Source organism: Conger conger, chromosome 15 (genome assembly GCF_963514075.1).
Source record: "Conger conger chromosome 15, fConCon1.1, whole genome shotgun sequence".
In the NCBI taxonomy this organism is placed as follows: domain Eukaryota; kingdom Metazoa; phylum Chordata; class Actinopteri; order Anguilliformes; family Congridae; genus Conger; species Conger conger.
This window is the reverse complement of record NC_083774.1, coordinates 19937142-20009230: the sequence shown is the minus strand read 5'-3', so window position 1 is coordinate 20009230 and position 72089 is coordinate 19937142. Positions and strand designations below refer to the sequence as shown.

Here is a 72089-nt window from a genome sequence, read left to right as displayed (position 1 = left end):
TGTTCAGTAAGAAAGAAAAAAAAAACTATGCTGCCAAATCATGAGCTATTATAATTACAAGCTTGCGCTTGGCAGTCTGTCTTAGAATCATTAAAATTATTGCTATGACGCTGTTAAGACAGTGGATTGGGGGGAAATGTGTCATTACCTGTAATGTGTATGCTACATTTCTCAAGTCGTTTGGTGAGATGCTTCTTTGTATTGTGGACTATAAACGAGCCTTCTTAATGGGTCTGTCGTTGCCCACCTACAAATCTGAAGCACTTCAGTGCTGTTTACAATATCTCCCTCTTTATTTTCCATGGAGACAGAGGAAGTGTTATTGCCAGGTAATGTACCTTCCCATTTTTCCTTCCTTTTCTTAATTCCGTCTATCACCCCAATCAGGTTACTAATTTGTTTGAAACTGCTGGTGTTTTCATAAAGTCTTACAAGTAGTTCTTACAGCAATCTCTGACTCTGTGACCTTACACCACCAAAAGCAATACATTCATTAAAGTGTATTTCTGGAATGACTTTAATTCAGTAGAGAGAGCAAGAAAGAAAAGTAATGTGTTAATTGCACATATTAGAAGGTACCACTTCTATAAACAGCAAATTGTAAAGTATTTATGTTTTGTGTGTGCGTGTGTGTGTGTGTGTGGGGGGGGGGGGTTAAAAATAAATGAAGCTTAAAAATATATCCTCAAACACCAAATGGCCCTGTGCAGCTGACTTCTACTGTTAAAGCCTCTACACAGCAACCAAAGAAGCCAGAAATGGCAATTCTTAGTCTAATTACCATTCTACTGCAGTAAGAGATGCACCAGGGAAGATATGATTGACATGTCCTTTCCTGGATCCACCCTGAGTCTGCAAGAGAAGAGCAAAAACCCTGAAGGTAGTGAATCAGCCTTTTGGGGTTCCAATCTTTACAACTGCAGAAAAAAAGAAAAAAGAAAAAAAAAACATTAGGTGAAACGTTCTCCTTTCATATTCTGAAAATATGCAATGTATGTATGCAATGGTGATGTTAGCAAGGCATAGAGGTGTACAGGATATGATTGTTAATTTAACTGAAACAGAGGTGCATCTATCCATGTAACATAAAACACAAGCCAAACCATATGCTTGTGTTTGTATTGGAGTATACAGTGCTGTGAAAAAGTATTTGCCCCCTTCCTGAATTGCTCCATTACAGAATGGTTTCAAACCTTTATTTAATTTATTTTATGAAAAAAAAAAAAAAAAAAAGTTGATATAAGTCTTTCACATCACTTTTATTGCAGAACTGCTTTAATTCATAGGTTTGGTTTGCCATGATCAAACGAAACTCCAGAAGAGATGAGAAAAAAAGTTGAAATATATCAGACTGGAAAGGGTTACAAAGCCATTTCTATGGCTCTGGGACTCCACCGAACCACAGTGAGAGCCATTATCTCCAAATGGAGAACAATTGGAACGGCGGTGAATATTCCCAGGAGTGGCTGGCCTGCCGGAATTCCTCCAAGGGCACAGTGACAACTCCAAGAAGTCACACATGATCCCAGAAGAACAGTCAAATACTTGCAGACCTCACTAGCCTCAGCTATATCAGTGTTCATGACTCAACAATAATAAAGAGAGACTGGCCAAAGAAAGTGTCGCAGGATGAAAATGTCTGGTCACCTGTCCATGAGCTGAAGCTGAAGTTGAATTGGGTTATGTAACAAGACAATAATCCAAAACTGAAAAGCAAGTCCACATCTAATTGACTGAAAATAATTCAAATAAAGGTTTTGGAGTGGTCTAGTCAAAGTCCTCACTTGACTCTCATAACGATGCTGTGGCAGAACCTGAAAAGAGCAGTTCATGCTCAAAAACCACAAATTTGTCTTTATTAAAGTAGAAGAGTTCTTGTGAAAGACTGATACCAAATTAAAGGAAGTGTTTTGTTGCAATTGTTGCCGCTGAAGATGGTAAAACCAGTTATTAAATTAAAAAGGGCATTTTTCCCTAACATTTTTTAATTAATCAAATTTGATTGATTAAAATGAATCAATCAAAAATGGTTCAGGTTCCCCTAGTCTAATATTACATTTTGATCTGAAAGCGTTCAGTGTGAAAAATATGCAACAATAGAGTACATCTGAAAGGTGGCAAATACTTTTTCACAGCACTATATATGAATTACTCGCATTTATTCCTGGATATCTTTTGGTTACAGCGTTAACTTCCTATGGAAGTTCAAACACACACAAATCCCACCCTCCTCATCTCTGATTAGTTCAGCAGTCACTCAAAGATTGTTTGGCAACATCAAACCAGAATTCCTAATGCTGAATGGAGGATGTAGCTCCCACAAAGTCAATTCATTTCATGACCAATCAGGTGGATTTTCTGGCTGCCTTCAGTTGGCCCTGTATGTACTGGTCTTTAGAGGAAGACGCAAATGGGAACCTGTAATTTCAAGTAAGTAAGTACAGTCAGCATAATATACATTTTAGCTATTCATTTTATATTATTTGAGCTTCCTACATGAACTATTTGTGGGACAAGAATGTAAACTGTAGTAATACTGCAGAAATTATAATTGCTATGCTTTCTGTTTTGCAAAATATTAGTGAATTAGAGCTTTCCAGGAAATAGCACACAACTCAAAAGTTGTGATTTAATGTGACATGAACACAATATTACTTTTTTACACAATATATTGTGCAAGCATAATCAGAGAATTCGGACACGTAATAGTATGAGATTTTATATTGAAATATATTGGAGGGTAATTAAGACATGTTGGCTAGCTCAACTGCTACAATGTTTGACTAAAAGCAATGGGTGCAACACTGACATTAGAAACTGCACAGTGGTGCATTGTTTTGTTTTTTTTATTAAGAAAATATATATTTATACAATTCACAGCTTTTCCCTTCATTCTTGAGTAGTGAATGTGAGTGGTGTGCAGTAACCAGTGGTTTAAGAGGCCAGTTTTTTTGGGAGGTGAAGGCTTCACTATGTTCTGGTTGTTTGTCTGTTTTCCATCGAGGTAAACATTTGTCCCAGTTCTGATCTCTGGAGCTGGGACATGAATCACCAGGAAAGGCGGAAACCGCAGTGACAGCTGTTGCTCATTAGTGGCAGTATTAGTGATATAAGAGGCTGCTGGGGAAGTTCCGTCTTCCAGAGACCAATCCTGTTTACCATACAGCCCCACCAATCGGGGAAGCAGGGGGATTGAGGGGGGAGCTTGTTGAGCCCACTCCCCCATTTAGGAAGGACTAAAATGGGGGAGTGTCACACATTAACCCACTGTAAGACACTTAAGCTACTTAAATGGTGTATAATGTTGCATTTCATTTCCGAGCACAACAGGGCACACTTTGTTTCAATCTATTCTTGATCAAATACTCTCCTTTAATATTGTCACGTGTCTAGAATAGTCAGTTGTACATAATGAAGGTGTGATATCTACTGAAACATTGCTTTTTTGTATCAGATGTTTGCTCCATACAGCTGCTGTTAAAACAAAAATGGGTCTGCGACCAGCAAACCTAATCAGAAGGGTTAATATATTCACTATTTCAGTGTCCGCAATAACATAAATCAAATGGAGCAAAAGACTACCTTTCCTTTTGACTAGTCCAACCCTCTTTGACCTCTGCCAATTTTTGCCTCATTTTTGTTTAACTTTGTAGATCAGACTTTAATTTTGAAGCAGGTCTCACAGACAGTGATGTATTGGGTACATCAAGGAGAGCTTAAATTACCCACTCCCCAGTGACTTCAGGCTGGGGAGCTCTGTGACCTAGTAACAGACACAGAAAGCAGGGTGGTCAGCACTTGCCCTCTCAACCCTGCAAGGCAGCAGCACAGGAGGGAGGATACACAAATCCAGCCTGCACTTGGCTGCCTAATGTTGTGTCCCGTGCTCTTGACATTAAGAACCGGACTAGTATCCTTGTTAAGTGTTTGCAGAAACTTCTGAGAGATTTAAGTTTTGCTCTTAACTTTAGTGGTTGTTTAATTTGTATTACATTTTTTTGTAATTTTCAGTCACAATTAAGTAGGGGAGAATTATATTGGTTAAATGTGTTTTGTAGTGAAATGTAACCCATTTTATATTTTTCTTGAATTTGCAGCTCATTAATGTTCATTCTGAAAACACTGTTCTTAAGGTAAGGAATGCAAGTGATTTCACTGAAATATAGGTACCCTATGTCTTATGTAAAGAACATCTACACGCACTGAGCACTTTATTAGGAACACACGTACACCTAATCATCCAATTGTGTGGCAGCAGTGCAATGTACACAATCATGCAGATACAGGTCAGGAGCTTCAGTTAATGTTCACATCAGCCATCAGAATAGGGAACAAAGGTGATCTAAGTTACTTTGACCATGGAATGATTGTTGGTGGCAGACACGGTGGTTTGAGTAACTTTTCATACACAACATTCTTGCAGAGAATGGTGCGAAAAACTAAAAACATCCAGTAAGCAGCAGTTCTACAGACAGAAACGCCTTGTTAATGAGAGCGGTCCGAGGAGAATGGCCAGACTGGTCAAAGCTGATAGGAAGATGACAGTAAGGCAAATAACCACACATTACAACAGTGGTATGCAGAAGAGCATTGCTGAACACACAATGCATCAAACCTCTTAGTGGATAGGCTCCAGCAGCAGAAGATTTAATAAGTCTACAAAATAAGTCTAATAAATACCTAATAAAGTGCTCACTGAGTGTATAGTTGTTTCTGTTCTGATACCACGTTTAAAAAATAAAATAAAAAAGAAGCTTCTCCAGAATGTGCAGTATTCATCTCTTGCATGTAGGCTACTGTACACTGCTACCCAGTCTCTCTTTTTACAGTCTGTTAAGAACAAGCATCCCGTGAAGATGCGTGAATGGGGCAAACACGCGCAGCATGCCTCTGCTATTACCATGTAAAATCCCCAATGACGGTGGCTTGAAAACATATCCTACGAATATTTACCACACCGCGTCTCTTTTTTATTCCCCATTTCCCTCTGTCTCGTTTTTCCGAGAAGCTGAAATAAATAACCGCAAGCACAAGTCCCGCTGGAAACCACAAAATAGGTTTGGCACCTCTGTCTAGGAGTCTGGATCCCGCAGTACTGTGATCATATGACCTACACGACCCTGCTGCGACGCGGCTGACCTCGTCTTCGGCAGGGGAGTCTATAGCATATATTCCCCTGGGAGAGTTGGCCACAGTAGCGGCAATTATTAACCTTTATGCGTGTAAGATGTTACCTAAATGGCGGGTAATAAAGGCTTTATGTACGCATCTTGCAATGTTGTGCGAAACTAAGTGTTGTCTTGGCCAGCTCCTCACTAGGCCTTAACGGAGACTATCCATTGCCTATAGTTCTCTTGCTAATTACTGGCTTGCTATCCGTGCGACTAGCCAGATCATATCGATTGCATTGAACCGTGCTGTGCTACATGAAACCCGTTCATGTTGGTGTGATAAAATGCTAAATACAATAATGTTGGATGTGCATTCACCTGGATAAGCTCGAATTGTGACATTATTTTACTGTTTATTACACGTAGGGTAAACCAGTATTTCTCATGGGGAAAAAAAAATTGTATGGACAAATTGGCAGCTGAAGGAATATACCCAGAATGTGCCAAGAGGGTGCCACCTATAAGCATGTCCCTAAACCATATAATGAAGCAGACGGGGTTCGTTTGGAATGTAAAAACAGACAGGCTCCATATTTAAACATAATGTACTTGTATTCATAAATTACAAAATTATACAAATATCTCTTAATTTACAGTGAAAATGTATTGCATACTTTCCAAGTTTCGCGTAAAAATTCACGCGAAGAATAAGACAAACAAAACTTGAGCGACTGGTGCGTTAGTATAAAAAAAAGTAATAAACTTGGCAAGACAAAAAAGTTCAGTTTATCTATGATACATTTCAGACGTGCTCTAATGAAGTTACAATGTTGTACTCAGATATATATATATCTTTGTTCAATTTCCCCATATAGCCTAACATATTCAATGGTAATTTAATTTCCAATAGGCAAGTGAAAAAATAAAAAAGGTAGGGCGGGAGTCTAAAACTTTTTTATATAGGCCAAGTCTCTTTTGGCGATGATTGAGTGATCCCATCAGTGCAGTCTTTCGAATATAATTCTGAATGTTTGGCTTGTGTTAGCATACAGATATTTAATATAGGCTATATAGTGAAGCCTAAATCTATGGGTGATGAAGTATGAATAATGTTGTTATGCTCGAGTAGAATCTACAGTAAGTATATTTTATAATGTAAAAAGTTAAAAGCACAGAAACCTTGCCTTGCACATTTGATTGCCTTGCCTCACCGAACAAAATAAGCTAAAGTTGAGCACCTTAATAAGCTGGGTAATTGTCTCGTTTACCATACCCGGCTTGCACTTGTCCCATTTTCCGTGTTTGGTTTTGTTTTAGCCTCCCAAGGGCAGATAGGAAATTATCCAAAATGAACCAAAATAGCATTTCACTGCTGGAAGGGGATCGTGGTGGGAAGTTGCTATAGCCTATGCACAGTTTCGGTCCGGATGAACACACCCAAATAATGCACTAAAACGAGATTCTTTATGTATTTTCAAAAAAGCAAGTCTTGTTTTTTCCGTATTTATTTTATAACGGGATGCCTAATCACACACACATTAATCCTTTCATAAAACAAAAAGTAAGCTAAAAACATTTGCCATTCAGGCAAAGGTGTAAACACATCCAGTGGAAACTCGAACATTATATAATTTAGGCTATTTATTTACTTTATAACCGACAGGTAAAGCAAAGTAGCCTAATGAGACGAAAGTGGAAAGTGGGCTACGGTTCGCTGCAAGGTGTATGGACAACGCTGGAGGCAGACATCTCATCCTCTGAGGCTGCTATGACTTGGAAACATTCTAGCCAAGTAGGCTTCAACTACGAATAATTTGTAAAAGCATTTCCCTAAAACAGTTTGAAGAGGCAGGCAATGCACGAAATTTATAGTTTGCTGTTGAAATTCATGGATAAAAAATCGACTTTGTAAGAAAAATTTGGGCCTATTCTTAATTAAAGATATTATACACAAATTTCAATACAACGTCAATGCAATATATATACACTGATGTTATTGTAATAAAGATATGCTAATATGCTAAGATACATTATAACCGAATAACAATAAATCAGGTATCGTGGTGGAGGAAAATGCGTGTGCAGTACACAAAGCAAAATAAGTTGGCTTTCTGGTAATTACCATTAGTTAATATTTCATCGCATACAGAAATACGATTAAATATGGTCGTTAAACTAGCCATCCACAGGCACTTTGTGGAAAAATCTATAATCTGACAATGTTAAAATATAAGTGATTCTGATTGGTGAGGTTAGACGGGAATGTTTTTAATATTTTTCTTTTTGCAAAGGATACTTTAATAATGTCATACATATGTTTTCTACATACTACATAGGGAGTCGGGTCCCGTTACCGTCGAAAACAACAACAACAACAACAACAACAACAAAAAACTACTTGCAAGAATGCTGCTATCTTTGGATATAGCATACTAATTGCACCTCCTATATTTGTCATTTGCACTTTACTTTCATTATGTACATGTGATAAATTAATTGTCTGGCATGTCTTGAATAACAAACCTGGAAATTACTATTTTTAGTTTTAGGCTACTGACCTTATGCTTGATTGTATATTAGCCTGAATAATATTAGAATGAGATGACAATCTTTCTCACGTTTTTTTTTAATGAATACCGTTACTACAATGGGTAACAATGTTGCGTTTACTACTGCGTATGTTTTGAAGAGTGAAGAACCATGTGCAGTTGTAGTTAAGGTGTCGACGGAATAGCTGGCAAAGTATTAAAGGGCTCTTATGGGTACCCCCCCCCCCCACCCCCACCCCCACCCCTTCTCATGTCTGTCTTCCCTTTGTGTGTATGTGTTCGCGTGAAGTAACATTAGTGCGCTTCACTTCTTCAAAGACATTAACCTTGAGCCATAGCATTTTGTTTTTGGTTTTCTTTTTTTGCGTCCATGGTCATTTATGCACATTCAAGCACTGGGTTAAAGTGAATTTAATTGGGTGGGGCTGCGTGACGGTTGAAACACTAATGAGTATCCAAGTCAACGGACTCAAAACACTTAGGCTCAAAGACTTTACCGTGCTTAACTTTCTTCTGACATCATGACAGAGGTGTGGTCCTGGTCAGAAACAATAGGAAGTGGAAGACTTCTAGTTATAAGTTATAAAAGTGTATAATAACAGTAACAGTAGGTTTATTATTATTATTATTTGTACCTTATAATAAATTGTACAATCAATTGTTTTATGCATACTGCCTTAGTTTTGTAAAGACAAGAGAAAACGAAGTCATCAAGACACAGTAACTTACGTAGCCCAATTCCATGTCTTGTCGTATTTCTAAAACTGAACAAAAACAACTTTTAAACACAATATTACCCATCATTACAGTACATGCAGACATGTAGTACAAACGTAGAACTCAACTTTCATTGCACATTTCTGATCAAAAATAGAATTTGTCTATAAAGGCTATTGAACTAAATGTAAAATCAAGTAGGCTACACGGATTGTTATATTATTGCTATGCTTTTTAAGTAGTGTTCCCTCTATTAAATAACTCAAACGGCTTAAGTATGTGCCTTACCTGCCTTAAGAGTGTGCTATTTAAAGTTTTAAAATGAGAGAGAGAGAGAGAGAGAGAGAGAGAGTGTGTGTGTGTGTGTGTGTGTGTGTGAGAGAGAGAGAGAGAGAGAGAGAGAGAGAGAGAGAGAGAGAGAGAGAGAGAGAGAGAGAGAGATGCCCCTCCCCAACATACACACTTTTCTGAATTTTGTATAGATCCTATTTTCCTTTCTTTTATGTGATGCAAAACTTCCTGAACGATTCTTCACCTATTGGTATTTTAAGTCGGTCAAATGCATCGATTACCTCATAATGTACACATACACTCTTCGACAAACTGAAGACTACAACAGACATACTTTATATTAAACACACTGTCTAGCTCACATGTTACAAGTAAGAAGTTCGTATCGTTTTTTAAAATTATGATGCACGGGACATTGTCCGTTGACGAGGTAGATAGGCTACATGCTTGCTGTAAAAGGCAAATAAACGTCGGAGGCGATCATGTAGAATCCAGGTAGCCTACGTTGACACCGTTCAACTTTAAAATATGTCTATTCTTGTTCTCGATTTGACCAATTCTGTTTCGTCTCAGACGTTTTATCCTATTTCAAGGAAACAAGCATTTAAAATGGCATCATTGTATTCGTAAATCCTATGCCTGAAGTTTTTATTGAGCGTATTAAAGACCACCTCACGAGACACGCGCGGGCAGACAAACAAACACACACACACACACACACACACACACACACACACACACACACACACACACACAGAATGCCAACTGCACTGTTGTTAATAGGGTAAGAGGTAACCCTCGTTTGACTGTATCGTTGTAGAAAATAATTCTCGGACAAAATTATTTGCTAAAAGCCTCCATGCAAACATTTTCAGGAAAGACACGATATAGGCTAATATGCTAATACAAATAATCCCAACATGATTATTTAATTACAAAACTATCAACGTCTTAGTATAATCGTCGGGGTTATTTCATAAAGTAGGCCTACAACTTAAGTACAAAGATCTGTTTGCACACAAGCGAATTGTTGGAGCATTGGAAGCATTAAGGATTGATCATAAAATCGACAAAATGTATGTACTCTTTGGTGGAGAACTTTCACTGATCAAGGCTGGCTCTGAGTTTTCCACTATTGCTAATTAAAATAAGCACGGGGCATCAACATCATTTATTAATCGTGGTTCAGGATCTCGTCCTGAAGAAAATAAAACAAAATATCCTGCCGCACATAGCTGCAACTATCTACAGTATTAAATAACAATCAACAATAGGCTATAGCTACATATGAACTGTTAAGCATAGCCTAAGGTTGCCAAGTTGTACTGACATTCAGTCAATATTTTATTTTAGTAATCTAATATTTAATAGCAAATTTTCTATAATTGAATACGTGTGATTTTGTAACTTCCAAAACGCATTCTGGAGATCCATTGCTAAATACTTGGGTGCACTAGGCTAGTTCTTTTAAATGTTAGGCTACATATTGGACTTCAGCCTACATGTAACAGACGATTAGCCTGTAACAGACATAGGCAGACACTGTTCACTTAGTTTCATTCCGTATTAAGTGTATTCAATTCGGACTATAATTTGGTTCAAAGTTACCTAGTAAAACGCATGCGACTTTAAAGGCAACACCCAAAAGGCCGAACATATAACTATATCTATCTAATCCTGTGTTTGTATTTTTGAATAGTTGCAAATCAATTAAACTAAGCCAAAATCTTTCAGCAATAATCGATACAATAACCAATAAGCTATGTAGTACGCCGGCCGAAGTGGTCTCTTGGTCAATCCAGTATCCAGTATGAACATAGAGATAGCATGCGAAATCCAGTTCAGACAAATCTCGATTGTTAATGCTTTACGATTAGTAGTTTCAAGAGCAAACCCATCTGGTTAAGTAGCCCATGCAAAATATCTGTGATTTTGCGTCGAGTCAATGATGCTACAGAAATTGTAAAACTTAGTAGGCTATATAGGTGTATGGGGTAAAGATACGCCTGTCTGAGAGGCAATGTAAGAAAAAAGAAAAATACTAATAACGATTGCATGACATCGCTAGGATAGCCTAGCTGTTCTAAATGTTAAAAAAATCCTTTGAATTTTCCGTCTTAATCGCATTCTCTGCTTGCATCTACTGCTTTGTCGGGGAAGTTAGAGAGGATCATTGCGAATAGGCTATGTAAGCTATAGAGGCTCACTGTCTCTGTTATGTCTGAGGTATTGTCGTCGCAATGTGCAGGGACTGTGACACTGATGGATGCGCCAATGGTTAGACGGACAGATGTTTGGGCGGATCTAACGGCATGCAATGCTGTAGCAGCACACGCAGCGAGATTGGGCTAAAACATCCCGAATCAGTGAAAGTCAGTTCTTTCTCATCCCCACGCGAGCCTGGCACACTGATCGGATATTCTGTTCGTCTCGAAAGGCACCCTATCCGTAGTTTGATTCCTCCTGTGGCAGATAGGCTATGCGTGTCTTTTGCTAGCGACAGAAGAGACCACCGACATGGCAATGGCACGGAACTGAACACATTTGGCAGCAGAAGCAGAATTTGACAACTCACCATTTTCTTGTTTGCAAGAAATTATTCGCATTTCCCCCTCACAGTAGCATTTCCAACAAAGAATGGACGATTGCGCTTTTATCCTAATGATAAACTGAAAATACGGACAACTTATCCACTTTTTCCTTTAAAAAGTAGGCTATACAGATCTCCTGTAACTTGATTTAAAAAAGCTACCAAAAATCAAAACATTATTAAGATTTGTAAGATAGCCTATGTGGAATGGTCCCAGTTCTTGAAGGATGGGATATTTGGAGAATTTTAATCTTACCGTCAAAAATTGAGAGCGTTCTTTTTCCTTCTGTGTTGAGAAAACCAAGGAAATTGTTTGTTACGGAATTTGTGTCTGACTCTTTTGAGGCGAAGAAGGCATCTTGGTGCTAGGAACTCGCCTCTGATTTGCTGTTGCTGTCTTAAATACCTACTACCAGCCACACAAAGAAGGGGAAAAAAGTGCTATTAGCAGCCAAGAAAGTGTTTGGCAATAGCTGCTGATCCATGTTCATAGAGCAGCTGAAACACAGTAAGAGTCCATCCCCTCCTTCTGATGTACATTATTACAACAAGGGACACCCAATCAAGCACATATCTCATCGATTCAGACCGTTCTCAATGGATTTTGTATGCGCTCGGACAAAATAACCGTGCCAGACAGTGTGTGAGAGACAATTCTGTCCATTTCGTCCAAAATATAATATTTTTGCCAGAGTCTGTTGAAGATTTCAAGATTTTTTTTCGTGTTCAGCGCAAACGGGATTGCAAGTCACTCGGATTGTATGCGATGGTATCAGCAACACAGTCATCTTTTTTGCTTGTGTTAATTTTGGAAACAAATTCCTCATGGAGAATGTACTCAATCAACTGATTAAGTAAGTATCATGCCATTTAAAAGGAGTTTCTTGGCTTCTTTGCACTTCGATGGGATGCATTCAAAATATCAATTTCGGTGTTTTCCTTTGAAATTGTGTCTATATAGTTGCCTACAAATATATTTAGGCTACGTGTGTACCCATGCATGGTTATATTTGTATTATTTCGCTTTTTGGGAAATATAATCAACATTTATATTAATCAAGATCATACGTCTTATAAGTGTGTACATCCACAAATTGTTCGTTAAAAAACGATGTTAGCCTGCGGTTGGAAGATGCATGATACCCACATGACATTGCCAGCTAACCGTTCGAGGCACAAGGAGTTAAAGTGACAGTGCTTGATGTTTGCCCCTGTTTGCAGACTTTGAGTGACGCGATCATCTCGTTTTCCTTTAAGCTTGCCTGTTGCAGCTTTCAACGCGGAGAGAGGATCGCACTGAAGCTGAAGGTTTCTTCACTGTACAACTCGTCTGCCTACTGTGATATCCAAGTCGGGGTGGAGAGAATTCCGCCTTCTCTTCACATCTGCCTTTTTCTCCAGTATCAGACTTTTTGTTTGAAAACTGCCGATCTATGTCAGCCTCCTGAAAACACCCCAGGTATCGTGCATGAAAGCGCCGCAATCAAAGAAGAGCGGACCAGCTCGGAATCTCTGGGGCTAAAAAGAACTCTTCTGAAATCCTAAAACAAGCATGCCGCGGAGGAAACAGCAAGCGCCCAGGCGCGCAGCAGGTACGTTTGTGCGGATTTTCGCGTTTTTCGACCCGGTTTTATTTTACTACTACAATAATCGCACATCTTTCATTTAGAAGGCAATTTATAGTGTGTATACTACTTTAGAATATTTATTTACACGTTAAATTGGAAAGGATGTGAAGTTGGCTTGATGGTGCGCTAGGTAGCTAGGTTGCTATAAAGTTTTTCTTCTTTCCCTTGATGGGGATGCGTTATTGGAAATTGGGAATTTCATGGACCACTTATCTGCAATACAGGTTAGCTAGCGAACTAGCCAGCGAGTTATGTAGCTAATGTTAACCAAGTCACAGTTAACGGCAGAAAAGTGCGTAATTAGGCTACGTTAGCTTTCGCTATGATTTTATTATAAAGTTTGCTTCCTTCGAAGTTGAATAGTCTTAATCCCCATTTCGGAGTCAACAGTGTCGTTGTGCGATAGCTAGGTAGCTAACATTTGTTAGCTAACATCAATCGAAAATCAACAGCTTCTTTTGGAAAAGGCTAGCCCGCTAGTTTTTAACGTTAGCTAACGTTTGCTAGCTAGTATCTATACACTGCGAAGCGAACTTCAGCTTTGATTGTCTTCTTCGTTTAGCCACCTTATTCGCCTTCTTCCCTCAGTGCCTGTTTTCCCTCTGGGCTCGTATATTGACTTCATGAATTAGCTCGAGATCTATAAAGAAGCGAAAGGAAAAAGGGCTCTACTGTCAGCTGACTGTCATGAATCACTTTGATGCTCGCCTTTTGCTGTTTTGGGGATTTCTGTTAAAACATTTGATCACAAAATGTCAACTTTTCACTAGTTTCTGGTTAGATTTTTTCTTTTCTTTTTTTGGAGGGGGGGGGGGGTCTTAAAGATTATTTCGCGACCAACAATGGAGTAGCTAGCTATGTGGACTGGAAGGAGCTTTAATGGACAATTGCCATTTTTGATTTGACGGCTGATTGATTGCCTGTCATCTGCCTCTCCTTTGATCTATTCATTCCCGATAAACATCAATAAATCACTCCCCATGGCAACGCCGGGTCCGTGACGTCACGTCTGGTCGGACAACGACCCACGAAAACAGATTTAATTGCATTTTTTCTTCACTTTTTACTTAGTTTTTATTAACAGCCCCTTTTAGACAATTCGGTAACATTAAACAATGTGCTTTTACCCTGCACGATATGAGGAAAAGATATATATATATATATATATATATATATATATATATATATATATATATCTATATATAAGGCTGTGTTGTATTTGTTGAAGATAGACCCAAAATTACTTTCGTATGCATGTAGGCTGCTACTTATTTCGTTGTGCTTTTCGTAGGATATGTCGGTTTAGATTTCATATTTTGACAGTTTGCAAGTTTAATAGATAGAAACCTACTTGCAAATTAGATAAAAAATAACCATATCCAAAATAGTGCATACTTTGAAGTAGTTGGAGTGGAATGGGATTTTTGGATTAAAAAGAGGTCATGCAAGGCCCATAGTGATATGAACAGGGCTAGTTAAGTGTCATACAAAGTGTAGACATTATACAAAAGAAAATGAAAATTATATACAGGCTTATTCATTCATTCATCCATAGTTATTGCTTGATTAGTTGCACTTAATTTGTGTTTTAAGTAGTGTTATTAATTAATTTTTTGCCAGAACTAGCTGATTAACTCCTGTATTCATGCTGCACGGGGTCACGTTCAGCTCAGGGTTGTATTCATTATCAAATGTATTTTTAAGATTGCAAAGTCAGAGAGAGCAGTCAAGCTCTTTGTATTCATTGAATTCAACACACAGCCTGCTCTGGTTCAGTTCTAAACACTTAATAGTGTGTACTGTAATCCTGTTGGCCATGTATTTCTTTATAAATAACACACACACACATTCCCTCATGCTCGTGCACAGAGATTGCTTTTTAAAAACGAAAAAAAAAAGGAAAGAAAGTAACTACTGGTCTGATCGGGAGATGGAAGAATGGTTGGCTCCATCAAAAAGACCCGTCAAAATGACTTTGTTTCATATTTGATTTAATTGTCTCCTCTCTGACAGGCACATTCATCAATAGCTTTAATGGTCAATCTGAAGTTGGCAGAGTGAGTGCTTTCATTCTTTTTTCCATACATTGGCCTGAGCTTTACTATATCAAAATGCTTTTGCCTAATGGACACTCTCTCGCGGTTGGGGTGTGGGGTGCGATGGGGGTGACGAATGACTGAAAGGCTTCTTATTTGAGAGTGAAAAAATAAAGCATTTATTCTGTTGATGGGCGGATGAAGACAAGAGCGTAGAGAGAGAGGTTTTTTTTTTTAGTTTTTTTTTTTTTAGACACAGCAACTTCCTGTAATTTTTCCCCCCTTTTCCAACAGTCTCTACCCCCCCTGCTCCCTCTCCAGCCGGCCATCACAGCTGCAAGTTATAAGGTTCACGACTGCTTTGTGGCACACAAAGAGTGATGACAAATTGATTGCTTTGTAGTGATGGAAAGAGCAAGGAAAGATGTCAGATGATGGGCCTTGATTAGGAACTTTGGGAAATCCAGTCCCTAGCAACCTTGAGAATTTCATGAGAAAATCTTGCTCTAGCTCTCTCTTTCTCTCTGGCTCACTCACTCACTCACTCTCTCTCTCTTTCTTTTTTCCCTCTTCTCCAATCTGAAAGGTCCGCTCAGCCGTATAAAAAGAAAAGTTGTTTTGCCAGCTTCATTAGTGTTCACCTAATTAGCTGTAAACCTGATGGATTCCTGACAGCTCTAATGATTGGAGATGACAAGCTCCGCGCACTGTCATCCAGCCGAATTAGGTTTGCAGCTAGTTTGATGTAATCAAGTTGATATTACACAGTCCTGCTTGCCTTTAGTTGTGCATTAACTCAATTTTCTGCTGCAGGTGACAAATGGGCTTGGGTACCTGGGTAATCATGTTCACAGGAATTAGGGTGCTTTTAATGGTCGGGAGTGGAATAATAACAATGCACCCCCAACAGCAGTGGCCAAGAGAAGGGACAAGAACAGGCAGGTGCACAAATTCTTTCTGTCTAGCTGGGTTTTCACCAGAGTCCTTATTTATTCAGGGCCACGCTATGGAAAATACGTCTGGTTTGTTGGCATCAAAAGTCGGCAAGGCCAAACATACCAATCACCAGTTGGGGAGTAAAACAAAAATTTAGCATCCTGGATTAAATAGGAAAAAAAACAAAAAACGTTTCTGTATGTAGCAACCGAGGTTCATGATCTTTTATTTCATTTTCATAATGTTGCTGCAATGTTGTGGCAACGTTGCTGGAAAATTCCGGAAATGTTTCGTGAACATCGTCTTTGGCTGAGATGGTTGTGCTAAACCGTTTTTATCACGTGATTCCAGTCAAATAATTTCAAAGCGCATCGGTCAGGAAGATAAGATAGATGGTGTTGACGTTACTCATTATGGCAGACTTCATAGCGCAGTCAAAGTTACAAATGTTTTCACTGGATAAAATTAAATGTGTGTAGCAGCATTGTGAAGAAGAACCTAAATATGATTTATAGAAATATTCTGTTCATGACAGATCCAGTTACGGTTAACATAAAGTAAATTAACTATGAACCCAACAAACTGATATCCATGATTTTTGTATGTATTTGATTGATTGTGGATGATTGAAAGAAATATATCATGGGTGATGTACACTGACAACACAACATGGCTATTGCATTGTGTATGTGCCATCAGTATGTACAGATTCAGTCAAAGCACCAGAGATTCCAGAAATACACAATGGAAAAAAAAAAATATATATATATATAGGATTAGTATTTTCTTTTGGTAAACAAGAGCTATTGTTGGCTCATTTCTTTAAAATCCATTATATATTAATATATTCTCGAAGAAAAAAAGACCATGAACATGAAATTAATCAGTCGTAAACAAACGTAAAGTTTGAAAATATGTACTCTTGTAACACTGAGGGGATTTCGAGCATGTGATATGGCTCTTTCTCAGATAAACCCATTGATCCTCAGTACAGCCATCTCAGGAGTGTGAATCACTTGCTCTCACGATCGCTGTGGTCAGTAGGCAGCAGTCCTCCAGTCTGTCCCCCCTGAAGAGGTGATTTTGCCCGGGCCTTCTCCGGATTACGGCCCGGCAGACCTGCCTCACATTACTCTCCCCAACAGAGATTCTCCCTAGCAGCCAACTGACAGTTCGATTAGTTATGGCCGTCCTCTGCCTTTTTTACTGCAAGAAGTGAACAACAATGAAGGGGGTTAAGAGAGGAGAAGGAAGAGAAAGAAAAGAAAGAGGAGAGAGAGAAAGAGAGCAAGAGAGAGTGTGAAAGAGATGGAGGGAGGGAGAGCGAGAGTGAGAGAAAAAAAATAACATAACCGCTAGAAAGGGAGGAAACTTTCTTGTGCATCCTCGGTTGATAAACAGAATTTTTTTTCTTTCCAGAATCTTCCGTCATGGCTCCCATTAGCTTGACAGCTGTCAATTAGAGCTCTCTTGGTCTCCCGGGCCACAGTTTATTGCAGGCGGTTGATGCTGTCATTTTGTTCACAGTTTCGCCTTGAGCGTTATCATGAGCTGTGAAATAGTCAATAGCTGATGTATCAGCAGTTATTTCTTAAATTGGCTCACAAGGCTGCACACTCCCCTCATTTTTCCTCTCTGTCTCTCTCTGTTCTCTTCTCTGTACCCAAAGATTGTTTTGTGAAGAGATTGCAATGAATTGCGACTGCAACAGGGTTAGAAAGAGTGCAACACCGACAATCCGGCACACACAATACAAGCCAGGCATGTTTACTGCTCCGGATTTTAAAGGCCTTTTAGAAAAATCTGCGTAGAGTACCATACAGTTGATGTAGGCTATTTAATAACAGAATAAATTATTTTAACCCGTATTTAAATGTATTTGCAATACATTTACATGCGATGTTGTAGAGAGCATCGATACTATAATCTTATTTTTAGGCAATGCCATTGACAGAGTATTGTTTTTTTGAGGAATTTATGAACTAGAACATAAATAGTATTACATGCAAGATAAGATAATATTCCAGCATTGTTTTGAATATGCAAACCAATTAAATTTACCTTTGAAGCTGTTTATTTTACTACTACAGTACTATTTCTGACATATTTTTAGAGTATATGGTTCAACAGCAGTTTTATTACCAATGGATGTGAGTAACCAAAACAAAAGGAATGGCACATTTACAATGTATGCAGCTGAAATATATATTTCTTTAAGAGACAATCTTATATTTCAATTTGGATATGCAGAATGTATGTGTTTCGCAAATTTGGGAAGAGCCTTTACCTCTTAGGCAAGGCTGATCCAACCACGTGAACTGACTCAAAACACAAGATATCGCCTTATCATTTTAAAGCAATTAATGTTGAGCAAACTAAATGAGGCATCCTCTAGTTTGCTAATTAATGAACCCTCCCTTAGTCTCAACATTTAGATGTGATCATTGACACTGGCCCACAGCGCCACCATTAAATAATCAAATGCAGAAATACTCAGAAAATGGATGCTGTACAAAACTGTAAAATGTTTCAGTCAGTTTGACGCTGAGAAAAGGTGCTTTACAGATTGTGAATGAAATGCTTAGGCTGTGCACCTAAAATGAAGGAAGTCTGAAGATGTCTAATTGTGTGATTGCCCTTGTTTCCTGTCTGGGTCTCAAGAGGTTTTCATGTTTAATTAATCAATGATTATCTGTGCTTTCCCCAATGCTCAGGGAATCATGTCAACTCTTAAATGGTGTGATTTAATATGCTACAACTTTTTGAGTATTCTCAAAAGTATGATGGTGGATTGTAGTAGCTACTGCTGCTATTGCTTGTACATTTCATTGGTTGCTGGCTAGAACAGTTGCCTTGAAAAATACAAACTATTTTAATATTTTTAGGAAATAGGAAAGTAAAGAGAATTCTGATCATTTTTGCCTTTGACACATGCATGTGCATAACTAGATAAATGTATGTAAACAGTACGTGTAAAACATTACTCCACTTTAACAAATTGCTGTTCCTCACGCCAGTGTGTTATCTAGCATAAATCCTTTCTGTACATCCTCTGGAGTTTGTCTCTCTCTGTCTCTGTGTCTTTCTCCCCCCTTCCTCTCTCTCTCTCTCTCTCTCTCTCTCTCTCTCTATCTATCACTCTCCTGCCCCCTCTCTCTCTCCTTCCCTCTCTCCCACCCCCTCTCTCTCTTTCCTTCCCCCCTTCTCTCACTCACTCTTTCTGCCTCTCTCTCCCCCTCCTCAGTGTTACTGTAGGTCTTTGTGTGATGTGTGCGTCGGGGCAGTTTTGGGTTTTCAAAGTCTGGCAGCTACACAGGGATTATATCTCCCAGCAGCACAGTAAAGTGAAATACGGCTCCCCAGAATAATCCCTGCCTGTGTTGTTGTCATGTCGAGGATGTCGAGGAGGTACGGAGGCGTACGGTGAGGGGCAGGGGCTGGGAGGTCACGGGTGCGGGTGTGTGTGCGTGTGTGCGTGTGTGTGTGTGTGCGTGTGTGTGTGTGTGCGTGTGTGTGTGTGTGTGTGTGTGTGTGTGTGTGTGTGTGTGTGTGGTGGGGAGGGGCTGGCGTGTCGCTGGGGTTTGTTCTCGCTGCAGGGTCAGGCCTGCGGTTGCCAGGGCGGCAGCACGGCAGGGGCCCGCTGAGGCTTGGCAGGGCCGCGGCGAGACTGGCAGCCATCAGTCATCCATCTGTGACACAGACTGTTTTTGATGGCAGCCATGATGAAAGGTTTGGGAACAGTATAGGCCCCGGTAATCAGGGCCAGCGCTGACATCCTTCTCCGCTCTGACAGCTTCTTCCTTTTCTCTCCTCACCGCCAAGACGGTCTCAAATGGATCTTTTTTCTCCTCGTCGTTTCATGTACTTGATCAGTCTCAGATGCTGAGAATTATTTTCTCCTGTTTTCTCTTTTTTTTTTGAAAGAAAATAAGAGGGAGGAAAGAGGAAGTGGGCTGAAGCAGAAGGTGGTGGCGGTCAGAGGGTGGGGGCTGTTGTTAGTGTCCGTGTGTTTTTTTTTTTTTTTTTTTTTGTGCATGCGCACTTGTGTCTGTGCGTGTGTGTCTGTATCTCTGTCTGTCTGTCTATGTGTGTGTGTGCGCATGGGTCTGTGTGTGTGTGTGTGTGTGTGTGTGTGTGTCTGTGTGTGTCTGTGTTTATGTCTGCGTGCGTGTGTGTGTGTGTGTGTGTGTGTGCATGGGTCTGTGTATGTATGTATGTATCGGTGTGTGAGTGTGTATGTGTCTGCGTATCTGTGAGTGCGTGCGTGCGTGCGTGCGTGTATTGTTGGTAGTAGTGGGGAGGCAGTGGGGGGGTAGTTTTTTCCCCTCTTGGTGGGGCCAGGCAGGTGTGAGAGGAAGTCTGTTTTTGTACTGTAGGCCTGTTGCTAATTAATGTTCCATCGTGCGATTCTGTCGGAGTTGAGTAATGTTTTTGATCTTTATGCCTGATAACTGCATACTTAATGAGATTTCAAAGCTTCTTGAGATGTGAGTGCAGCTCCCTGCAATTATTGACAGATGCCTTCTCTTTGCCATTGGGTTCAGCTTCATAAATCCTGGTTCTGTAATGAGGTTGAGAAGTGCCACCCTGCCAGTGAGCTAATGAAAAGGGGGGGTGGGGGGGTGATCACGCACGTCTGACACATTTTTTTCTTTAAATGTACTCTGCAGATGTCAAGCCGTGGGTTGTGCATTTAAAAAGGAGAGGGGAGGGAGGGGCGGGGGGGGCTGGTTGGTGGAAAAAAGCCATATCCTCCTGCACTGTACGCATTTTCAGAGATCGGATTTCAGTCCCATGTTAAGACCATTTGTCTAAGTTGCATACTTTATTTGAAATAGTAGTATCGTTGTTGCCGAAGTAGACTTTGATAGATTCGGCTGCCCCCCCCCGCCCCCTTTCCACCCGTTCACTCCACCATGAGCCATGTTTTTTTTTTTTTTTTTTTTGGGAGTTTTTATTTTTTATTCTCGTTTTGTCTAGTCTTCTTCCCCCCCCCCCCTCGTTCTTGTTTCTTAAATGGGGGAGGCAGGGAGAGCGAGCGAGAAGACAGCTCGGCGGGTCATTCGGGCGAGCCTGCCCCAGCCTCTGAACGGGAAGTGCGAGCAGATTTCATTTTCAGGAGTCCTGAAACTGAATCCTGGTGGAGAGTAGCTGCTCCATGCCAAACAGTCGATTTCCTTTTCAGCAGAGTCATACATCACTGACCCACCCTTTCCTCCTGACAGAATGACGTGTGTCATTTATCAAATGGGCCTTGCCAGACACAGAGGGAGTGGGAGAGAGCTGGAGTTTTGTGCGAGGGGCTGTCTTCTTCCCTTAGCGAGGAGCCTAGGCTACGACAGTGCTGAATGGGAGGTTGTTAACCCGGCGGGGGGTTGGGTTTGGGGAAGCGGGGGGGGGGGGGGTAAGGGGGGGGTCTTGTGTGGAGTGAGAGGTGGGGGGGGGTTGGCCTAAGCAGAACAGCTCTGGAGTTCCATTAGCGTTCACGCTCCTGCTTTCCCTGAGCTTTAAGTGTGGTGTGAGGTGGGAAAGTATTCTTTCAGATTAGAGGGGACAGTCGCACGCTACTTTTCGCCGTCGTGTTCGTTTGCGAGAGAGAACGTCTCCGTCCGTAAGCGTGTACACTGCTTGCTGGGAGCAGCGTGTGTGTGTGTGAGCGTGTGTGTGTGAGCGTGTGTGTGTGAGCGTGTGTGTGTGAGCGTGTGAGCGTGTGAGCGTGTGTGTGTGTGTGAGCGTGTGTGTGTGTGTGAGCGTGTGTGTGTGTGTGTGTGTGTGGGGGGGAGAGGGGAATGTCTCCACTCGAGAGCCCAAGCTGACAGGTCTCACTCAAGGCCCCAGCGGCTTGCTGGGGGTTGTGTAAATGAAACGGAGTCCTCTTGGTTTCACATGATTCAAACGTACGTTATTGAAGATGGATGTTTCTTAAAAAAAGATTGATGATGGATATGAGGCTTATGGTGCCATTTATCATTTTGAATATTATTTAGACTCGCCGTGTAAAGCTGTAACTTGAGAGTTGGAGGAGCGAGGACTGAGTGGAAGGCCTGGATGTACAGCGTTTGATGGATGGCTCTGCTTTCTACTTGTTTGTTACCAGATACCAGCAGACCAGTATTCGGTTATAATGGGCCTGACTTGCCACTTTTTCCACAAAAGGGTAAAAATAAAATACAGGAGTTTGCGGAAAACACTTCAAATGTTCGTCATAAACGGTCGTTGACTTTCTCCTAGTAATCTCGTTGCTCTGTGACATGTTTCTTTTTTTAGGTGAAAACTTATTTATTTGGTTATGGAGTTAGACAGATTCTTTTTCGGGCAAAGCTGTTGTCAGAGCTGTTAAAGGAAGTTCAACAGCTGGTTTTAATTCCGAAGAAAGGAACCTGACTTTTTCTGTTTTTTTTGTGGAGAGTGGTAAATCCTCATTGACTTTCACACTTGGTGTTGACTTCCTTGAGCAATTCAAATGGTCCTAACATGCAGCTTTTATCTACAAAGGAAGTTGTAATGAATCACATATTCTTTCTGCATAAATTAATACATTGCTGTGAATGCATGTACTATTTTGCAGATGTGCTTGCCACATGTAAAACGGTAGGCTTTATGTTTAGCACTTTGTAAAAAGAACAAAACCTGTGCAGGTTGAGATTTAGTCCCCATCATGCATTTGTGTGCGTACGTGTGAGTGTCCACTTAGTTTTGTGTTCTTGCTCTTGTTTTTATTATTTAAAAACTTTTCTGCTTGGTCTGTTTGTCATGTGTTGATGTTGACTACTTATTTTAAATAAAACAAGTTAGGCTTACTAATTTTTTAACTACACTGCAAAACTACACCGTCTTAACAAGCATTGTTTAAAATCTTTTTTTTTTCTCTCAAGTAGAAAAGGGCTTGTTATTTTTTGCTTAAAAATATTCTTAGCTCTTTGGCAAATCTTGAAATGAGTAAAAACTGGTTCACCTCATGGCAATAATTTTGTCTTATTTAACACAAAAGTAATAGAAATAAGATTTCAAGTGTAAATATAAGACTAAAATAGACTACTTGTTGTGATTTACTTATTTTTTGTTTTTTGCAGTGTGGCATCAAGCAATCAATTATGTTTTTTTAGTACTGCATTCATTTCTGCAGGAATAATATGGTTTACTGGGGAAAAACAGCAGCACATTAGTATGAAAGATTTTAAGAAAGGTGGAGTTGCAGGTAGGACTGCTATGAGTCGAAGTTTACGCCTAACTTGGATGTTCTGTATGACTGGATCCAAGATGGAAGCCACCCTCCCTCATTTCTCCCTCTCTCGTCCATAACAAACTCAGGTAAAAAAGAAAAAAAAGGAAAGAAAAAAAAGAAAGAAAAGTTTTGCAGCTCACACCTTGTCTCAGGCATTTAACAGAAGGGCAGAAGCCAATCCTGCCGGCGTTTTTTTTGTTTTTAGTTTTTGCTGCCATGCAAAACCAAAATAATGTAACGGCAACAAGAGGGCCAGGGATAGCTCTGCAGAGGTTCCATAATAGGAAAAAGGTTGTTTTGTTTTTCTGCTCTTTTCTTCTTGTTCCCCTTTTTTTCCCCCGTTTTATAGCGGCAGACATGATTTATTGTAGCCATCCATCTTTGGGTCTCATCCATCACCTCCTGGTTGCTAGGCAATCATGGCAGCAGCTGTTTGCTTTGAATCAGACAGAAACGCTGTCAATCACCAGCGGCAGGTGAATAGCATTAGAAACACGCTATTGTCAGACGGAATAATTAATCAAAGGGAGAAAAGATAATTAAAAAGATATGACCCTTGCAAGTACTTGCTCTGGGTTTGCCTGGGAAGGGGTGGGGGGGAGGAGCGACCGGGTGTCCGCCGCGCTCCTCGACACTTAAACAGCAGAGTGGGCGCTGATAAAAGCACGCTCCCGCACTCTCAGGCACCGCTTCTAATTAATTAAAAAGAGAAAAATAATAAACGCTTTGGGAAGAGCAAAGAGACAGGACAGATGATACAACAATGACAGTTTTTGTGAGATACCAATAATTGCTGTGCTCGTGCTTGTGTGTGTGTGTGTGTGCGTGTGTGTGTGAGAGAGAGTTTGTGTGTGTGTGGTGGAGCCTATCCTACATGTACTCTACTGTACCCAGTTTGGATATTCCCTCATACGTAAGCTAGCGGTGGCGGTACTCCAGCGCTAACGGTTTCCCCATGTGAGGCTCTCCCCTTGGCCGCCGTGCGGCGGTTCTTTGTTTGCGTTAGCGTGGCCCTCTCACACACTTGTTGCGGCCCTCCGGTGCGTAGGAGCGGGAGCAGAGTGCTTTACCGCGCTCCCTGCGGTAAACACAGTGCCTCCCCGTCCCCCGGGCACCCCGCGGGGCCCCCCCAGGGCGCCGGGGCCACCCGATACGGGGCTTTCCCTGGGCGAGGCCCTGTGTTGGATACGGGAGCGCGGTGTGTAAACACGCTGGCTCCTGGAGCCGCCCGTAGCCCCGGCCCTGTGTAATGCGCCCTGAGCCCCAGGAGGGCTGGCTGTGGAGCGGAGACGCAGAGGTGCCAGTGTGCGCAAGTACTTACGCACCTGTGACTGCAGTCAGAGCGCAGGGATGAGGAACACAACTCTACTGTTATACAGCTTATGCTGGGTGCCTGGCACACATACTGGAAGAGGCATGCAATCGGTTTCAAATATGAATATATATTAAAAAGGAATTGGAAATTGAAAGGAATTGAAAAAAATTGAATATGGTACCATGTTCTAAATGAATCCTAAAGTTGACTTGTAATTGCTATTTATATTTTTCCAACACGTTATTTCATATTCATAATCATACTATTATGATATAATGCAATAGCAGGAACTTAGATCAGTGTACATAGGCTCACATAGAGCTGATGAGGAGGCGGAGATAGTGCAGGTGTGGGCGGGGATGATAAGTGGGCGGAGTTACACCGCAGGTCAGCCAATGGTACGCTGCGCACTGAGAGAGCATGCATCATATCCGCATTGAGCTGTCCTGGATCATAGCAACGCTTCATTCTACAGACCAGACGACTGAACCTTCTACAGACAGATGTGTCATAGAGCAGGTGTATACACCCCCCCCCCACCACCCCACCCCCAGTCTACATTCCTACCCATCACTCTCTGTGGCAGCCGACTCTTTCCACAACATTTGACACAGTCCATTATTGCTCAGGTGACTGAGACGGCCCTTTCCGATCGGCCCCCGCGTTTTGTTTTCATCTCGGGGCGTACGTACGCGAATGGGGAAAAAGGGCGAAAATAAAAAGCTGCATTTGTAAAGGTACGCATCCTCAAATTGATACTTTTACCGCGGTGCCACGCACTTGCTGGCTTCAACATCGCCGCCATTGCCGTCCTGTTTTTTTGTTTTGTAATCCTGGTATTTATTATGGCTGCTTTGAAAGGTGAGCTGTGGGAAATGAGTCCAAAGCAGGAGAAGGGCTGTTTATCTAATGACCTAAGCAACCGCAGGACTCCTCACCCTCCCTCCACCGCTGCGGCACTGGGAGCAGTCATAACACCACCGAATAATGTTTTGGGAATACAGACGGCGTGGTATAGCCGCGCATTTTACCTGACTTAAAATGGTTTAGCCTAAAGCTTTGCCCAGGGCAAGAACCATTCCCATTTACTGGCACATCCCTTCCAGTTACCTCGCGTTCTCGGCTACAGAACCTCGAAACTCCGCGCATGAAATATTAACACTGTCATCTGGTTTTTAAATCACAAGACTTTTTTTTTTTTTTTTTCCTCTTCAAGTATATCAAGGCAGCTTAAATCTAGCATTGATGAGTACACGACGGCGTGCGGGAGAAGCCGGCGCCCGCGCCGTGCGCGTTTCGTCGCCGTGGGATACGACCCTACGGTGTAAATGTATTCCACGGTTGTAATGCAAACCGGAACGATATTGACAAATGGGTGGTTTATGTGTTCGGAGGTAAAAGAGAGTTATGATTGGCCACAATTTGAGACCGGTAAACAAATACGCAGAGTAGCGACAACATTGTAATACCTGGAGTGGTGCTGAGGTGGCGGTTCTACAGCGTTTACGGTGTCGAACAAGACAGGCGATGCAGTATTGAAGAACACACCCGGACAAGGCTCTACGCTAGCACATGTGCTCCTGAGTTGAAAAATGTAGGCGCACGCTAATGTATCCCAATTAGTACATGTGCTCCTAAATTATTTTCACAGTTATTAATTTAAGCACACATTCGTTCGCAGGAGCTAATGCTCCTAAAACGGATGCACCGTAGGGCCCTGCTCAAAACCGCCAAACAGCATTTTCAGCAGGACTTGAAGGGATATAGGCCTACAGTCTGCACATTTCCTGTTATAGTCAAAGAATCACCTGCACTGCACAAAGAGCACAGCATGTGTGTCCATGTGGTAGACAATAACATTACTGCTACTGCTTTTAGCTTCCATTTCCTGGCTGTTACATACTGTATGTAAGATGTTATTTTTTGTGTCAGTTTAATATTTCAGTGATTATTTATAGATAATAATAATATTAATAATTAGTGTTATTCTTGTTATGATTTGTAGTAGTAGTGTTAATCAATTTCATCTTAAATTGTTAGCTATTTAGAAAAGTTTGAGTTAGTGATTCAGCGGTAAAAGGCCTCCCTCAGTGTCTGGGGGCGCTCTCTGGAGCTGGAGACGGGGTGGCTGGGGTGGACTGGGGTTCCCTGAGGTTACGGTCTCTGGTTAAGCCCGTCCATCACGGGGGTTAAAGTCTCCCGCTCAGACCCGGCAGCCTCCCTCAGCCGCTCCCGCCGAGCGTTACTGACACGTCCGCGTTTCCGCCGCGATTACCGACCCTCCGAAACAAGGGTTACATTGTTTATGAATTCCTGCAGCCTTAAACAGCCAGAGCCGAGGAATGCCTTTCCCCTAAAAAATGGAATGAAATGTGTGGGAAGGTAGTAAATCATGTTAATCAATTACAGGATGTGTCATGGAATTCCAGACGTACGGACAGGGCTCTCGCCGGGACCAGCTGTGTCAGAATACGCCCGTCACATGGCGTCCCGGACTTGACCGTTAAAACTGGATTTGGAGGGGGGAGAGAAAAAATGTATTAAACAGATCCGTTTCCGCATTTTTTTATTATTATTTTTTTCGCAGAGGTTGTCCAGCTTGTCAGTTTTCCTCTCCGTGGTTAAATAGTTGGCAGCGTTTGCGGCCTCTGCTGAACGTGGTGAAACCCATTGGAAATGGAGGAGGTGGTGTTTTCCTTTCCTCTGTCCTTCACTTGCTATCTGTTATTCAGCCTGTCTCACACCTCTCCTTCTTTACTGGCCTTTTTTCTCCCCGTTAGCTCGTTTGCTAACGGCGGACGTTCGCTAACGAGAGCCGAGCAACGGCTGTGTGGCGCCGTCGGCCTGGCAGTCCCTCGGGTTTAAAAAAGGGAAAACTTCGCCCACCGCCTTCAGAAAGGAGCGTCTTATAAACATGCATCAGGCCGGCATCTGTGCACTTATCATTTTATCGTGACACGGAATCCTGCGGTACATTAATATAGGTGATACGGACTGTCTTCCACACAGTGCAACAATGCAGATAAGTTTCTGCATTTGCGCAGATAGCGCCCCGCGGATTATCTCGCACACTTGCATACAGCGCTGTTTATTTGTTATTTATTGTTCAGGATTTCAAACCCAGGCTGCAAAGGAGAGCAGGAGTAAAGAGAAGAAAATGCCACTAGGTGTGAAAATGGGGAAATGCCTGTATGCTGTACGGAGAAATCGGTGACATTCTTTATCGTGCATTCCTGTTTGTAACAGCGAATAGAAATTGTTAACATAGTAAAATGAACTCTTCTTAGGTGTTGACGATTGGGAAGCAGAAAAGCTCTGTTCCTGACTGCTGTAATTTTTTGTATTAACCGGTTTATCATAATTCTAAAGGTATTTTCCGTACTTGTAATCTCAGTGGGGTTATGGGTAGGGTTATGGGTGAAACGTAGTTAATGTAGGCTGGGCTCACAGTACCCGCTCATTTCCGCCCTCTGCAGAATTCCCCGTTGCCCGTCCTTTTGCCCGTCCATTCCCTGTAATAACGGTCCTCACATTAGTTGATATTTTAAGTGAGCTTCTCTGCTGCACAGAACGTCTCCCTGTGGTGCTGTGTGTGGTCGCCCTGTAACGTTCAGGTAACGTTGTGACTGCGTTATGACACGTGTAGGAGGGTAGGTAAGGTGGCTTACAACCCTGCTGATGTTATGTGTGCTTGCACATTCGGGAACGAGCACACACACACACACACACACACACACACACACACACACACTAATTGGGGGTGGACGGGTTAATCCTCTTCCCAGTCATGGAGGCTTGGGAGTTTTCTGGGAAATGGGAGCTAAGGGGCTGCTTGTGCATCTAAACACTGTCTCTCATTCACTGGCTCTTTGATGCAGTCTTAAACACACAGAAGCCATTTTGACACCCTCAGCAGCCGAAACTCGGTAAGAGCCCACTCAGCTTGTGCATGGTCTTAAGTGCTAATTAGATAATCAAAGCTGGCGTACAACTTCCTGCTATATTTCATCCCCCGGCCCTCTGCGCTTCTTGAACCCGTCTACAAATCCAGGCCTTTGAAATCCATACACTATCCATTTCATTCGTAAAAGAGACGCCGTCAAACCAAAAAAAGAGGTGTATTCTTGACGGTTTTGTATAAAAGCATATTGCACAGTAGTAACAGGCAGAATTATTGGTCTTTATTTTTTTAAGATAAATTGTTGTTTTGGGGGGTGGAATAAATGGATTTTAGTACATTTCCTTCCCAGTAATTCAACCATTATTTCATCTTCTTTCTGTTTTGTCGTATAGCAGTCCTGTAAGGTACTGTAGGCTAAAACCAGCCCATTTACAAAATTAAGCAGCACCTAAAATAAGTCTGTCTGTGGCCAGTAATTGGATGAAAAGTGGATTTTAAAAAACGGACTTGTACTGCTAATGAATACACCCCCACAGGGCCGCATCAGGTGCGCGGTTCATCTAAAACCAGCAAATAAAGAAGACAACCACGGCAGGTTTTTTTCCCCGTTCTGTTTCATCAGAAGACATCTGCATCAAGCCAGATGTGCTGTATACCTTTTTTTTTTTTTTATGGGAGTTTGAGCTGGGGCGGGATGGTCGGAACAGAATCCGTATCCAATAACTGCACCTGTGGTGCTTATAAAATCCCGCTCGTGCCCCGGAGGCTGTGCCCGGCTCGATGGGATGAGACTGGGAACGGCGGAGCGGGAACACAATGGGACACACTATCGGGTTGTCCTCTGCGTTTCGTCCGTCTGTCTCATTAGGTTAGGCCTGGACGGAACAGTGTCGCATATCGCAGCGAGAAAGAAAGGCTAAACGTTACTACTGTACACCGAGACACGGCCTCACTGAATCGTCGACAGAACCACCCACGAATGATTTCCTTTCATTTGTTCGTATAAATTCTCAACCTTTATGTCACAGGTCTAATTAAAAATAAATGAATAAGCAGAATATGCAGTTGCATTAGAATTTTTTTCAATGTGGTATTATTTGCGGTTGAACTGCAATTTTATCTGTCCGTTCTTAAAGCCGTTGCTTTTAAAAGAATGTCGGCCACACCCAGGTCCACAAAAGGAAATTATAAAAATAAGAACAATAGCATGTTTATTTCTGTTTCTGTTCTATAGAAACCCTCCATTGGAAGCCTATTTTTGTTAACTTTGATAATGTCAAATCAGAATGGCTCAGCTGTGCAGACCTGACTGATTATTATGCTAAAATAATATAGCACGCTTGCTGTCTGTAAGTTGAGACACTGACAACGTGATATTAAACAATCAGCAATTATTTTAAATGGGAAATATTTTAAAGTTGAACATTAAAATGTAAATTACTAAACCGTTTCTTGAAAAGTTGAATTTCGTCAAGGTTATGTAAAGAATGTAATTAAAACTTATTTTAGCACGTTACGGAAATATTCGTTTCTGTATAGTTGTGTGGACGTATGACTTGCTCTTTCGTGACACGTTTGTTTTACACATCTCTATAAATACATTACATAAAATGTACATTGGGAACGTAATTCAAATAAAAAAATGAATTGCAGATTGTCAAATTTTAACTGCAGTACATAACAATAAAAGATAATACCTTACAGCTGACAGAAGTCAGAAATATTAAGATGAAATGAAACCACAAAAGAGTATTTGAGAGAGGCAGTCTGTGCCGTTGCGTGCCTGGTATGATGACGGCTCCAGGTCTTTGGGGACGGAGTGACAGAGGAGTTTGTGGACGTGAGTTCTGGGCTGTGGTGCTTCCTCCTTCCTACTCTAGGGGGGGAAGCCTAGGCCTTTCCAGCGAATTGGAAACCCTTCTTCCATCTGCATAGTGTGGGGTTACTGGAGTGGGAGGAGGCTGTGCTGCCGGTGGCCCGTTGTCTCTCTCGCTCTCTCTCCCCCTCTCTCTCTCTCTCTCTTACCCTTACCCTCTCCCTCTCTCCCTACCTCCCTCTCCTTCTATCTCTCTATCTTCACTCTGGCTCTCTTTCTCTCTCTCTCTCTCTCTGGCTCTCTTTTTTTCCTCTCTCTCCCTCTCTCTGACTATTTTTCTCTCTCTCTCTCTTATCCTTACCCTCTTTCTCCCTCCCTCTCTACTTCTATCTCTTTATCTCTACTCTCTGGCTTTCTTTCTCTCTCTTTTTCTCTCTTTTTCTCTCTCTATCTCTCCCTCTTTCTTTCTCTCCCCCTCTCTCTCCGCCTCTCTTTTTCTCTCCCCCTCTCCCCCTCTCTCTCCCCCTCTCCCCCTCTCCCCCTCTCTCCCTCTCTCTTTCTCTCTCTCTCTCCCCTACACTGGTGTATGTGTTATGTCATGCGGCAGTCCTGATGTCTGGCTCAGTGGTGTCTTAATTACGCATCCTGTTTACATCCTTTTGTGTTTAATTTCGGCACGTAGCACGCAGTCCCCCAGCACACACACACACACACCCACACACACACACACACACCCCCTCCCCACGCCTCTCTCCTGGAAGAGGCTGCTGGTTACTGGGTCAGGAGCGACTCTCCGACCGCCGGGGCGTCGTCGACCGCCACCGCCCGGTCCCTCCCGCCCGCCCCCGGCCGAGAGACGGTGCGCGTCACGCGCGCAGAGCGGCCTTTGTCTCCCGGCGTTTTATTTTTACCCCGCTCTCCTCCTCGCGCCGCGTGCTAAAATAGACCCACAACAGGACGACGTGCGGCGTTAGCGGCGGGGAGAGCCCGTAAAGGGCCCGCGTGGGGCCGGGGCCGGGGGCCGGGGCTTTTAGAGCCCGTGTCAGCCCGCCCGGGAGGGGAGGATGGAGGGGGAGAAGCGGGGAGAGACGCTGGGAGACCGGATGAAAGCGCAGGGATCACCGAGGCCGTTTGGGTGTCGGCGCGATGACCGTTTCCCTCTCGTAATTGAGCGCGCTCGTTAACACGTACGCAGACCTATCAGGCCCGTGGGGTTTCTTTTCTCTTTTTTTTTTTTAATCTATATCTTCTGTATGGAAGTAGTGCTGTTCTGTATGCGTCTCTGTTTGGCTGCAATATTTGAAAGCCATACAAACAAACCAACAGTCTCCTCTCTCTAATGCGCTCTCTCTCACTCACTCACTCACTCACACACACACACACACACACACACTACACAGACACATAGGCATGTTGACATACACGTCTAGACACATACATACACATACACACACATACACACACATGCACACACACACACACACACACACACACACACACACACACACCCACACACACACTCTGAATGACTCTATGTTAAATGGTCTGGTGTAAAGAGAAATGCATTAGGCTGAGTGTGTTGTGCATCCTCCGCGTTCCCTGCTTTATTTGCTTGTGCTGTGTTGCAGCCCGTCTCTGGCAGTGCTCTCCCAGTGCGGAGGGTTTTGATTGCACGGCCTCTGATTGCATCATTAGCTATGAAGTGCTGTGCTCACTGAGACAGCCCTGCATCTTGGACATTAAAGCGCCATCCTGTTGTTTATGAGGAGAGGACCCTGTGCTCACCACTTCATCTCCCTAACACCCCCCTCCTCACACACACACACACACACACACACACACACACACAGAGACAACATAACACTCTCTCACACACACACACACACACTTCCCAGAGGATCCCTGCTACAGAAGGTAAACAATTACTCTAGATGACTGCTCTTTCCCTCCCTGTTTTTTTTTCCCACTTGCAAAAACAGCAACTAAAATATCATATGTTTTGCAGATATGTTTTATTTGATGCACCTTGTTGATACAGCACTGTCTGTTCCCATCGTATGATTGTGTGTGTGTGTGTGTGTGTGTGTGTGTGTGTGTATGTATGTGCGTGTGCATCTATTTTTTTTAATGGGTCTTCTTCTATATGTATGTAAAGAAACCATACTCTTCTGGACAGAATCAGTCAATCCAATATAGTAGTAAGCCAAGCATGGCTTAGATATTAAATACTAATTTAAAAAGCCTTAAAAAATTTTAAGCCGTATACACATTTCTTTTCTTTTTTTAAGTGGGCGACAGTATGTTTTGCTCAGAGTGTTCAGAGACATTGGATGCATCTCAATCAGTGTTGCAGTTACATTCCTGAACCAGGAAGTGATTTGTGTGCGCACTTTGTAAATATTGTGCATCCTCCAGAAGGAAGACTTTTATAGAATTAGCCGAGGACATCTTTGAAATTCTGCCAGTTGAAGCCTCATTAACTAGGCATACATGTTTGCCACTATAAACAGCTTAATATTTCTTTATGTCGTTCCTCAAACGCATTAATAAATGAGTGAACTTGGGAACCCCGCTTTCTGGTTTGCAGCATTTTCAGACGATTAAGTGGAACGCTAAGAGATAAAGCACCCAACAAGCTGGCGTGCATACCACTGATGCCAAAATTAAAATGTAATTTAGGCACTCATTGCTGCGCGCATGAAGTGTATGACATTTTGATGTCCGACATTTTGGCTCGATCATTTCCGTTTTGAGAGGGAAAGCGTTAAGTGATTGTTGGGGTATCTTGCTCCTCCCAGTGGCGCCTGATTGATATATCCTGTGCCCAGGAAGTGACATAAACACTGGCGTTATATAAAAAAGGGTGAATGTCTCTTTAAAGTCTCCGTCCGGCTGGTTATTTTCAGCGTGAGCTCAGCGCACATCACTTTTTATTAGCTTAATAAATCACCTTTGTTGTCAATCAAGCCGCAGAGAATAATTGGATATGGTTGAAGCCTTGCCTGATGGATTATAAATCATTCAAGATTAAATTAAAAGATAATGCACAAACTTAATGGTTTGTGTTTTGCAGTCTAAATTGCCTTGGAGCACTGCTGTTTTAAAGCTTTATTGCAAACCGTTTTTCTTTCTTCTAAACCTCACAGATTTCAGGCCTTTTATTGCTCCGCAGGCTAGCTAAAGTTTCACAGCCTGTTTGTATGTGTATCTCATGTCCAGGTTGTTGTTTTTTTTGGTCTGGCCTAGCTCTCTGTATGTCCCCCCCCCCCCTTCCCCCCCCTCCTCCCCACGATTTCTTTCCGCCCCGTTATACGTTGAGATTCAGTAGGGGTTGTACCAGAAGCAATCAAGCACGCACAATCCCACCTGAAACGTCATCTTCCAATTAAGGCGGAATAAGCGGAGGATGGATATGAAAATGAAAATCCCTCCTGCGAGACGCCGTGCCGCAGCTGAAGACCCGCGGCTCGGCCCGGCGCCGGAGCGAGGGAAGGGGCGGACGAGAGCGGGAACGTGACGTTTGGAACCAGCTGGGTCGGACACAAAGGCATTAGCGCCTTCATTTCGGCTTTGTTTTCCGCCTTCGAATAAGGGCTGGGGCGAGCGGTCCAAAAAGAAAACGACAAGACAGGTCTTGAAGGGGCGGAGGGTAGGGGGGGTGGGGGGGTTTAGCGGGAGAAGGAGAGAGCTCCCCTATACGTTCGCGTGAGACCTAGTAATTTGACTCTCTGTCCGTGACAGACCCTGCATTATCATAATTGTCTCTTCTACATGATCGGACAGTAAAATAATAATGTCATTTTATTTATAGCCAGGTTGGCCCCCTTCATGAGCCTCGTACAAGTTTCTGCCAAGTGGAGTAGGTCAGATGACATCTTTTGATCAGGCCTGTCCAAAGAGATCAGAGAAGAATGGCAGGTAATGGATACCCAACGACAAACCAAATCTAGAGCAGAAATAGGCCTGCCAGCGGCTGCCAGTTACCCATTAGGGCCTCCCCTCCGCAAAGCATTCTGCCTGACACGTCCGCCGAGCGGCTAAATCAGACGAGCGCCCGCTCTTAAAATTGTGTATTATGGTGGAAAATGGCTATTATTTGGCCGGTAACATTTGTGTTAAGGCGGCGTGTGTGCGCGCCACTGACCTGCAGTTTGGGCCGGGGTCCCTGAGCGCTGGCTGCCGCGGGCTCCCAGCAGGACAGAGCTGCTCCTTTCCATTACCCAGCTCCCCTCTAATGGGGGACTGACAGCCTCCCATGATTCTGCAGGCAGAGGGGAGAGCGGAGGGAGGGAGGGGAGGGAGGAGGGAGCCTTCTTGTGTTTGATCTGCGGAGCTGAGCCGAGACCGCCACCTCTATGAAGACATGGAGTGCACTTTCTTCACCCCCCCCTCAAACCCCACCTTTCGCCTCAGCGTGCACCCCGTCTCCTGGTCAACGGTCACCCCCACGTGACCCCCCCCCCCACACACACACACACACACACACGCGGTCCCATCCTCTTGGGAACAATGAGTGTGACCTCCCGTTGCCCCTGCAGTTTAGGAATGTGACTGCTCAGAGTGCACTGCATCTCAATAACAAAGGGAGCTGCCGGATAATTTGCTTGAGATCATCGTCCCTGCTTGATAATCGCATATTGTGTCTGCCTTTTGAGACGGCGCTGAAAGTGACGGGCAAGCAGCACGCCCTCCCCCAGCGTGCGCGCACACACACACACACACACACACACACACGGGCGTGCGTCATCACAGACACTGCACTCTTGTGGCGTGGGGTGTAAGGTGGATTAATGCCCTTAGCACACAGCACTGATGCCACATGTTTGTCTTTACATGTTTGTGTTCAGGTTCAGTTGAACTTATACTATTCTTGGTGTAGCCAGGCATGACTTGCTATGATAGATTCTAACATAGGAGAAGATTGTTAGGGGGAAGAAACAGTGAAAACAAACAATATTTTAAAATTTCACATACAATTTGTTACAAGAATAAGCTTTCAGCAGGTCTGTTGTGTAAGTGAGTGTAGAAGACTTTGGGGATTGTGTCTGATTGTGTCTGAATGTACAGCATTTATGTGCTTCTGTTTGTATGCAAGTATGTGTGTTTCTGTCTTTGTGTGTAGTAGCTAGACCTCTATTTCTGCAAGCACCCTGGCCGATCACGCTCAAGAGAACAGGTGGTGACAGAGTGAGAACAATAGGGCGGGTTTAAGTGTCAGCGTGGCCAGTCTCGGCGACCTGCACAGGAGCTGTGTCCGTGTCACACTGGCAGCGTCCAATCACCCACAGGCCTGTCGAGTGCCAGCAGTACAGAGTAGGCTCTACAGCAGCATTGGGTTTATGTTTATTTGAGTTTCTGCATGGCACTGTGGCCTGTCTCCACACCAGAAATGGTGCGCTGTACAATGTGGCCCTCGCCAACGCAGTGCTAACTGGAGTCTCTGTGCTGTTTGGGTACAGAGACAGCTTTACTGCTTTGATCTCTGTCCGCCAATAGGCGTCTGCCTTCATCATGTGTGTTATTATATTGCATTTGTATCTGCGGAGAGGGTGTTAGCGGGTGAAACTAGCGTCCCATGGCGAGTAGCACCGGTTTTTGGGGGTTGTAGCTGTGGTTTATGTATGTGACCCATGAGGGTGCTGTAGCTTGTTTTGGGGGTGTAGCTGTGGTTTAGCTGCATGAGCTGTAGCTTGGTTTCTGGGTGTATAGTTGCTATGCTTTAGCTGTAGCTTGTTTTGGGGGTGTACAGTATCGATGTTTTAGCTGTAGCTTGTTTTGGGAGTGCTGTAGCTTGTTTGTGGGGTGCTGTAGCTTGTTTTGGGGGGTATATCTGTGCTTTAGCTGTAGGCTATATTGTTTTAGGGGGTATATGTGTGGTTTAGCTGTATAGTTTTAGGGGGTGTATCTTGGTTTAGCTGTATATTATTTTCAGGGGGTGTATCTGTGGTTTGCTGTAGCTGTAGCTTGTTTTGGGGAGTGATGTGGTTTAGCTGTAGCTTTTTTTGGGAGATGTAGCTCTGGTTTAGCTATGGTGCTGCAGCTTTTTTGCGGTGTGTTGTGATTTAGCCTGAAGCCTGTTTTGCGGTGTGTTGTGATTTAGCTGAAGCTTGTTTTATGGTGTGTCACGGTTTATCTGTAGGTTTTTTTGGTGTTGTGGGTTAGCTGTAGCCTGTTTTGGGGAGTGTAGCTGTGATTTAGCTATGGTGCTGTAGCGATTTTGGTGTGTGTTGTAGATTAGCTGTAGTTTGTTTCGTGGTATGTTGTGATTTAGCTGTAGCTTGTTTTGGTGTGTGATGTGGGTTAGCTGTAGTTTGTTTCGTGGTGTGTTGTGGTTTAGCTGTAGCTTGTTTTGCGGTGCGTTGTGGTTTAGCTCTAACTTGTTCTGGTGTGTGTTGTGGTTTAGCTCTAACTTGTTTTGGAGGGTGTTGTGGTTTAGCTGTAGCTTGTTTTGGGGGTTGTATCCACAGCAGTTCCTGCTCCCTGCTGGACAGGCAGGCTCCGTGATGAATCCCACAGCTCTGATGTTAAATCCTGATGGGTGGAGCTGATTTAATCCCTTCTGAGCGGGCCTGTCACTTTCCCAGAGGACGCGTCACAAGATTTCCCAGCATTTCCGGGGGTTGGACGGCAGCGTTAGCACTGGCCAGAAATCAAACGCTGCTCTGAGCGGATCTGCTCGCCGCTGAGCGAGAGCCTCCACTCGTAAAACAGGCCCCCCTCGAGTCCCGGAGAGCGCCGGGCCGGCTTTTAGGAAGCGCACATGGAAACCACCGTCTCTTTCGCGCTCCGTCCCACTCGAAGGACAGGGCCTGTAAAAACGGCGTGGAGGCCACGGACGGGCCCGCGGAGCCTGGCTGTGGAAGGGCGAGGCCAGAACGGGGCGTGAAAGAGATGCGGGAGGTGGAAGGAGAGAAAGGAAGGGAGGTAGAGGGGGGGAGGAGAGAGGGCCCGTGTGGTTTTCACCGGGACGTTTGCGCCACTTAGCCAGCGTGGACTGACAGTGCGGGCTGAGGCGGACGTGGTGTCAGGACGGGAGAGCGGGTCTGGGGGGACGGGCGGGAGACAGGCCTCTTTGACTGTGAGGCCGGTTGGCAGGGAGAGGGGCGTCCCGGTCCCTTCGGATTTGTCAGGGCGAGGGCGGGGGGCCCCGCGCTCGACAGGACACCGGCAGCACGGGCCCCCTCGTCTCGTCACCTGTCTAGGTGAGCCGTCGGCAGGGCGATGCGAAGTGACAGTGCGCTTATGCGCGCTCGACCCGCCCCCCCCTCCCCCCCGCGCCACGCGGTCACCGCGGTGATGCGCGCCGGCACCGTCGCCCCGGACGCACCCCCTCCACGCGGCGCTGTCACGCCGGTCAGCGGACGGGCCCCGGCGCGGCGGCGGAGGACAGCCGTACGCTGTGAGCGGGACCCGGGCGCTGCGACGCTGCAGATCGTAAAGACGCTGAACTCTTGCCTATCGCCGTGTTTACACGGACGGGAAACACCTGCTCCAGACAAAGGCACCCGGCACACACTACTCAAGTGCTGTCAGCAGCCACGGGCCCAACACATTATGTACTTCCAATAGAATCCTTCCATTTTTTTCATAGACGGTGAAATAGTGATTGAAATAACTTTATTTGGGCGGTGCGACCAGTAGTGGGCTGAAAAGCTGTGGGGATGTAAACAGCTTTTTGGGAAGAGGCCCGGTCCAGCTTGTGGCAGGAAGGAGAGGGGGGGAGGTGGTGGGTCCTGTTTAATTGTTTAATATGGTGGTCAGTTCATGAGGGCCACTACAACATTCTGAATACTGTGAGCGCATGCCTGGTTGTGTGTGTTTAGGTGTGTGCATATGCATGCACAGGTGTGTAGACGTGCGTCTTCACATGTTAAAGTCTGAAATAAACAGTCCCTACCTCAATGAATATTATATTTCATAATTTGCCTTTTCAGGAGATGTTAAATTAAGTGACTCATTCTGAGTGACCCAACACAAAAAGAGATACATTATTTAAATATTGGAAATAAAAACCACAGAAAAAAAAATAAAAAATCTTTTTGATTTTCCTGACAAGTGTGGAGGGCTTTACTCACATGCTATTAAAAAGCTGGTCTCTGTCAGTGTGGACGAAGAGGAACAGTCGTGTAGTATACACTCCACTCAGCGTCTCATCCAGAACCCCCCCCCCCCACGCTCGTAAAAAACGGGCCTGCCAGTTAATCCATATTTTTACATGTAAAACCAGGAAATGCTTTCATCCAATGAGTTCTGCCGGCGCAATCTGTTAACAAATGAGTTTTGCTCGTTTCTTTCTTCTTTCTTTTCTTTTTCCTTCCTGCAGGGGTGGAAAGATTGTTGGATTGTAAATTTATGCAACTGATCACAGTTATTAAATGACTGAATCTGCAAAAGAAGGTATCAACCCCCTCATTACGATGGCCCGGAATGAATGTTAAATGTCAAGGAGTTAGCCTTGCACCGCGGGAGGCATGACACAAACAGAGATGCAGAAAATATCAGGGCTTTTCTTTCCTGTATCTCTCTCACAGGCGTGCGTGCTCTGCTCCGCATTCTCAAACAATTAACCGAGCTCTAAATATACAGGAGCTCTGTTCCAGAGAACGGAGGTTGTGGCTTCTCCATCCAACACTATGCCTAGATATTTTGTATTTGTATTTATGATTTTTTTTTTTTGCATTTTCCTGGAAACAAGTGAGGTCTTTTTTGTGTCCGTCTAGACGAGGTGCGTACGTACAAAGGTTTTACCGTTTAGAAAACATGGTTTTAATCCCCTGGTGAGGGTGCAGTCGTTTCACAGGGTAAATGACCCGCCATGTACGGTTTTGTGACTACGTCCTAGGCGTTAAAATTAGGGAAAAGGACACAGGTGCAACGTGCATGCTGTATGTTGACATGATGGAAAATGACAGTGACAAACGCTGGCTTTAAGGAATTCTGGGCGTCCTGCTATTACTTGCCAGCAATCTCACTTACTTGGAGCTACAGTTTTAGAGCACAGATGGTTATTGAAGTCAAGTCTCCTTTAAGCATCACAACACAAATATGTATGCCTGATGGAAAAATCCTCTTAATTTGAAGCAAGCCCCCCAGCCCACTGGTGACTGGTCAGGAAATGGTTAGCAATGAAATAATGTTGAACCCCATTGTGGAACAGTCTGGAGTGTTTAGTCTGCAGAGGCAATGCAGGTCAGCTACAGTATTAAAATGTGTGTGCTCACATACACGTGCGTTCACAAACACACGCGCACGGTTATTCACACATCGGACACGCCTGAACACATTTACACGACTACACACACAAACGTGCACAACACATGCACCTATACATGTGCAAACACAAACAAGTCCAGACACAAACACACACCTATTTTGAAGAAATCGCACACACACACACACACGTGCACACAGGGGTGGTATACCACCTATTTCTCTTTAGTCACTGCAGTGTAGTCACTGGACTGCAGCTAATATCGTTGATAATATTGCTGATTGTTTTCCGTCTTACTGAAAAAGCATCTCTCTGCTTTCATTATCGCTGGTCTGTGTGAGACGTGTCACACTGGGGTGACAGTTATGGCTGCCTTTTGTACCACGCACAGCCTCGCGGAGACATTATCGCCTGAAACATTAATCTGGTATGAATTCAATTTGCACAGCTTTTAATTTCTAAATAATAAGGAGTATTGTTCTTGCAAGAGCAAGCCGCTACATCATTTTATTGGGGATTAAGCTGGAAGTCAAATGAAGCTCCATTTGTATCAGATGCTGTTTTTGGGTTTGTGCATTTCTATGTACATGTGTGAATGTATTTCTAGGGTATTACCAATATACACCCTCTGAACACAACAATGGTCTAAGAAAATGACTGTTAAATGCAACACAGATTACAGTTTAACCTCACTCTTATTCATAACACATAGAGTTTAAAATAAAAGTTATTGGGGAAAGTCTAATGTGTGTGACAGGACCCAGGGGAAATGTTTTGGTACGTTAACCCAGCTCAGCGAATGGGCTAGATGGCTGTAATTTGACACTTCAGCTTTTTATTTATTTTGTCATTTATTTTATTTTTGCGTATTGATTTTCGGGTGACCGGTTGTGCACAGCGTAGCTGGGTTGTCTCTGCGGTGTGGTGTCGGTGCGGAGCCTGTCTGAGGTACGATAGCTGGTGCTGTGCAGGCTCCCCGCGGTGAGCGGGGCTGGCCAGCAGGGCCTGGATGTGCTAGCTGAAGAGGATCGGCCTGCCCTGGAGGTGACTCTCTACCCTGGTAATTGCAGCGTTCCCCCGGCAAAGCTGTCGCCGCTCTGCCGATATGCCCCCCCACTCCCACCCCCACCCCCATTTTCTTCTCGCTCTCACGATCTGTTTATAGTGCCTGCGAGCAAAAACTGATATTCAACCGTTTCGCTGTCCCCGAAGAATCTGTGCAGGATTTGATAGTTGCTCTTCTTAGTATGCGCAGTCAGTTCAAATCTACGTTGAGAACTGTTTATTCTGAGGCGCTGTTCTCCCATTAGTTTGTTGCCTGCGCTGTAATTATTAAAAGCATCGTTCTGAATCACCGCGTCGGACTAAGATGGACGTCTTCTCTGGAAGTGCCCACTGCTCGAGAGCGAACGGCAAAAATGTAAATGTTGATTTTGGTGTCCTCAGCATTGTATTGAAATTAATATTAATACGGTGCTTCTGCGATATGGATTTCGGCATTAAGAATTTTTATATTTAAGCCTTGTATAGCACGTCTGTGCTGTAGGTAAGCGCGCTTAATTCATTTCACAATTATGGGGGAAAATATTAGATGGTGTCCAATCATTATAAAACAAGCGGTGAAGCTAATTGTACATCATTGCTTCCTGCTCGTAGCTCATACGTGTTATTTCCGCTACTATGTATGATTAGTGACAGCGGCCTTTAAGAAAACAAAAACTTGAAGATTTGTTTTGGTTTTTTTCTCTTCATCAAGGAAACGTAGCCTTCACCCTTCCCCCCCGCCTGTGAGGCGTATACGCGAAGGGAACTCATCTTTGTTCAACTTTGAGGGCTTCTGAAAGCGCCTGTATCCACAGGGTGTAATAGAGAGGCAGAAGTATCCTCGCTACGCAGCCGACACCTCCAGTCGACGGCGCGCAATGTAAATACGCTGTCAGACACCCTTCAAGTGAATGGCATAAGGAGGTGATTAGCGCTGTTCTCAATAGTGTTTATGCATAATCTTACAGTTACGGTACTGCACTGCCACCGCTTTATTGTCAGCATTTCAAAACCTGTTATATTTCTTAATCCACCGACACTCACTTTGTCATTACAAATTTCATAAATGGTCAGCTATCATGATGTATATGCATATATTGCTTAGTTTTTTTTCTCTTTTTTTTTTTTTTTCCCCCCAGCATTTGTGATTTCAATTAATTCTTTTTTTTTTTTTCTTTTTTTTTAAGGGGGTGGGGGGGATTTATACTATAGAAGATTTTACTCACCCACCTGGATGTAGGCAAGTAGGCAAGCGATCCTTGAGAATGACAAAACTGAGTGTAGTTCTGATTCAATGTGGTAAGATTAACAGACGTTTTGTTTAAAAAATAAATTAATAAAAAAACCTGAATTTCAATTACTGAATAAATGCATAATCATACATTCATGTTATAATATATACATGCAATTATTGAAATGCCCATGCCTGCTTCCACTGACCAGACAGACTAAAACTTCTCTAGATCATTACCTCTTTAAACTGTCCGATATAACACGCATTTTTAAAAGAATATAGATGAATACAGTTTAGCAAAGGAGGCTCCATGCTCGACAGGACCGGCGAATTTGATCAATCTGAGCGGAGCCGCTAATTGCGCACGCGCCCCTTTTAAATACGCCACAACATCTGAGACCCCTTCCTCCCCAGCCTCGTCGAACCCCATCAGCCGAGGGTGTCGTCACCCCCCCACCCCTCGTTTCTCCCTCTCTCTGCCGCAATGGTTATTCTAATCCATCTCAATACGTTTTCATGGTCCCTGCCTGAACAGATATGGTCAGTGACAAGGGTTAGAGTAGTCTTATGGAACGTTTACTTGTAGCCTCAGAGAGTGGGTCCCATTCATCAGACGTCCGGGTCGATGCCTGTGCGCAGGGATCGATGTGAGGCCTGAACAATCCCTCTCTCCCGCCAGTAATGCGCTCACCCCCTGTGGGCCCACCGCACACTCACACACACATTCCCGGCCTCCCCACCGATTCGTCTGTGCATGTCAAATTGCAATAATTAAGCATTATTGATCTTAAATTCAATTAACTTCATTAACGCGGGTCATGATAGTGGTGAGTTAAAGGGAGGAGGGACGGGAAGGGGTAAGGCGGTGTTTTATATTCTTCAGACTTTCGGTTTTCGAGATTGTCAGCTTAAGGCTACAAACCATTTTCTCTCTAATGATAACACATTGCAGTCGCTGACACATTAGTGAGTGATATCCTAAATTATAAATGTGGAGTTTGATGCTATATATAGCGGGTTTAATTATGTTCAGCCCCCCTTTTTTCCATTTGTCAGACACCCAAATGTTAGAGAAGGCAGAAGATTGGGACACCTGTGTCGTCTTCAAATTCCACACTGCCATATGTGCGAAAAATGGACTTTCTTTTAAACATCATGATTTTGTTATGGAAAAAGTGTGTTTGAAGATGGTGTGAGAGAAAAACACGAAGAATACTGTTGCTCAGCCATCCAAACTTATTCCAGTTGTCTGGACCCTCAGTCAATCACATTTTTCTACTGATTTACATGACCCTTCAGGAGGTTTGTTAAGTGGTACTACGCTGTGTACCAATCTTCAAGGGCTTCAAGCTGACATGCCATTCTTCTAGACCAGACTATGAGAAAATGTCTCTATAGCATAAAAACCATGGACCCTTATTATCCTAACATGAGAAGGAGGTTTCAGATTTAAGTTAGTAGTTATGTTTGCACAAAGCTTCAGTTTTTAAGTACAGAGCTCAAGTAGAAAGTGTTCATATTGAACATGCCTTTAAAATGTGCTGTATAACTAAGACTTGCTAGTAATTAGTAGTGATGTGCATACTGCAGGTTCAATACACAGCTTAGCAGTAATCAGAAGCTTTTGATTTAAGGTCCATATATCTGTGGTTGCGTTGTCTTTGTGCTATCATTGCATCTGTTAACCAGACTGACATCGTTTTTAATAAACGTGTGACAGTAGACGTAAGCTCGTCCCCAAATCCCTAATGAAGTTTGGATGGTTCAAGGTATCCCCTTATTTAAGCACATGAATATTGAGCATAATATCTGAATTAAACTCTACCAAAATTTTAAAAGTTATTCCAACAGATCCAGCTACTCCGGTACAATTTGAGATTTGTGTTTCATTTTAAACAAATGAGCTCTTACAAAATAAAACGCTTTATTCTAAGAAATTCTTGCATTCTCTCATACCTAAAATTAATTGTTTCTATTACTACTATATTGGTGCTGCATCGTTTACAATGCATCACATTTCAAATATTTTTTTAAAATATAATACAAAGTTTAACGTAAGTAAGACAAAGCACCAGTGTTTTAATCAGCTGTTCATATTTTTTTATTAATTTAATTTTCTTCAAACTGTCCAATTGTAGAATCAACCAAAGGGAAGTGTTTGTTTACATAGTAGGTTTTTGTAGCTCTGTCTTGCATACGCTCTCCACAAGATATTAATATGAAACACTGCACTCTCAGATGTCTGTCACATTAGGGGGTTATTCTCATGTTCCTTTTCCTTTCCTTTTCTCCATACACCCTCCTTTCTAATTACCTGCACACCTGCACGGCTTGACCAGTCTCTAGAAAAGCTGGTCTGAAAACTCAATATTGTTCCCAGCAAGAACATCACGTCTCTGGTCAGTTTTGGGCAGGCTGGCCTGGCCCACATCCAGCAGCACCTCGCCTGAACCTCCCCACGTTTTCAGGATGCTGGGGTCTCTCCAAACATACTCTCTTCCCCCCTACCTCGCTCCCTCTCCCTCTCTCCCTTTCTCTCTCTCTCTCTCGTGTTCCTCCCAGGCCACGTGAGTGTTTTTGCAGTCCCAGCAGCAGGCTGCAGCCCGCGGCCCGAAGGCCAGATTGCGCGGTTTGTCTGTCTGAGCCCCGAACCGAATTCATACAAACGCGCACATGGCAGGAGGTGCCCTGTCTCTTCAAGTTCAGGGCAAGGTCGGACTCCAGGAGATTTATTCACACGTTGGGTGAGGGAAAAGGACCCCAAATGTGGGGCAGACATTACACCGAGGTCAGGTTTTACACTCACCATAGCCATGGCATTATATTCAGCTGAAGATATGCTGCGTGTACAAGCCCCTTCCCTCCATCGTTACCATCTGGCACAGTTATGCTAGCATTTTGGGGGGTTGATGACACTAATAGCTTACCATGTTGGGAAGTTATGTTCAAATTTCTGGTTGCATTGATGAAACCCTGCAAACCTTCTCAGCATGTGGTGTAGTTATGTTTATGTTTAAATGGGGATTGTGTTTGGGGGTGTTAGCATCCGAAGTTGGCCTTGATGTGCGCGTTGGTCAAGTTCTGCCGTTTCCTTGGCGAGACTATTGTTCTCTTAAACAGCTGTCGTTCTGCTTGATTTGGAACAGATGGCAGAGTGTGTGCGCGGGCGCGCGCATGTGTGTGTATGTGTGTGTATGTATGTGTGTGTGTGTGTGTGTGTGTGCATGTATCTGTGCGTGTGTGTGTGTGTGTGTGCACAGAGACGCTCATGTGATCAGAGCAGCCTCTGGAGATATGCATGATAATGGGCAGCATGATTAGGCTAAATATCCAAATAGTTTAAATACAAAAAGGAAGGCCCAGCTTCTGGGAGAAGATGCTTCCTCCTTCCTGTTGGTTCTGGTTTCTCTGGCTGTTGTGAATAATAATATGACAGCATTCATTCCCATTATCGCAGAATATTATAACTTCTGTCATTATCATGACATAGTGGACAACATTTTTTCCATAAAAACAAATAACAAATCAATGAGCAAGACGGTGACAAGTATACTGTCATCTGATGAAAGAACATGGAAAAACAAGAGTCAACATTTTCTTTGGACTCTCATACTTGACTTTGTAATGGAATCTTAAAGTCTTCCGTAACTAAATGAAATAAGTTTACTCAGATACATCAGTATTTTAGAAAACCCCTGTCAAAAAAATAAATAAAATGTTCATGCAACTATTTGATAGTCTTACTATCGGTATTTTTTAGTTCAAACATATAATATGTCTGTATGAAAATAGCTGCTATTTCTGCTGTTTATTTTGTTTTCTCCTAGTTCTACGTTTTTCTGTGTGACAAATATTTGTAAACGAACACGTCAAATCAGAATCATTTCAGTTTGAGCCTCAGATTAAACAGCAGGGAGGGTGTACAGAAAAGTGCCTGAAGGCACGCTTTTTATTGCGGCAGTACTTTAGCTTCTGTGTATTTGTACATCTACGTCTCCGTCCACATCCCTGCCGATTGCAACAAATGAATAAAACAGTGATGGCAGTGCCTTTTTTAGCTTCCTTGTTGACGTCGTCAGAAAGAGCAGGTTTGATGCAGTTGGAGAAGGTTGTAAACAGGCGGGTTCTGGGGATTCCAAATTTTGAGTTGATAGAAGGAAAAATGCCTTCAGACATTAGGTGGCACTCACAAGATTGAGGTAAATGGTAGTCAGGACACAGTTGTCTCCTGGGTTATTTAGAGATTAGTGCTATTATTTAATTCTGTGATGCAAAGGAATTAGTTTATTAATCTAATATTATGTAAGAAATATTAAGGTTATGTATTTTCTTAGGTAAATATTTCTGTATTTTCTTTGAGAAATAAATGTGTCTACAAGTGGTAATTGTCAAGGGCAAAAAAAAAAATTTTTTGAAAAAAGGAAAATTGTTGTAGAACAAATAAGAGGAAGAACACCATTGGTCAGTGGTAAATGGTCAAATTGTTAATTGTACACAGGAGTTAATGCTCAAGTCAAATTCATTTTCATAATTCATTTTTTTTATCATAGGGTCTTTTTGTGGAATGCCCATGTTTCTTTGCACAAAATGAGACTTTGGAGAAAGGAGACAGTATTTTTATTTTTTTACTGCCACTAAACATAAAGTATGAGTGCCTAAAAGCTCTGTTAAGATTCTTAAATCAAGCCAACCAGTGATGTATAATTATGGCAAATATTCCAAGATAGTAGCACAACTATCATCATATTTGCTTTTTACTGTTTTACTGTTTTTTATTGTGTTAGCTGTTAGCTGTTTTACTGTGATTACTGTGTTAGCTTAACCTTTGCCAATGTTTCATGCTGAAGCTGAAATTTAACGCTAACATCCTGATGATTTAATTTTTAATTAAACAGGAAACTAATGAAAACATTTTTACTCCTTCACTGTGGTGCATTTCCCCTGCCTCATACCACCTTTTCATTTTCCTGAAGTGATAACCTCGGTCAGATGTCAATTTGAAGGGTATTCCCTAAACAGTGAATAATCACTTCCTACCACAGATTTCTTCTGCAATTCATTTTGCATAAATTGAGGGAAATCAAATAAGTTGTCCAAATTTTTGAATCTGTTATTATGTACATAAGTGTTTGTCATTTGCGGAGATCCGCGGTTTAAATTTGTATATATTCATTTGATTTACCAAAATACGAGCTGTGGATTGGTAATGAGTGAAAATGCATGCTTAATTTAAATGGTGAATGTGTCTGTTAGGAAATGCATTAGAGGCAGAAGAAGTGTAAGACATATTAATTGACAGACAGGAACTGCTGTCTCGGAGGTTGATACAAGTAATTTATTACTTTAGAAATGAATGCCACCTCCAGAATGTGCTTCATTAATTTCAAATTTAGTTTTAATTTCAAGCTGTTGCCCCTTGAGAAGAATAAGGTGGCAAATTATGTTTGAAGAGAGAGGATTTCTCCCTGCAATAAAGAAAGAAGGCAGGAACAAAACTTTATTTCACTTGGCAAATAACATGAATATAGGAGGGAGAGTTGTTAAAGGGGAATGGCAAATAATATGGAATGATTTGAGTGTGATTATTATGTGTCAGAATTGGGGAGTTTTCAGGATTTCTGTTTGGACACTGATGTTAGATATTTCTACCAGGCTCCCCTTTAGTCGTCGGAGTACAGCATAGTAGCTCCTAACTCGGGAGTGCTCACAGGTTCTCTGTTCTTTTGTTTTCAGCCTATGTTCCTGATGAGCTGCGGGAGGCTGCCCTGTTGGATGAGGACGTGGAAGCGGAGGACTCGGCGCTGGAGGAGGAACCCCCGGTCAAGTACTTGTGCTCTGAGAAGGACTTCCTGATCAAAGATGGCCAGGTCTACCAGGGCTCCCCCACGGCTGAGTTCTCCAGCCACGAAATGGACAGCGAATCGCACCTGAGCGAGTCCAGCGACCGCATGTCTGACTTTGAGTGTGCCTCCATCAAAAATGAGGAGGAGATGGCCAAAGAGCCCCTGACCACGGCCGCAGCCGGCGAGGACGCCCCTGTGGGGCCGGACAGCTTGGAGCAGATGAAGGCCATCTACACCAGCTTCCTGACCAACTCGTACTGGTCGTCCCTCAGCCTGAACCTGACCCAGCCGGCTGCGGAGAAGCCACAGCGAAGCAGCAGTAGCAGTAGCAGCAGTAGCAGTAGCAGCTGCGGCAGCAGCAGCTACGACTGGCACCAGTCCGCCGTGGCCAAGACCCTGCAGCAGGTCTCCCAGAGCCGGCTCCACCCGGAGCCCAGCCTCTTCAGCACTGTTCAGCTGTACCGCCAGAGCACTAAACTGTACGGCTCCATCTTCAGTGGAGCCAGCAAATTCCGTTGTAAGGATTGCAGTGCCGCTTATGACACCCTAGTGGAGCTGACGGTGCACATGAACGAGACCGGGCACTACCGCGATGATAACCACGAGACGGACAGCAACGGCACCAAGCGCTGGTCAAAACCGCGCAAGCGCTCCCTCTTGGAGATGGAGGGCAAGGAGGACGCTCAGAAAGTTCTCAAGTGCATGTACTGCGGCCATTCCTTTGAGTCTTTGCAGGACCTCAGCGTACACATGATCAAGACCAAACACTACCAGAAAGTGCCTCTTAAGGAGCCTGTTACACCCGTGGCCGCCAAAATAATTTCATCCGCACGAAAGAGGGCCCCCATTGAGCTAGACCTTCCAAGCTCCCCGGACTCTTCGGCGGGGACCCCCAAACCATCGCTGACAGACCCCAGTGATATCCTGCAGAAAGTCTCTAATCCCTATATCACTCCCAATAACCGCTACGGGCACCAGAATGGTGCCAGCTATGCCTGGCAGTTTGAGTCACGGAAGTCCCAGATCCTCAAATGCATGGAGTGCGGGAGCTCCCATGACACACTGCAGGAGCTGACCGCTCACATGATGGTGACAGGCCACTTCATAAAGGTCACTAACTCGGCCATCAAGAAAGGCAAGCCTATCATAGATTCCCCGCCTATGCCCATGCCGACCACTCCAGCCGAGGAGAAGTTTCAGTCTGTGCCACTCGCTGCCACTGCGTTCTCCCCTCCGCCTGTCGCTCCCCCGCCTGCCAGCATCTCCCCCAAGCTGTGTGCGGAGATCAAGACAGAGGAAAAAGAGGAGGAGTGCACAAAGGAGATTGGCATCAAAGACAAGAAAATTTCGGACGAAGAGGAGGAGAAATTTGATATCTCCTCAAAATATCACTACTTGACTGAGGAGGACCTGGAGGAGAGCCCGAAAGGGGGGTTCGACATCCTCAAGTCCCTGGAGAACACTGTAACTTCAGCCATCAACAAAGCACAGAATGGCGCCCCCAGCTGGGGGGGTTACCCCAGCATCCACGCAGCATACCAGCTCCCCAACATCATGAAACTCTCCCTGGGTTCAGGAAAGAACTCTCCACTGAAGTACATGTTTACAGGAGGTGAGATCCTGTCCCAAACCAAAAGTCAGCCGCTGATCTCCCCTCCCAGCAACCAGACCTCCCCTCTGCCCAAAAACAACTTCCATGCCATGGAAGAGCTTGTAAAGAAGGTGACAGAGAAGGTAGCTAAGGTGGAGGAGAAGATGAAGGAGCCTGAGGTGAAGGCCTCCCCGCTGAGGCATGCCACACCCTCCCCATGCAGCAGTGAGGCTGGGGAGTCCATGCGAGGAGAGTCCCCCAAAGAGAGACACGCCAAAACCCCCGAGAGCAACGGCGGCAGCCACAAGGACTCTAACGGCGACGGCCTAGCAAAGGAGTCGTTGGAGAACGGGACAGACTCTGTGAAACTCTCTGCCTCCACGATGTGTGGCAGCACTGCCATTATCACCGACCACCCACCCGAGCAGCCCTTCGTCAACCCATTAAGTGCACTTCAGTCCGTCATGAATGTGCACCTGGGCAAGGCTGCCAAGCCTGCCCTGCCAGCCCTGGACCCCATGAGCATGCTGTTCAAAATGAGCAACAGCCTGGCGGAAAAGGCTGCAGTCGCCACCCCGCCCGTGCAGACCAAAAAAACTGAGCATTTGGACCGCTATTTCTATCACGTCAACAATGACCAGCCGATAGATTTGACGAAAGGCAAGAGTGACAAAAGCTGCTCCTTGGGTTCAGCTCTCCTGTCATCCACGTCGACGTCGTCGTCTGCCTCTCCCTCATCTGCCGTGACAACGGCAAAGACATCCGCAGTCGTGTCATTCATGTCAAATTCTCCGCTGCGCGAGAACGCACTGTCAGACATTTCCGACATGCTGAGGAACCTGACAGAGAGTCACACGTCAAAGTCGTCCACACCTACCAGCCTGTCGGAGAGGTCCGACGTGGAGGGGGCGACCATGGAGGAGCCGGAGGAGATCTCCCCGGCTCAAAAGCGCAAAGGCCGGCAGTCCAACTGGAACCCCCAGCACCTGCTAATCCTGCAGGCCCAGTTCGCCGCCAGCCTGCGGCAGACGTCCGAGGGGAAGTACATCATGTCTGACCTCAGCCCTCAAGAGCGGATGCACATCTCGCGGTTCACCGGTCTGTCCATGACCACCATCAGCCATTGGCTGGCCAATGTCAAGTACCAGCTGAGGAGGACAGGTGGGACCAAGTTCCTGAAGAATCTTGACTCTGGTCACCCTGTGTTCTTCTGCAATGACTGTGCCTCCCAGATACGGACCCCCTCCACGTACATCAACCACCTGGAATCTCACCTGGGCTTCAGGTTGAGGGACCTGGCTAAGCTCTCCGGCGACCAGCTCAGCAGCCAGATCGCGCGGCACGCCAAGGGCCTGTCTGAGAAACTTCTGTCCTCGTCCCCATCCCCTTCCCCCGAGGAGGAGTTGAGTGGCGCCTCCTACCAGTGCAAGCTCTGCAACCGGACTTTTGCGAGCAAACACGCCATCAAGCTTCACCTCAGCAAGACCCACGGGAAGTCTCCTGAGGATCACCTTCTTTTCGTTTGTGAAATGGAGAAGCAGTAGCGCTGGACTGGGATGCCGCTGCTCTCCGTTTCTCTCACTCTCTTGCTCTTCTCTGTCTCTTCTTTTAAGTGATGTTTTTAAAAAATACAAAAAGGAAGAAACAAACAAAAAAAAAATCTAAGAAAGAAACTGCACAAAGATGCCATAAAACTACTGTTTAGTTTCGGCACATGTTGTTGGTTTATCTCCAGAGGAGACTTGCTCTGGCCCAACCCACCCCTAATTTTTTTTAAAGATCTTTTCTTTCTAATTGTACAGTCTTTAATATAGAGGCGCTGCATAATCAGCTGTTGTTACTGGTGAAAAAAATATGAAGGTAAAAAATGAACATTTAAAATGAAGTGGTATGTGTTTGGAATTTGTGTAAATTGGATTTAGTTTCTTTGCATCCCTGAGATGCATTAAGCTGCATGCGTTAATGGACAATTTAGTTAAGCATTTAATAACTAAATCTGGTGCACTTTTCTTTTTTCCTTTTGTTAATGTGACCTAAGTGTGCTGGTATCAGCATCTAACATTTAACCCTCTGAGTACGTCAAAGCACTTCCACATTAAGTTCCCAAAACCAATATTATAGGGAAATGTATATGAGAATTGGCAAAATGGTCAAATATAAAAATGATACTCAAAGACAACATAAATGTTCAATCCAATGTCCAATTCTTGTACAGGTGTATATGTTGCATAACATGTTTGAATCCAAAACTGCAGTCTTGATTTTAATTAATTCAGGGGCCTTTATAAATTCAGGTCTGTGTAAAAAATGTATATATAAAAATATATACCAGTTCCTGTCTAAATTATGCATCATTTTTATATTTTTAATTTAAGAGGAGTATGACTATACTGGTGCACAATATATGAAGACATTACTTAAATTGTTTTGCACAATAGTTTTATAAATATGTTATTTAATCAAATGATATAAATAGAAATTTTCACATAAAACTTATTTCCACCTCGTGCTCAAAGGGTTAAACCTCTAGTACACCGCTGTACTGTATTTCTTGAACATTTAAGGAAAGTTTGTACAAAAGATGTTACTTTATAAAGTTATGAGGCATTCCATGATGTACCCTCTTATTTATAAGCACTCTTGGTTGTCATTTCACATTGTAGAATGCCTTTTAGATTGGTAACTTTTTTTTGTTCTGTCTAATTGCTCTCCCGTAATTCTATACTGCAGCTATCTTTTATGGACATGAAATGTAACCATGGTTACCAGCACACTGATTGACAGTTCTCCTACATTTTTGGCAGTTCATTTGCAGAAGTAACTGACAGCTGACAGCGTATGAAAATCTATGTGTAAAATATTGGCATGTAAACAGCACAGACACTGTTATGCACTCTGTGCCCTGTTTTTTGTTGTTGACAATGAAGCACCCATTATATGACTTCATATAACCTTTTTTCTACAGCAGCATTAAAAGATGTTTTTTTGCAATAATTCTGCATGTCAGGGCTCCGTGTTTTTTGTCTGCAATGTGCTGTGGCTAATGAGCACATAAAAATGAAATTGCATTCAGTGGTTCCCGGTGACGGTCGTAAGACAAGTCTGAGTTGGGTGGCAGGCCCTGGCAGGGGAGGCGGGGCTGGTGAACATCCCTGGGTTTCTTAGTGAAGGGCCGCTGCTTTAGGCTACCCTGGCCGCAGGAATCCACTGCATTTACATGAGCCCAGGATACAGGGACCACAGGTCATAGACGGCATCATAGACACCATTTAGCATTATAGATCCACGTATGTGTGAGGTAATCGTACTGGTGCTTTTAGTATTTAGGGCCCATAGAACTCACTGGAAAAAGATGTGATGCTGTGCCATGCCCACACAACAGCAGGTTTGATAAACTACTCCCTACACCTCCAACCTATCAGGTGAAAGTTCTTTGCATGAGAAAACACTGCATATATTTTACTTAATTGTGTGTGTGTGTGTGTGTGTGTGTGTGTGTGTGTGTGTGTGTGTGTGTGTGTGTGTGTGTGTGTGTGTGTGTGTGTGTGTGTGTGTGTGTGTGTGTGTGTGTGTGCCTCGCTATTGAATCTATAGCCCACTGGTTTTAAGTAGACCTTCATAACCTTTTCCCAAAATTGTGAAAGCATTTTTTTGATGTCACAGCTCAGCATATCTCTCACCCAGGCTCCTTCATAGTCTCCAGTTTTTAAAATGATGAACTCCTTTAACATAGTGATAAGGACCTTGCTTGCAGTTCAGCTAAAGTGGGTTGGACAATTAGACATGAATGCAGCAGATTGTCCATGCATCTGCCTGGAATTTTATTATGTTTATTACAAATAAAATTCATACATGATGCTCCCAATGCCTATACAAACCTGGCTCAATTGTAATATAAAAATACATAATCTAAGGTACCCTGATCCCCCTCCCCCTTATAGACTGGATATAGTACTGGATTTAGACATAATAATTGCCTAAACCTTGGCATTAACTGTCTCATTTTCATGATTTTATTCATAGTACCCTAATTAGCCCTGACATCCATTTTGTGTGTTAAAATAAGACTTGTTTGGGCTTTATTGAAGATGACAACAATGCTGCATTGAAGAACTCTTGACTTTGAAGTTCAGTTTTACATGGATCAACAACTTAAAAATGTTCCAATCTGCCGAATGGCTCGGGGCTCTCGACAGTGTCTGGTTGATTGTCGGAAGGCTGGGAGGAGTGGAATAGCATCAGGACAGTCACAAAGTAGGAGGAAGGGAGGGAGGGAGGCAGGGGGAGGAGGAGTGTTTGTCTCCCCCCGCCCCCCTTTAAATGGCTGTTTTCTTTGTTAAGTTGCTGAATATGTTCCTCGCCAGCCTTTGCCACCACAACCTCCACGCAGGTAGAACTTCATCCAAACTGACAAGGTGCTGTTGTGTCTGAAAATGCCAGCGGTGCCGCCCCGAAGTCTACCGCTGTATTTAAAGCACTCATTAGTTACATAGACAATGCTCGTGAAATTTAAGTGCAAGGAAGCCATTTTCCTTCCCTTTCACATCGAGGGGACTGGCATTGGGAGGGTTTATTAAGGCACTGAGCAACCATGCAGGAGACTAGCAATCAGCTGCAGTCGCCCTGTCCTTATCACGTTCTGTGCAATCTTAAACGAGTGATATTTTGTGCAGGAGTACTGCGACGAGGACGTCGTTTTCTTTTATGTCAAAATACCTACCATGCAGTTTGAGCATCAGTTGATGTGTGGTTTTTAAAGGGCAAGCACAAATAGAGCTTTTGATTAACATTACTAACCATAGAATTGCAGAATCATGCAGAAACGGTACACCGCAATCCGTTTTCTTTATTGGTATAAATATAGTTATAGCTTTATTCTACGAAGCCTTTCCACAATTTAACTCAAAACATTTTTGCACTTAATTGAATATGTTTCTTAAAGGGTTCGGTTAAGAAATGTCTGTGTTAAACAGTTTCAATACACACATCTGCGGTCAAGGAGCTGAGGTCATGTGTTGTACTATGCGCATGGCTCTTCGGTGCAGTTGAAATGGTTTCGCGTAGTGTTTACATCCGCTTTTGTGCACACAGCGACGCAGCAGTTTTGGAAACACCGCACCGCGTGAACGTCAACAACATCCTCGGCGAACGCGCTGCGTGCGCAGCCTGCACCTTTAAGCCGTTTAGAGCCGATCCTTTTGTAGTGAGCCGTGCCGTGGTTCAGATCGCTTTATTGGTGTAATGCTGCCACAATGGGCTCAAATTGATTCACACCAGCGCTGATGGCGCAATCCCTATGTTGTACGTTGAGGGGGGAAATGGCTTTGAGCTTGAAAGGATTTCTACACCCCACCCTTTTTTATTTACATGCCATATAATTTACATCCTGAACAGCTCAACCTTGGGAGCAGTCCCATTAGACATGCTAATTGAAGGAGACCTGTAAATTTTCCACAAAACTAATGTGAAAAATACTGGCATGCGTCTAAATCACAGGTGTGTCCCGATGACCCGGCAGTTACCCCGGCTGGGAGAGCCGGGCTTGTTAAGCAACACTGTAGATCTTCCAGCCGTCACGTTCACAAAGTATTTTAGAATAACATGTGTGATAAATGTGCAATTTCCCTAATTTATGGTGCCTTGATGTGCTCAGGGCTACATGCGAGATGAAAATCTTAAATGGGGCTTGAACAGCGCACTTCACAACAAGAAATCAATATGCCATGCAGCTTAGAGAACTATCTGCACTGGGTGAAAATCACAGCTGCAATTTCCTCTAAACAGTACAAATGCAGTTCCCTCTATTTCCAAGTAAAATGATTGTGCTCACTCGCAAAATATAGTCTGTTGGTCGGGAAAAAAAGGTTTGTATGTAGACTCAGTGAGCACTTTATTAGGTAAGTCTATACACCAGCTTGTTAATGCAAATATTTAATCAGCTAATCATGTGGCAGCTACTAAATGCATGCAGACATGGTCAAGAGGTTCTGTTGTTTTTTAGACCAAATGTGAGAATGGGGAAGAAATGTTATCTAAGTAACTTTGACCGTGGAATGATTGTTGGTCCAGACAGGGTCTTTTGATTATCTTTTTTGGTTTTTGAAAAACAAAAAACATTTAAAAAAAAGGCCTTGTTAATGAGAGTGGTCAGTGGAGAAGGGCCAGACAAAGCTGACAGGAAGGTGACAGTAATGCAAATAACCACACATTACAACAGTGGTATGCAGAAGAGCATCCCTGAACACACAACATGTCAAACCTCTAAGTAAAAAAATAAGTCTAATAAATACCTAATACAGTGCTCAGTGAGTGTACATCTGCTCATGTGTTCTTGTTGATTCAAAGTTGTTCTGTTCCTAGTGAGGACCTCACTATTTTGTTTCTTTTCTAATTTAATTTTTTTCTTTTATTTCATGCATGCAGAATCTCTGTAAAATGATACTGTGATGCTATGTACATTTTTGGATTTCTTTATGTACACTTCTATATTATTAGCATTTTTCTATTAACATTCTTAATAGTTAGCAGCAATTGTAAATGTTAGATAGAGAAATTGTTAATATTCACTGGTAATTGGTAAATTGAATATCATGATTTAAAATAGCTTCATTTTCTGAATGAAGCTCCAGTAACCTTACTGTACATCCACACATGTACACGCGCACACACACACACACACACACACATGCACACACACACACACACACACAATGAACACAGAGGGCAGCATACATACAGAGGTGTTATTTTATAGATGAAAACTTGCTCTCACTAAAAGCTCCTATGTCTTTGAAGTTTACAGAAACAAGGACCCCAGAGACTATCTGAAATTATGCAATTCAAATGCTTTTATGCCTAGAATGCAATTCACTCTAACAGCACTGCTGTTCAGATTCATAGTGGCAGCAGCGGATATGATAGTTCAACAAAGCACTGACACCAGGGGATAGAGAAACCCAACCAGAATAACATTGGCTTACAGAAGTAATGGGCAAACACGGAAATGTGAATTCTACCACGGAAAATGCAAGGCTGACTAATCATATCATTCGGCAGGTAGAGATTAAGATTAACAGTACATTAATCTGTAGAGTTGTACATAAGGTTTGACCCGCTGATTTAATAAATTATGGATGGCATTATGAGTCACCATGCCGAAACTACATTGTAAAAACATAGGAAGAAATGATACATTCCTGATCTCAAAGAAGAGGATATGAGTGCTACATTCAAAAATGCATATTCATCAAACTCCCACTTAATACAGTTCTGCCAAGTTTGGCTGAGATTCACCATGTCTTCTTTTTATGTTAGTAATTCCCTCACACTTTTTGTTAGGGAGCAAATCACTTGTTTGTTGACAGAGAACCCTTGTGTAAAATCCAGCTATAACCAGCTTGAAATGACCAGCTACCAGCTGTTTTGAAACGTACTGTAGCTTGAGCTGGTCGAACCATGTTGAGTATGGAGCTGGTGTGAACTGGCCAACCAGCTACCAGCAGTTTCTAAACCTAGCTTAAGCTGTTCTTTTTTCAGCACAGAACCAATGGAGCAGCAGGCCCATCCCTGCTTACCCTATGATGTGATGGTAGTCCCTGACTGTGGCCTGCAGGCAGCATCCTGAACCGAGCACAGCAATGGACTCCTATTCATTGTGAAGACGAGGACCTGTCTTATTCTCATCATCAGGTTGTATTGGGTTTGTGTTCACGCTCTTGTTCTTCTAGCAAACCTGTGATTCTGCTGGCTGGCACTCCCCGTGTTTCCTGTCCATCCACCCTGGACCCAGAAACCGGGCCCAGGAGGACCTTACTTCACTCTCGCATGGCTTCACTCTCGTTGGGTGTTTATGTACACACATCTTACCTCGATTATGGCAATACTCTGATTATTCAGTTTGTCATATCAATACCTTTATCAGATTATATTTATCGGTGTATGGTCATAATAGACGCCTTACCCTTTTTTTTTTTGGCTATATGAAACTGCACATCTCAGGCAGCGGTCAAAGATCCAAGATTAAATAAATCAGGGTATTGGTGGGCAAGTCATTAAAGTACTCATTTTATTCAAGCTAAGGAGATGCTTATAAGTGCAGAAACCCAAGAGGTACAGGCAGTTGGCCGGTTGGTATAAAAATGCTCATCGAGGCCTATGCATTGACAGGGACTTAGATACACTGTGCATGTATGATACGTTTTTTTCAAAGATCCATCAAGTATAAGGAATGGTAAAGTGATTATTATTTTTATGTTTTAGCAATTATTGGCAACTCCACATTTGAGCTTAACTTTCACTCACAATTAAAGTTGTGTGATTATTTTTTCTTTACAAACATGAAAAATTCACCAATCACTGACAGTAATGAAAGAGTGCTTTGACAGAAGGAATAATATTTGCAAATTGAAGTTGCAAAAGATAACTGTTGATTGAAGGCCAACACAGCAGTAATGTGAAAGCAAATCTATTTGTGGATCAGCACATCATCACTTTTTCAAAGATTATCTTTTCACAAGGTGTTAAAAATCCATAATTTAATGTTGAAAAGTACATAGTGTGCATGAACTGAAAATGATTAAATTTGGAAAGAAAACTCAGTATACAAAAGGTTTCACATTGAAATCAAAATTCATTACAATGCAACATTAAAAGCATTTCAAGATGAAACATCTGAAATGTGCTATGCCCCACAGAATATTGTATCCCTTTAAAATACCATGGTATCTGAAGGAACAGATGGAAGGGAGTTTGCTATTAATTCTTGCCCAGGTTTACCCACAAACCTCCCCACACGGGCTTGCAATTAAACAAAAGTACACATTTTGCAGAGCATATGATTATACATTAAATAGGACTCTTTACCAGTTAGAGAATGCTTAAAGGATTGACATTTATACATTCACATACTGTCGGACACATGCTCTGTATTCATGTCCACCCCCAAGGAACAGATATACCTAATTGGTACAAGTAGATCAGACTACTATAACTATGTGGTATCTTACGTTTTGTCGATGACCAGCAGAAAACCAAATACGCAACTGCTAAACTATTTTTCTTACAAGCTTTCTATTAGACCAGTTTAATCTGCATTGATGGGAGATCAGAATTACCTCTAGAGCATTGAATAGCTGGAATAATAAGCAATATGGGAAACAGAGAGGGTTGTCAGTTTAGAAGAAGGCGATAAAAGCATTGATAAATCAATTGGAGATGAGCAGATCTGTTGGAGCCATCATTTAGAATGATCATACAGGGTTAAGTTAAGTTCAGGTAGGATGTCTCTTTCACTGAACACTGTGGGAAAGCTTTCACCTCAGTGCTGAGTTGAGGCACTATGTCACGGGGTCAAAGGCCATGACGCTAAAGCAAGGCGATAAGGGAAATGTCTTAGTGCCATTTTAACCACCCCTTCAGCCGCCGTCCATCTTCTCTCCAAATGGCTGTTAGAGTTACACTAGTACAAGGGGTTAAAGTGAAACCTCCTCGCTCACTAATAGAAAAACGTTATTATGAGGTCAGCTCGGTGACCCGGCTGAATGAAAAGACTCACGCTTTCTTTTAATACAGAGAGTAGAGATTCGACCCCTGGATATCCTTCTGTTATTGTCATGGGGTCAAAAACAGCTCATTTTGCTCTTTCTGAAAAACTGTTATATTCTCACCTTACGTCTCGACTTGGGCAGATTCATCAGCACAGGGGTCTCCTTGTTGTGGGGTTTGCTGATTGGTTGCTTTGCACGGCAAAGCTGATTAGAGGCTAAGATGGGACAAGCACGAGGATTCAGACGCCATTGATTTGGGCAGTGTCAATAAAACAGAAACCCTATCCGTATAGGATGGTAGGGGGATTTATAATACACCTTCAGGTATGACATCTAAACACATAACAAAATGAGAAATGGTTATATGATAGGCAAGATCTGGGCCTATGAAACCAAGTACTGAACGAAAATAGGTGTCTGAAATGATTAACTTACATTTATTTGTGGATTAAATGATTTTTTTTCTTCTTCTTAAAAACAGTCATTTGAACTTGTGCGCAGTCTTTCTTTTTTTTTGGCAGTATCCTTTTTTTCCTTACCAGGGATCTGAAGTTTGATATGAATCTGCCAATCCCTGGGACTTTATTGTTTAGATAATTGTTGAGAACCTGGAACAAACACTTTTGATTCCTGAAAAGCATATGCACACAAATGATATGTGGAGCCCTTGGAGCCTGTGCGATATCCCCTCCAGGCTCACTGTGAGAACCGGTTGATTGGGGGACTGTCTCAGGTCCTCACACTGATAAGATGGTTCTTATGTTGCGCTCTTGGGAGGGAGCTCGTCCACTAGTCCTCTTAAAGCTCATTATCATGGTTAAATTATTTTCCACCCACAAGCAGATTAATTAACACACACGTCCAGAGCACGTCTGGCCGCACAAATTGATTACAACATCAGACTGAATCCAGGGGAGGCTCATGGAACAAAAGAATTGTGAAAGGTAGGCCGATTCTCTGACGAGTTTGGGGGGGGGGGGAGATACCACTGTGTGGTATGTATTTATAGTACAATGGTTTTATTTTCCGTTCTTACCCAAGCATTTTGAGAAAGGGAATAGATTATACACCATCTAGTCTTTAAAAATGTCCACAACCTGCAAAGGGTACTTCTGAGGTTACTGTTGATAGAATGTTTTTTTTTTTATATAAAAGTTTGGCAGCTGAGCTGTGACCAATATTTTTGCCTTAGCTTTTATTCCAATAGAGGGTTAGTCCTGAGAGGGTTAATTCAAGAACGGCAGAAAAACTAAATTAACTGACACATCCAAGTGAACAACTATAATGACAGGCTGTATGTTGCTGCTTTCACACAAGAATAATATGTAGACAGCTATTAAATATATAGATATAAATATAGATACGAGCATTATACCTGATAAACCATCTACCTGCACCCTTTAGCGGTCCTGGCTGTATATTCAGCAGTAGACTGACTCACTGTGAACGGGCCGTGGGACACAGAATAATGTAGGTGCGTCGAGAAGGACCCTAACATTCTGCATTTTTTCCCTTTCTAAGTGAAGGTACAGTGGCCGCCGTCACGCCTCAGTGGCCACGAAACAGAGTCGGCAAAAAGCTGAAGGACTCTCCTCCTGAAAGGCTCATCAGGACTTGTCATCGCTCTAATGAATATCATTTAAATTGCTTTGTATATTGGAGGAGTTTGGATGTCGATTTAATTTGCGCATGTGTTTGAGTTCTTCTGCTTGGCTAGGCGAACAGAGAGTGCTAGACTAATGAAAAGCGAGTTGGGGTGACAGCGTGATGAGACTCGACCCAATCAGACGAGTTTGAAAGGGAATTCTGACAGGGCTGAGAGTAAAAGAAAAAACACACACCACTGCGTTCAAGGAAGTGGCTACGGAGAGGTTTGCGCTATCATCACCCAAAGTATGGTAGGAGGAGCTCAGCACCTACTCTAATTTACTGTACTGAAATCTCCTGTCGAGAGGTACGCTAATGAACGCTGAGGAGCAGTCCACCGTGAAATAAATAAATAAATAAATAAATAAAAAAGCACGTCTTTTGCGGATCAAGATTCCCAGGTTACGAGTGGCCTTATCAAAATGAAATTACAATATATGCTGATACTGTATTTCAAACACACGCGTGCATATGCACTGTACTTGCACTTCACGCTGTAAGACGTGAAATATTACAACCTTTCCGAAAGCAAAAGATATAAATCCATATTGAGGAATTGCAAAAACAGCACAAAGCATTTACAGCCAGCGGTATCTAGCGAAGCTCTTATGATTTAACAACGCAGGAACATCCAACTGCAGAAAAAAATGCAATCTGGAACATACAGACAAGGCAGACCCTGGAACCTTTTACAATTATAAATGCGTCATTTGTAATTCATTCAGTTCCTTCAGGATATTAATTGAGGTTGATCTAATTATGCCTTGCAATTAATATAATCAATGATACTTCAATTATTCCCGTTTTCATGCTTGCCATTTCAAAATTTGAAATACATGTGCGATGCTCAGACACGTTGTCAATTACCATATCATCACTAGCAAAGCACAGGGAACAGATCAGGTAAATAAAATCTCATTGCATTTCAAAAGCATGAGCTTTAATACACGTGCAACAGTAATTATCCGGTTGTTAGCGTTTCCACCTGGCTCTCTCAAAATACTTCTCAGGAAAGCCTCGTCCACTTTTTAGCTAGAACAGCATTTTCCATTAGATGATTGTGTGTGTGTGTGTGTGTGTGTGTGTGTGTGTGTGTTTACGCAGAATGGAGAATGACTGCTGCAAACTGGGTCTTTATCGTAATGTGTGCTGTGGGATGGACAGCTTTAGCTGTATAATTGCCACTTCCTGGTGTCTAACTCCTCTTCCTTGCCCAACTGTCACACCCCTGTCCTTGGTCTCAACTTTGCCAATTTGAACAGAAAAATTTACTGTACAATTTGTCTGCTAGAGGGTATACACACACATGCACATGTGCGCGCGCACACACACGTGCATACATGCGCACACACATACAAACATACATGCATATATATCAGTTGTAATAATTCCACACTTTATTCTTGAGGATCCTGGTTTATAGTATCTAAATAGAATGCCCAATTGAATACAAATATAGTTTAAATGATAACACTGCTGCCTGCACGTTGTCTTTTCATCCTCTATGTGGTACCATTTTAAAATGTAGCTCAAAGATGGTGCCGTCCTAAAAGACAACATTTCATTTAGTTCCGCAGCGCCAGGAGATGTCCAAATTTGTTTACGTAGTTATAAAGAGAGAAACCTTAATTTCTTTACTTAAACATAGTGGTCTCCTCTTGGATGCTGAAATGAACCTGGCAAGGTAATGAAGCTCTTTTGGATGACTTGGAATAACCTTTTGCAATTTGTCACAGTCTGGAGTACCCTCACAGCTGCTCAACTCAGAAAATACAACAAATTGCATGCTGGAGGAAAGGAAACACAAACTCACAAGTAGGCCCCCGGTACTGAACTCGACTGTCGCCAGCCGGCCTCAGAAAATGCCGCCACAGTTCAGAGAAAGTCAGGCTCAACGGCCACTCAAGTAAAACAGACGCATATAATAGGATATTAAACTTTAACTACCCCATATTCCTTCCAATCATCTGGGAAAGAAATGTCCAAAACTTCAGCTCCACAATTTCATTTGTAACATGTCTAAAAGTTGAATTTATGGGGCTTTTTTAAAGGGTATCTGCAGTGTGAAACGTCTCCAGACCTCGTTCTCTGTCTCTGTGACATACGTCTTCATTTGAAAACCTCAGCTCATGCCAGCGTGGAACTTTTATTGGCAGGAGTCTGTTTCCCCTGGAGGGCTGTAAACTGTGTTGCACAAAAAGTGCTAAGATCATTCCTAATATTAAAAGTGCTTTGATTTCACGAATGCCAGACAAGATATGAAAAAAAGTGGAGCTAAGTAGGGGTGGGGGTAGCAAAGGGAATCAATCGTCCTTTAATTTAACATGGGGATTATAGATCAATTTAGGCCATGGGGTCAACGCTTTCTGAAGCTGTTCTCTCGGCGTTACATTACAATGTGCATACTTTATACCGCTGTTGTTAAATTACAGACCAAAATATAGTATGGCACTTCATAGCATATTCAGCTACTCATTTGAAACAAATTACTGTCATATGAACCTATCATTCTGAACATGACCCCTCACCCCAGAGACTACTTTACCAATGATCTTACCACTACAATCTTCATAGAAAATTGACTTAAGAGGAACGGAAATCTAAGATTTAAGATTTAAACCCCTGACTCACTAAATTGGTAGGGACTGTCTTGCTGACAAGATGAACTGTCAGAATGAGATCATCTCTTTTTGCTGAGATTCAGTTGATGGCATCTCTGCACTTAACTCACCTGCAGCTTGAAAGGGCATATTTCTTTCTTGGATCATATTTAAATAAGCTCATATTTGAGATCCGGACACATGGCCGCATTTGAGCCTGTCATAGACGCTGCCAGAAACCAAGGCAGTGTGATGGACACTGCTATTAGTAGCCTCTTTACACTCCACTGTAGGACTCTGTTTGCTCAGATGTCTTCGGTGATTATTTTAGAGATCTTCCACAAGGACACGGCAGAGGTAAGCAAGACACATTCCAAGCAACGTTTCACTTGTATTCTTATTGATGTTGTCATTGACAAAACATGGCATGCACGGAGGTGCTTTCGACAAGAGTGGCTGTCCTCAGCGCAACATGGGGTCTCTATCTCCACGGTTGTCCTTGGATAAAACACTCTGCTGATAGTGCATGTCCCCTCCACGGGGGAGTTTCTAGACTCAATGATCAGTAAGCACAAAGAGAAACACACACACACAAAAAAACAAATCTTCTAAGATAAACCAGAGGACAGGCTGGTGCTTTAATTGGAATCTTTTACTGGTGTGACAGTGTTCAGGGAAGTTATTCTAGAGTTCTAATTGATACAGCCTAATTGATAGTTTGGAAGGTTAGCATATGTTCACATTAACACTTACATAACTTGCTGATTCTAATGGTTTTGCAGTGGGTGGTTTGCACAATTCCACAGCAGCTATTTCAGTGCTAATGTGTGTGAATGCTTTGGCTGTATGACACCCAGTAAACTGAGGTACAGAAGGTATAAGGACTGTTTATTGTAGAATGGGTAGAGTTTGCCCAGGTTCACTAGTCAGGGATCTCATTTCCTCTTTTCCCTGTACCCAGCAGTCCCCTGCAGAATTAAGATCGTGCCAGTAATTGGGTCATTTGTTGCATACATTTTGTCCCAGACCTTTTGTTTGGCTTTGGAGTATTATATGCTAAGGTATTCATGAGAATGAATCGGTATCAGTGTGAGGACGATTACTCCTTTTGGCAATTGTCTGGCACTTCCCTCACGTTTTCTTTATGTCATGTCTTTGAATACTGTTTGCTTTAATCCCCCATGTCAGGAGTTATGTCATTGTTTATACATGGTCATTGTGGTACTTTCATGTTGTATTTGTAACATAATGCATTTTTGTGTGTCTTTGTTGTCTTGCCAGTTCCCTCTTCTAAATAAAGCCTCTGTTTTCAATGGTTACTTCCCTCTCTTAGAAAAATAACCTGACTGCGTTTGACTGTATCCCCAACTTCCCCGCAAGCTGGCTGGGTTAGGGTGTCAGGAGAAAAGGAGAAAACTCGCACATCAAGAGGGGGAAATACTTCAGACGAAACAGAAATGCAAACCATTTACAATAATTGTTTAAATGTTAAATTTAAATGTTCCCCTTCTGTGACTGTAGCTTGAAGTTTGGGATTGATAAAAGTACTGTTAAAATTCCTGAAACTAAATGCTCTGTCACACATTCTGGTGTCAAATGTATGGCAGCATAGAACATTCTGGCAATTTACATGTCAGGTTTCAAGTTAATAAATTGGAGCAGCCAAAAGGCCGCTTAAATTGAACCTTTATATAATTTCTATGTAAAGGTCACCTCTCTTTTTGCAATTTAAAGATCATGCATCTCAGCGTTTCCATATTACACACCAAGTCACTCACCCTGCAGCAGCATGCGGCACTTTCATTAGGTACCAGTGTAGTGAATGCCCATCCATAAATATAATATTTCTGTCCAAGTCTGTGATGTAGCTCTTCATTAACAATTTTACAGTTTCCACATTTCTTCCACCATTTTACACCAAATGCCAATTATCCTGAAATCTTGAACTCAATATCCACTTTAGCTCACAGAGTACCGTGCTCCTAATCAAGGCAGATTCAAAGCGGTCACGTGTAATTGTTAATTATCGAACGCTATAACTACTGAGTGCGTTTCCAGATACTTGGAAGCAGCATTGGTGCTAATAGAGGGTGCTCTCCATGCTCTCATGCTATAGGCTGAGACATCACCCATGGTGTCATATAGGCTCAGTGGCACAGTCTGAGTACGATCAGTGTTCTGTGGCTGGAGCCAGGCTCAAGGTCAGTAGTTCGCCCTTCATTGGCTCTGGTGGCCAGGTCACTATGGGACAGACATAATTTATTCATTGGGCCACCTATGGCTTTTTCAAGACTGGCATTTTGTTAACAAAGCTTGATCGTACTGTAATAGAAATACGTGTGCGTGTGTGCTTGTGTGCATTCATTCACGTTCGTGTCCATTGCTATGCACTGCTAAAAACTTCTCCCCTCTTCCTGAAATGTCAGGGGCTCATTCCATTTGCCTATTCCTTCTGTCTGTGAGAGGGTGATCAGTTATACGTCACACATTCTGAAAAAAATACTTCCACAAATGTTGCGCTCATGTTGCCTGGCTCAAGGAAACTTTGGGAGGCACCTATCTTTGGCTTCTAGCTCTTAGAAGGAACATTTAACGGGTTGGAATTTCCTTAAAGATGGCGATCGATTTCCGGGTCAGGCAAAGAACAAGGAGATAGGAGGAAAAATAAGTGGAAAGAGCCAAAGGTATATTTTTCTCGTCTTAGGAACCATCCTCACCTGTCCTAATTGAGAAAATGCCTACACCTGTGCTAATTGGGAACCACCCTCCCTTAGCCTTCTGGAGCCTATAAATATGTGTCCCTCCTCCTCAATAACAAGTATCCTTGCCATCGTGCTTGTGCTGCTTGCTTGTCAAGTTACAGAAGTGGGTTGGGGCTCTTTTCACTGTTTTAATTTATTTAGTGGACTTTCTCAGTTTTTTGTTTTTCAGTTTGTTGTGCTTGAACTGCTTGTAGACAGGTTTGGAATAATTCAGTCCTGCCTTTCTACTGTCTGAAGGTCTGAACTGCCCTTTTCTTTTCAGTTGGTTATTCCACTCATATCTACTTTTGGGTGATTAATAAAATTCTTTAGTTGCAATTGCCTTACATTCACCATTGGACTGATTCTCATTTTGCTTCTGTGGTGATGATGTTGTGGTCATTGGTGCTGCTTGCTTATTGTAAATTTGAGCTTTTGGAACATGTAACCATGTGTATGTATGGATATAATCATGTCCAGAATTACTGACACCCTTGATTAAAGACTCGCTAAGTGGATTATGTTCCCACATGGGGAAATATTGTACTTTAATGATTTGGAGAAATCAACCAAATAATAAATGAGTTTCACAATTATTGGCATGCTTAGTACTTTAGTAGTGCTTGGTTTGGCAGCTCCAAGCAAAGCACAAACCTGAGCCATTTTCTATAAAGATGGAGACTGACCCATTCCCATTTGAGGTCCTTGTAGTCCTTAGTCCTTGGAAGGTATGGAATAGATTAATCAATTCAGACCATTTTTTTTCTGAGGGTTTAATTCAGACTGAGATGGTCATTGCAAACCATTGACTTTGTTTTCACCAAGTGATTAATGTCTTTTTTGAGTGATGTTTGTGATTTTTTATTTATTTGATTTTTTTTAGGTAGATCCATCTCTGGCTAAATCTCAGCATCCTGGCAGGGGTGGCCAGGTTTGCCCTGGAACTAACAAGACACTGTGGACCACTTGCAGCAAAATTACCCAAGGCATCAATGATCCACCACCATGTTTAAGGGTAGGTAGGTGGTGTTTTCCCTTGTATGCATGCATCACTTTACATCAAACATGTCAATGGTATACAAAGCCAAAAAGTTCTATCTACCATCAGGTTAGTTATGTTCAAATGAATTTGGGCCATACTATTAATTTTGTTGATCTCAGTAAAGGTTTTCTTCATACAACCTCTTCAAACTTCTTGGCATGAAGGTTTACATTGATGCATAGTGGTGTATCCCAAGATTCAACTAAACCCTACCATTCTTGAACTGTGATTCATGGGTGGTTCTTTGCCTCCTTCACAATCTTCCTCACTGTGTATGGGCATAACATGCTTTTTCCTTGCAAGTTTGCAACCGTTTCAGATGTTTGAAGCTTTTATTGCCTGACAGTACTTAGTGGTTTAACTGTGTGTGAGTGTGTGTGAAGCAGTGAGTGATGGAAGGCCACAATAGTCCTTGAAAGTGGCAATATGTAAGATTCACATTTTTTGTTGTTTTAGTGACATCTGCGTTGGTCGGTGAAAATTACAGTGGAATTGCAACCTGCAAATCTCATGTTGCCTTTCAAATATCAAGTGTCACCTGTGCTGTGACAATTCAATAGCTGCACAAAACTAGCCCATTTTGTTAGAAATGTATTTATATTAAAAAATAACATATTATACTAAGATGAACCAAGGTGTGCCAACAATTGTGACATGTCTTTGAGAAAATTATTGGTAGATAAAATGTCTTCTTTTATATCGCTTAAAATAAAAGTATAAATTTTGGAGCATAAAGATGCTGCTTATTATATGTGTAGTTTATGTTAAACAGTCAACATAAACATATACAGTACAGTATACACGCTGTGAGTACTTTATTGGGTATTTATTAGACTTCTACTGCTTTAGACTATCCACTTAGAAGTTTGACGTGTTGTATGTTCAGAGATGCATAATGCGTGGTTATTTGCATTACTGTCACCTTCCTGTCAGCTTTGACCAGTCTGGCCCTTCTCCTTGGACCTCTTTCTGCCCACAGAAGGTGCTGCTCACTAGATGTTTTTTGCTTTTTGCATTATTCTCTGCAAACTCTGGAGACTGTTAAAGATGCGTGAAGATCCCAGGAGATCAGCAGTTTCTGAGATACTTAAACCATCAAAAATCATTCCATGGTCACTTAGATCAAATTTTTTTCCCATTCTGATGGTTGATGTGAACATTAACTGAAGCTCCTGACCCCTATCTGCATGATTTTATGCATTTCACTACTGCCACATGATTGGCTGATTAGATAATTTCATGAATAAGTAGGTGTACAGGTGTTCCTAATAAAGTGCTCGGTTAGTGTATGTGAAAGAGAGATCCCGATTTGTGTTAACAATTGGGGAAATATGAAAGGCCTGTCACAATTGGATGCTGCTCCTCTGGATCGCCATCACAAGCAGTTTGGTCTGACATCTGACTGATTCACTAAAGACACTCGTTTCAGGGCACTTCTCTATATATTGTTAATTTAATGCATGATGACGTGGCCAATTATAGCGAGCTGCATGCTCAAATAGCATGTCAAAGCCTGTGTGTCAATCTATTAGATCCTGTCTCTCAACACATTAAGTGGCACCTTAAGCAATATCTGCAACAGGGAAACTGCTGACCTATTGAAGAATCTGCCTGAGATTACAGGGCTACCTTTGGAGAATAAACCTTTATATGATACCCCTGAGTCATTCCTTTGTATAGAAATGCACAAACAAAAACCAACATGAAAAATTACCCTCATAGTTCTGTTAGCCTGGAATGTCTTTTTTCATAAAAATGATACATATGGCATGGGTGTTGTCATGCATGAACTATGTTATATTTATACAACCGCTTGCTTTCTTTGTACCAAATTAGCACGATTACTTAAGGATGAGGTAACACGGTGTGTTATGTGAACACTGGAGTAATGACTGCTGAAAATTGGCATATCATATGCATAGTTTGAATTAAAAACAGTTATTCATAGTAATAGTAATTTGTAGCAATATCAATGTCTTGGCTGTATTTTTTGATCAATTTAATCCCACCTTGGAAAAAACGTAAAAAAAAAAAAATCCTAACTTTTGAATGGAAGTGTAATATAATAGGTCCAATGAGAAAGGTTAGTTTGATTTTCCTGAAGTCCGATAGGAGTTTACTAGTGCAGAATACTCACCCCATCCTGTGCTTGGAGTCCATCCCTGGTTTAATACAGAGCCATCCTAATGACTCACCTGTCCTTGGGTTAAGGGCACACCCTTCAGGGCTCTGGCATGGAGGAGTGCCCCGGATAGCCTGGCACCACGCCCACCGCGGCGCATAAACTCTGCTGCTCCCTCGACGGACGGACAGTCAAACATTCATCCTCCGCGATACCCTTATGTCACTTTGACGAAACTTTTTAATAAGTTTAGAGTTTCTGATGAAAGTCTGTTGACTGAGAATATGCCCACAGGCGAAGACAGAAACGCTACTGTGCGATCCTTACCATCCCTTATTCAGCTTGAAGCAGCGATGTTTGTGGGTGAGTGTGTATACGCAAGCATATGCAAGTATGCAGGGGTGCTTGGAAGTGCAGGGGCAAATCATCAAACCCCCCCATTTTCCTTAATTTCCAACCGCAATGTGTTATGGAAACCTCTTACGGGTGGGGATTATTTTGGGTATTTTTGCTTGTTCGGGTCTTGTTTTCATGGTGTTTTTTGGACACCGAGAGTCTTTTTAAGTCCTCATCTTGAGCAATAAACCACATACTTACTCTCTGACCTAATTTAGTGAGCGATATGTTTGGTAGCTTTGTTTTATTCAGCATTCTTATGACCTGGTTCTTTTGATATTTTTGCCGAAGCATGTGATTGCTATAGGCCTATATCTATTGACAGCTTGCAGTAAAAAAAAAACAAGCAGACAGACAACATAGACACATCATTGAAACAATTTTATTGGCTGCTCAGCCAATTGGATGCGTTTCATTTGTGTGACAATGGACACTTTGGTTGGTGTAAAATTTGGCTACTCTTCCTTTTTAAGTTTGCACACTTTTTTTATGTAATGTCTTAGAGTGGACAAGAATGAATGAAACAACTTTTTTACCGTAAGTGTTGCAGCTTTAGGGAATTAGCGGGATACAGGGAATGTAAAATGGGTGGGGGGTGACCTTTGCTCCCCCTTTTCCAGCACCAGTACACATGTGCCTGTGTGTGTACAGTACATGGACATGTATGTGCAGTGACAAACATGTGTGCATGTACACACAGACACACAAAATTGTTGACCCGCCCCCCTGCCACCCCTACCCAATAGAGCAGACATCAACTTTGACGGACAGCCATGATGAGACGTGTGTGTCTGTGTGTGTGTACAGTATATATGTGTACTAAAGTACTTGTTAGCATGTGTGTGGGGAAAAATCATTGCTGCAGTCACTCCATGTGGTGTGTTTCAAAGTTTGTCTGCCTTGAACCGAAGTTACATTCAATTCAATCAAAAGTTCACTCGCATCAAATGCATGCAAATTACAAGCCCGGAACATGGTGGTCTATTTCTTTTTGCCACAGGCATATCAATCCCACCCACCACAAAGCAGCCAGGGAGTTCTGACTTCACACACTGCAATCAGCAGTTAGGTTTTATGTCATGTGTAGTCAGAACATGGTGTTCTGGCCACACATTCTTGACTCTGTGGTTAAAATAAAACGCTTCTTTGGATGAAGAGCTGACTCTGCAAACTATTATCAGCTAGTTTGGTCATGATGTTTTCATTCTTTACAGCTTTGCAGCTGTATGGTCTAACAGTACAAATCAATTGTTAATCGAGGGCTATGTTGTATACGGTTTACCTGAATGTTCGTCAAGATACTAGTTTTTGCACTCATGAACATTTATTTTAATATATTTTTAATGACATATAATTACATTTTTGTGTAGACGTTTTGTGTACATAACCTCAGTAGACTGCAAATAGTGCAGAGACAGACTTCTCCCAATTCACAAACCACACAATCCCCTTTGTGGCGTGGCTGCACAAAGTAATGTTTGATGTGGTCGGGACCACCGCTGCTGTGAACAACCTCAATGAGGCATGATTACGAGAGTGACAGAATTAATCTCGCCCATTATTTTACCATGCGTGCTTTGGATAAAGTCAGATCAGCTCGCATTAAAATAAAACACTTTGAATGATTTGGAATAAAATCAAAATCAATTTGCACATCCTTCTATTTGGCTTAGGCCCGCTGGCACTAGTTTGTCATATTCTGTCACCGCAAATTGACATTCTGACTTGCAAGAAAAAAATAAAATAAAATAAAAAATCATCAACGATGCCGAAAGGTGGTGTGTCAGAACGTCACGAGTGTATAGCAACGATCATTCCTGCCATTCATTTCATTTGCCCAATGTAAGTGCTTCACAATGCAAAAATCCATCACTTCAGTTCTTTTAATTCTGATAGCCTTCTCTGCTCTTCTACGAATGTAAATCCGGGCGCTTTTTTTCCCCCCTGCCGTAAGAAATTGACAATACTGTGGAGAGGACAGTGACAACATGGAGTCAGTGTAAGACATGCAATTTGACAGGCAGAAGGTTGTCATAGGGGTAGGAACAGAGACTGCGTGATTGGCATAGTGAGCAGGAAATGAAATGAGTTGCATCGGATGCAGTGCCCAAGTGGGTACTCCGTGCCGTTAAGACTAGACCGTGCGTCAGGCTCCTCGCAGAAACCATATGTAATCACAGAGGAGGGAGCGTGCAGCAGGGGTCAAACCGAGGTGAGAACCCTTATCATGCATGCACAGGGAATGTCCTCTATTTGCATTGACACATGCACTGATATCCCCGCTCTCCTTACGGCACAACTGTTGTTGTTTTTTTTGCACTCCCTGTTTGGCAGTTTGGTGGGCTGCATACATTTTAAGTGCCGTCAGTGTGAACTTTGCTGAAGATCTGTCAATCCACAGGACTCTTGGGGACGGGGTTTTTGAACTTAAACAAGACAGAGTGTCTTGAATGTCATCTGTGGAGAGAACTGTGGCATGGTCATTTCAAACTAGGAAGTGCTTGATTTGCATATGATCTAATGTGGAGGATTTTAAAAATATTTAGCTTGCAATGCTTAATAATGCACTCTATAATACAGTCCACAGAACAAGCTATGCTAATGATTTGTCATGTTAATCCTCAGTGTTCTTAACAGTAAACATATGAATGAGACTAACAATTTTATCATGCACACCAATATGTTTGAGGGACAAATTGGCAATGCATATTAATATTAAGAATAAATGGCAAAGGCTATTCATATTCAATTTTTCTTTTTGGCTTGAACCCATAATATCTTGCAAAATTAGTAGTTTTCCCTCCCAACTAAGAAGCAATTGCAAAAAAAAATTAAATATTTTTATGTGTGCTTGTGTTTGCGTGTGCGTGTGTGTGTGTGTGTGTGTGTGTATGCGTGTGTGTGTGTGTGTGTGTGTGTGTGTGTGTGAGTGATGTTTTGTTTAGAGGAGGGAAGTGT

At 42.7% G+C, this 72089-nt stretch overlaps 1 protein-coding gene across 1 annotated transcript; it reads left to right on the top strand.

Annotated features, from left to right (window-relative positions):
* Positions 1 to 12554: 12554 nt before the first annotated feature.
* On the top strand, positions 12555 to 52032 carry tshz3b (teashirt zinc finger homeobox 3b). Its single transcript, XM_061222065.1, has 2 exons — positions 12555 to 12850; positions 47338 to 52032. Exons 1-2 carry the CDS (start codon positions 12811 to 12813, stop codon positions 50580 to 50582), a joined length of 3285 nt encoding a protein of 1094 aa, XP_061078049.1. The 5' UTR covers positions 12555 to 12810; the 3' UTR covers positions 50583 to 52032.
* The last annotated feature ends 20057 nt before the right edge of the window (positions 52033 to 72089 follow it).

What these genes read in the sequence shown, in the direction of transcription:
- tshz3b (XM_061222065.1), top strand. Translation starts at nt 12,811, where the DNA reads ATGCCGCGGAGGAAACAGCAAGCGCCCAGGCGCGCAGCAG. An exon ending in AGCGCCCAGGCGCGCAGCAG is followed by an intron (nt 12,851 to 47,337) that starts GTACGTTTGTGC and finishes TTTTGTTTTCAG; the next exon opens with CCTATGTTCCTGATGAGCTG.